At 48.3% G+C, this 71,249-nt stretch overlaps 1 protein-coding gene across 3 annotated transcripts; it reads left to right on the forward strand.

The window, feature by feature from the left end:
* The first annotated feature begins 9,627 nt into the window (after positions 1-9,627).
* On the forward strand, positions 9,628-25,953 carry LOC140712630 (uncharacterized). Of its 3 annotated transcripts, XR_012094365.1 has the most exons (3): positions 9,628-9,727; positions 12,402-12,509; positions 15,232-18,773. XR_012094365.1 is itself a non-coding variant. In XM_073020236.1 (2 exons), the coding sequence occupies exon 2, from the start codon at positions 13,049-13,051 to the stop codon at positions 13,904-13,906; it is 858 nt and encodes a 285-aa protein (XP_072876337.1). In that variant the 5' UTR covers positions 9,628-9,727; positions 12,402-13,048; the 3' UTR covers positions 13,907-14,095. The 3 variants fall into 3 exon arrangements, 1 of the variants encoding a protein (XP_072876337.1); XM_073020236.1 differs by lacking the exon at positions 15,232-18,773 and having other exon boundaries at positions 12,402-14,095; XR_012094364.1 differs by lacking the exons at positions 12,402-12,509; positions 15,232-18,773 and adding an exon at positions 24,568-25,953 and having other exon boundaries at positions 9,638-9,727.
* The last annotated feature ends 45,296 nt before the right edge of the window (positions 25,954-71,249 follow it).

The raw sequence follows: 71,249 nt of genomic DNA on the forward strand, positions 1-71,249 counted from the left end.
CACAGCATCCTGTGTCCACCCTTCCTAATGATTATATCATGATACTTAATCCAAATCCAAACCAGGCCCCCTCCACTGGTGCCCCTGCATTGAAAGACGCATGTAAACCAGACCACGAAACTGCAAACACCCAACACCGCTGAGGCCGGGCTGGGCTCTTCTCCGCTGCATGAAGCCAGCCGCTCAGCTTTGTCTTAGCAAAGGGTGACTGTGCCGGCATCCGGGGGCAGGGCTATGTCGCTGATATTTTGGGGAGTCAGCCGTGGATGACGTGTGAGTCCAATGCACTCTGCCAGCCAATGACTATGTTTATGAACGCCCCCCCCGGCTTCCCCGCCAGCCAATGACTATGTTTATGAAACCCCCCCCAGGCTTCCCCACAGAAGTGGGTGTGAGGAATGATTTGGGAACTCTGGGGTGCTTTTTCCCGGGAAGTTCACCCTCCCAGCACTAATGAAAATAAAAATAAAATGGCAAAAGATCTCGGTGTTGTCTTGACCATTCTATGTTGTAGATGAAGCAGCTTTGTAAATGTTACCACTTTTCTCGGAGAATAATTTCTTATCTAAAGATTTGAGAAACCCGTCTCACCAAATGAGCGCTCCAAAGCGAAGAGATTGGTTCACACACGTGCCAGCCCATAGCGTGGAATGACAAATAAATCAGGTGGAGAGTAATTCAAACGTTTAATCTCTCTGTGAATTTCAAAGTGAGGAAAGGCAGAAGGCGCATTTTCCGATTAGGTTAAATGTCACTCACCCGACTCTCAGAGGCCCTGTGAGCGCCTGACAGCTCCACCGCCTGCAAAGCGGAAAACACCTTTTCCAGGCAGCACCTCTGAGGATCCAAAAAGCCCGTCCCAAAGCTATTGTAATTAGAAGAGAATTTGTCAACAGAAGAAACGTGGAGCTAGTTACAGGGAGGCTATAAAGATTCCCCTGGGGCTTCCTAGGAAAACAGAATTGATTTCTGTAAAGCAGAAACTGACTGCCCTCAGCAGAAAGCCAGGTTGGCGCTGAAGCAGGCAGGTTCCTGTAGGACCCTCTTGATCTGCGATGGCAGGAGGTAAACAGGTTTGGACTCTCACAGCTCTGGGTAGAAACTCAACTGGGTGTCCTCCCACATGGCCGGGGAGTCGGCGACAATGAGAAACTGTGGGGGGAGACCAGCTTCCGCGTGGGGCTGGGTCCAGGCAGGCCTGGGGCGTCTCCTTACAGCCTGGATCTCACAGGAGGGGAGCAAGGAGAGCCCTGTCCAGTGGGGAGGACGACGACCAGTGAGTCCTCTGCTTTCACCGCTTGACGAGCCCAGCAGACAGGCAGGCGGGGAAGGCCCACCCATTTTTTGCCTGTTTGTTTTATTCTGAATGAATGAAAGATAAACAAGGAGAGAGATGGGAACAGAATGTGCTCGGCTTGGTTGGAGGGACTGGAAGAAGGTCGTCTTGGCAAATCCAGGTAAATGGGTGGATGACGTAACACAGTCAGACAGAGACAGAGAAACAGAGAGAGATGGAGAGACATAGAGACAAACAGAGAGAAAGAGAGAGATACAGGGACTCAGGGAGAGATAGAGGCCCAGAGAGACACAGAGACAGAGACAGGGAGAGACAGTGCATCCACTCTCTGTCTGGTGTCTGTTTTCTCTTTGTTGCACTCTTTGTGGTGTTGGTTTCCTGTGAGGGTGAGGCGGGGCAGGTGAGCCCCAAAGTGGGGTTAGCCTGGAGGGTTGCTGGCTTTGCCCGGGAAAGAGTTCACAGGCAGCCGGGAGGTGGAAAGAAACAGCTTTATTGAAGCAGCAGCACCACAGCTCCCTGATGGCTCGTGCAGAGCAGGGCTACCCCATAGGCTGAGAGCAGCAGCTCAGGGCAGGGCTGCAGTCACGTTTATACCCAATTTTAACTGCATGCAAATTAAGGAGCAGGCTATGCAGACATTTCTAGTGAAAGGGGAGTAATCATTGGGTCGTTGCCATGGCAACGGGCAGTAGCTTCCACATTGCCATGGCAACGGTAAATTGACATGCCACACTGGTGGGCGTGTCTGATTGAAAGCTGCTTTCTCCTGGCCCTGGTTTAGCTAGTCCTCTATCTGGTCTGGTGTTCGAGTCCCATCCCTGGAGTCAAGTCTTGCCTCCTACCTCAAGGGCACAGTGGCTGCCCGAATGTATCGACTTTTATCAGACATTGCCTGCTTCTCCTTGAATTAGCACTCATTATCATCATTATTGTTATCATTATTCTCCTTGAATTAGCGCTGAACATTATCCTGGAGGGCCTGAAGACTGAGAACATGCAAATCACCCCTAATATGTTGAACACAGAATTGCCATGTGTTTTCCAAATTTTTTCAATGCATAGCAGTACTTGATCCCAGAACCACCTGGGGCAGGGGCTATGACTGTCCCCATTGCACAACTGAGGAAAGTCGGGCATAAAGAAGTGAGTGAGGCCCAGGGACACACGGCAGTAGGCGTCTGAGAGGGAACCACAAATCCAGGGAGCCAGCTTTGGAGCTCACATGCTGGCCCACTCCCCGCAGGGCAGTGGCCACCTTCGCCGGACTCATCCCAGAAAGCCCAGGGGACCCTTCGTCAGGGTGAGGCTGGACCGGGATCCAGGAGCTTTGCAGTCGTCTCTCCTTGCACGGGCACCACACCTGCACCCCTCTGCATCCATCTGGTCACATGCTCCCCCCAACTCTGCTCAGAGGATGGTGTTACAGGTGAGTGGTGATTATCTGGGGCTAGTGGTGTGAAGGTAAGGAGAAATCACCAAGGCAGTTGTAGGTAAATAAAGACGGATAAATCTAATAAATTAGAGCAAGTATAAAAATACATTGCAAGGGAGCAATGGGCAGGCCAGCAAAAAGGAGCTGACCACAGGGAGACAAGGGCTTGCTGGGGACTTTATAGGATGGTGCTTGTGCTGTGTACTGATAACGCCAAGGCTGCAGTGAGCTAGCCTGCAGGCGTCTGGTGAAACCTGGTGATATCTGGGCACAGGAAAATTCCGAGTTATTTGCACAGGAGGGTTATTTGTCCTGGACCATGAAGAGAGGCAGAGTTAGATGTTATCTGCTTTCTCATTTTGCTTTCCCTTCATCCTGCCAGCCTGACTCCTATTCCCTAATTAAGACTCCATAGACAGGGTCCACTCTGTAAACCTCCAGCTACCCCCGACCCTCCAGGCTGGGAAGTCATCCAGCGTCTGCACCTCCTGGGATTCACTGCTCTGGCTCCATCACCGATGTCAACCCTCCTCAACAAGACCTGTGATTCTCCTTTCCTTCCAGGCACATGAACCCACATGTACCTAAGGCACAGGGGAAATGAGCCTTTGCTCTTATAAATGACTAGGATGGGGGATTGTCGTTATGACAGCAAAACTTCACTGAACCTGAGATGTTTTCCCCAACAGCTGCAATTCTTCTTAGCTCTTACTTGTATAGAGGAGGTAACCTTAAAAGTAAATACAGGCTAAATTCAAATATAGCTTCACATATTACGATATAGTGTTATTTGTTTATTCAATCAGGGATTACTACCTGAAAAGAGCAATACTTATTTAATGATGGAATTTCATTTATCATTGACCAACCCATGGCAAGGGGTGGAGGAGATTTACAGAGAAATATAAATGTAGGGCACGATTTCCATGTCACTTTCACATCGCAGCACATCAGTGCATGGGAAAACCCTCCTCTCTCCTGGCAAATGTCCACAGAGAATGATGAAGACTGAGACTTAATTTTTACTAAGGGCAGTTCAAGAAGAAACATGAAAAAGTAGGTCACGATTGTCACTGACCAGCCAGGTGTGTTCGTGAGCTGATTTAATGAACGATTGATGGGGCTGCCAGTGTGCAGTTCCGTTCTTATTCCCGCACCAGAAGCTGGGGGAGAGCGTGCATGCTGGGAGATGGAGGGTTTTCCTCCGTGTCTGTGAACTGCAGTTTGGTCTGTGTCTGTCTCTGACCCGAGTGTGAGGCACACAGGTGAAGAAGGCTGCGTGGAATCTGTCAGTAGAGTTATAATGCTGTGCTCCAGAAAGATTAGGAAACTTTGGAACACTTCAGATTGAAAGTGTTTAAAGTAAATCAATGAAACACATCCATTTAATATGTAGTAAATTGATTATCGCACCATGAGGGTATTTATTAATAATTAGTGATTACCATCACCAGAGAATGTATTGGTATTTCTATATTAATTGATTGGTATTTATATATTAATATATCTGTCTACTATATTGTAGAATTTATTGATGTACATGTATATGTATATTACGGTCCCCATAACCACCTGGGGCAGGGGCAGGTGCTGTGGCCGTTCCCATCACACAGCTGAGGGAAGTTGAGCACTGAGAAGTGGGTGACACCTGGAGACACACAGCTGTGGGCGTGTGAGAGGGCGTCACACATCTGGAGAGTCGTCCTGGATTTGTTGGCCAGGATATCTGAGACTTGTCGAAAATCAATTTATTGTTAAAATGAAAACTACTCAATTAAAATTAACTGAAAAAAATGAGAGGTAGTATGTTGTTCAGTTTTCAATAGTCAAAGCATTTTCTGCTGATGAAACTAACTTAAAGGAACAGTCAGAAAACAAACAGCAAAACAAAAGCTCCAAAATAATCATGTTGTGAAAGTTTAAGCAGCTACAAGAAGGGCATAATTTCTAGTGAAAAATAATAATAAACTATGAAAAGAAGCAGAAATTAAGAAAGAAGATATGAGTTTCAAGCTAAGTATACTGACATTATGGATAACAATATGCTTCTTTAAAAATATATAGTATCTACTAATAGTTCTTTATATAAATGAATATTTTAAACTAAAATATATACTATAAATATATATAACATATATATTTTATAATACTATAAAATACATATATTTAAACTAAAACACATAGGTAAATTTAATTAAGAATGAAAAGCTCAGAACCAACAGAACAACAGAGGGAAACACGCCTGAGAAAAACAAAAATAGATGTTCAGGGACATATGAAACCATTATAAGAGATTTATATTTTTATTATTGAAGTTCTAGAAGGAGAGAAAAGAGAAGGAAACATTTTAAAAATGCATTTGAAGGGATAAAAAACTGTAAACTTCCCAAATTTGGAAAAGATATAAAATCATCAGATTCAGGAAGCTGACCAAACTCCAAACAAGACACACCCAAAGAAAGCCATGTAAAGAAAATTCTTAATTAAATGCTGAAAACCAAAGACAAATCTAAAAGCAGCCAGAGAAAATGGACACCTTATTTGTAGGGAAATATATTTGAATAATGCTGAATTACTCATCAGAAACTAGAGGCCACAAGGAAACAATATTTTGGAAAGTGATGAATGAAAAACGTTGTCAACTCAGAACCCTACATGTGTGAAAATGTCCTTCAGGAATGGAGAAGTCAAGATACTCTCATGTGAATAAAATAAAGACAGTTTATAACCAGCAGACCTATCTTAAAAGAACAGCTCAAGGAAGTTCTCTATATAGGGATAAAACAATAAAAGAAAAAATCTCACACAGTAAGAAGAAAAAAGCACACAATAAACAAAAACATGAGTAAATACAACATGTTTTCTTCTCTTCCTGAGTTTTCTAAATTATATTTGGTGGTTGAAGCAAAATTGTTGCATTGTTTGGTGTGAGAAGACATTAAAGACAATTATAAATGGGGAAAGAAAAGAGATATAAAAATAGGTTGTATTTTTATACTCAAACTGGTAAACGACAATGGATGGAGAATATAAGTAATGTCTACATAATGTGCAATTAAAATACTATAGAAAAATCAAAATGAAATTCTGAAAGTGTCCGAGTAACCCATGGAAAGATTTAAAAAACAAAACAAAACAAAAACAGAAAAATGGCAAACTGATAGAACAAATGCAAAACAGAAAATAAAATACCACATTTATACTCTAATGTTTAAATAGTTACATTCAATGTAAATGGTTTAAGTATGTCAATTTAAACACAAAGATTGCCAACAGAAGTAAAAACATGGCCCAACCAAATGCTGTTTACAATAAAAATCACTTTAATGCCATAGGCAGGTTAAAGGAATGGGACTAGGCAAGTCAATCATGCAAACATTAATTTTTTAAAAAGTGGATGTGGCTGTATTAACATCAGACAAAGTGGACTGCAGAACAAGAAAATCAGAGATAGACATTATATAATAATAAAAAAGTCAATTCATCAAGAAGACGTAATAGTTCTAAATGTGGATGCACAAAATAGCTGTGGAATACATGAAGCAAAAGCTGAGAGAACTGAAAGAAAAAGTAGATAAATTTATAATTAGAGTTGGAGACTTTAACGTGTCTCTCTCCGGAATTGATAGAACAACTATACCAAAAAAGTCAACAAACAGAAAACTAGAAATAACTAAACAGCACCATCAACCCACAGGACCCGCTTCATGCTTACATACGCATTTACTGAGGTGCCACGGAAAGAGAAATGGGCCGAATCCTGGGCCATGCAGTTAACTTCAAAATATCGCAAATTATCAAAATCATACAGATAAATGAAATCAATGTAGAAATCCACCACAGAAAGGTAACACTGAATTCTCCAAACCCTTGAGAACTAACACATCTACCCCAAAGAAACGCAGGCTTACATTCACACAAAAACCTGTTCATGAGCGTTTATTGCAGCCTTGCTCATAGCAGCCCCAAAATGGAAACAACTTGGTTTCCTTCAGCTGGTGAAACACACTCTGGCAAGCCTGGACCGCGGAATGCTATTGAGCAGGAAAAACGAGGCAATATTATCACACTCACCAACCTGGATAAATCTCCAGAGGATTATGTTGAGTGAAAAAAACCAATACAAAAGGTTCATACTACACAATTCCATGGTATATCATTTTTGAAATGGCATAATTATAGAAAAGCAGAACAGATTGGTGGTTGCCAGATGTCAAGGCACGGATGGGGAGAGTGAGTGGGATCCTTGGTGAATGGGGGTCCGTATCTCAACTCTATCAATGTCCACATCTTGGTCGTGACATTGTCCTATCGTTTTGCAAGATGTTACAATTGGATGAAGGGTACATGGGTTCTCTCTCTACTATTTCCTATGTCAACATTGTGACTCTACAGTTATCTCAAAATAAAGAGTTAAAAACAAAGATTGATAACAGCAGTGAATCAAAGGATATGAGTGCTATTTGAGCTCCTGAGTTAAGATGCTAAAAGTGCTTTGGGCTTTAATGTCATAAAATAATTGAACACTTTTTTTAGTTTAGGAATTATTTCTCAGAAAAGCCAAATAGTAATATTAAGTTTCTCTTTTTATAGGCATCCCACCTAATACGGAAGAAAATATTGAATTTCAAAATCATCATTTTGCAACTTCTAGGGAAATAATCTAGACCTTGATCATCAATAATGTCTAAACCTACCAAATAAATGTCATGGGGTTAAATTTACAATGGACGGGCATCCGAATATAGAGAATGCACTGATTCATCTAAACTTTACCAGAGAGGGAGGATCAGACACTGGGTGGGCTCTGATGAGATGCAAGGGGTCCGTCCACACCCCCAGTGTCAGCCTCTTGCCCAAACCACACTTGAATCTGATCACACTGCTGTCAGCTTATAGGAATATCAAAGGAATATAGGAAGACAAAGGATATGGAGATTGCAATCAGCAAATCCTATAAGCCAAATAACACAGATTGTCCAACAAGTAAATGGAAATAAGATGGGGGCTGCATATTCAACGAGACTGAAGAGACACCAGACAAGTGCAGAGCTTGGAGGCTCCTTGGATCCTGATATGAACAAGGCAACCCAAAAACGCTTATGAGACAACTAAGAGAATTTCAACACAGGCTGGATATTGATGATGGCAAGAAATTGTGAGTGTACTGCAGCTGTGCAGGTGGCGTTTTGATGTGGTAAAGCAGTACTTGGCTTTCAGATGTCTTCCCTGAGACATCCATGAGTGACACAGTGTTAGCCCCAGCAGTCAGTAAGCGGAAGTCGGGTCATCGGGGTGTTGACAGTGGCTGAATCTGGGTGATGGCTGCAGGGGTTCACTGCTTTATCTCCTCTACTTGTATGCATGTTTGAAATTTTCATAATAAAAAGTTAAAAATCCTTTCCTGGAGCCCTTAATTGATGGAGAGCAAGTTATAAGAAAAAGGTGGAATTGTCAGGGCTCCAAGACTCAGCAGGACCATCTCGTGGCATTCACGGGCTCAGTTGCCAAGGCTGAGAGACCGTCATTGGTCTCTGCTCTGCTCCTCCTTTGCAGGCTCATGTGTGGCTGTCCCAGGTTCCATCTCAGACCATCCACAGGGGCCTGAGGAGGATTCCCAAGGCCTCTCTAAAGCTTTATCATCTTCTCTTGCCTGAAGCTGAAAGATGCTGTTATACAAGAACATGGCTTTCTTTCTGTTCAACCTAATGGACCTTGAAATTAAAACACATGCAATCTACAGCAAAATAAATAATGCATTACTCAAATGCTGAGAAGAGTGGTTAACAATTTCCAAATTTGAAAAAAAATATTCTCGAGAAAGATTTCTTAGGGAATATAAGTAAATAGACAAGGACATTTCTGGATTATGCTTGTGGAATATGAGTGATGCCCCATGGATTCCATGTTGCAGGACGCCAGGACTCCCTCATTTCTTCACTTTCCAACTTTTCACATCTGTGCTACGTGCAGTTGGGCACAGACGCTGAGTGAGCTCAGTACGGCCCTGCTCCAAAGCATCTCAGGGTGTTAGGTGGAAGGCGTCCAGTAGTGTGAGAGAAAGTGAAAAATGGGTTAGGAACCATGAGTCCTAACACATTTGTGCAATGTTAGTAGCTGAGGGGTGAGCCCTGTTTGACCACATGGGATGGGCCTGGGCCCAGGACACCTGCTCACCGGGAGAGGAAGCCTCACACCCTGGGCCGGGCCCACCACCACCTGCCTTCTCTGTCCTGGACTCAGTGTGGCCCCTTTGCCCTCCTGGAGAGCAGGTGTCACGCGGGCCTCAGGCAGTCCCTGCTTCTGCATTTCAGACCCCGCTGGGGAGGGGTCCGAGCCCTTTGCCTGCCGCATGAGCTGGGCTCCTGGACACCGTGGCCCGTATGGGCTTTGGGACAAGACACCCAGGTGGCTATGGGCTCTTCCTCTGCCTCCCCCATGTGAGTGACGCGGTGCCCAGCAGGACCTGTGGGAATCGTGTCTTCCGTGGTGAACCCAAGGCCTCTGTGTCCCCCACACACCAACCTGCGGCTGTGGACATCCAGAAGGGCTTCCCGTGACTGTTGCAACACGGTAGGAATGGACCCCACAGTGAGGCACACGCCCTTGTCCAGGGCCCCCCCGAGCCTGGGTGTGGCTTCTGGAAATGCAGGTCGAAGGCCACGTTCCCACCAGGAGGAGCCCCGCAGGGCTGCTGGGCCCTGGACGCGACTGCGAGCTCCACCTCGGCTTTCCCCGGTGGCCACACTGTCAGAGGCTTGTGAACCAGAGCAGGTCCACTTCGAATAGGAGCTGAGTAAAATGCGGCTGAGAGCTACCGGGCTGCATTCCCAGACAGTCAGGAGTTCTGAGTCACAGGATGAGAGAGGTCAGCACAGATACAGGTCATAAAGACCTTGCTGATAAACCATGTTAAAGAAGCGACCGAATTCCACCAAGTCCAAGATGGCGAGACGAGTGACCTCTGGGCGTCCTCTCTGCACACTCCCACCAGCTGGGTGAGTTTACAAAGCCATGGCAACGCCAGAAAGTTCCTATTGGGTCTAAAAAGAGGCGGCATGAATGATCGCCCCCACCCCTTGTTTAGCATCATCAAGAAATAACCAGAAAAATGAGCAATCAGCAGCCCTCGGGGCTGCTCTGTTTTCGGAGTAGCCACTCTCTTGTTCCTCCACCTTCTAAATAAATTTGCGCTCACTTTGCTTTATGGCCTCGCCCTGAATTCTTCCTTGTGCGAGATCCAAGAACCCTGTCTTATGGGGACCCCTTTCCTGTCACAGCACCACGACCCCCTGAGCGCGTGCAGCCGTGTAGACCTCGCCTCTGCCCAGAGGCGCTCCCGGGTGGCTACGGCCTCCCCCTCCCCACCTCGGAGCTCGCCCTGCCCGGCCCGTCCCGGCCTCCCTCCCGCCCCAGGCCCCCTAGAAACTCCTCCCACCCTCCCTGGACCCCCAGAAACTCCGCCCTCCCGTGGAGGAAGGCGGCGCAGGCGCCCAGGCCGAGAGCTCCGGGAGCGGGGACGGCACCGGCGAGGAGGAGGCCGCAGGGCTGAGGGCGCCGCAGGTCCCGGGGCAGCCGCAGGGACCCCAGACCAGACGGTGGCCGCGCCTGTCCCCGGGGTCTGGGCGGACTCGGGAGCTGCGTCTCCCCGAAGGCCCCGCAGGCGGAGGCGGAGCCCAGGAGCGCGGCTGCCCAGGGAGCGGCCCGAGCGCCCGGGAGGAGGCGGAGCCGCGGAGCGAGGCGGTTCCCTCCAGGGGGCGCGGGCGGCGATCCCGGGGCTTTTCTGCTGGGCCTTCCCCGCCTCGGGTCCGCTTGTTTCAGGATTAAATCTCCACACGCTGCAGAGCTCGCCCAGCTGCACACAAGGCTGGGTTCCTGGAGACAGGTCGCTCCCCTGGGGGGACTTCCCCGGATCCCGTGAACTCAGGGGACTGTCCCCGTGTGAGCGGGAGACCCTGGGGGCAGGGACGGGGCACGGCGGCTCCTGCAGCCTCGGGCCACATCGGCCACACCGCGCGGAGCCGAGTGTGGAGCCCAAGCTGGTGTCTCAGCTCAGGGCCAGGTTCCTAAATCAAACCGTGATTCTACTTCCCGTTGTCTGATCCTAAGTAATCCAAATCCTTCAGAGCACACAGGAATCAATCATCTAAATTTCACGCGTGCAACTTAGATCTACAAGAGAGAGCCAAGGCCAGGTGCAGTGGCTCACGCCTGTAATCCCAGCACTTTCGGAGGCCCAGGCGGGCAGATCACTTGAGGTCAGGAGTTCGAGACCAGCCTGGCCAACATGGTGAAACCCCGTCTTTACTAAAAATCCAAAAAATTAGCTGGGAATGGTGATACAATGCTTGCAATCCCAGCTACTCGGGAAGCTGAGGCAGGAGAATCGCTTGAACCCAGGAGGCGGAGCTTGCAGTGAGCCGAGATCGTGCCAATGCACTCCAGCCTGGGCGACAGAGCAAGACTCCGCCTCAAAAAAAAAAAAAAAAAAAAAAAAAAAAAAAAAAAAAAAAAAAAAAGAGTCAAGATCCCACATTTTATAGTTAGGGCCCTCGTGTGTCTAACCTGCTGTACGTTTAGATATTCTCTGTCTTCCCTGGCATCATCTGTTTTATTTAGATGCTGTATTTAGAGATGGTCTCCGGAAATATCATTCTTAAGAGCATATTCCGTATATTTTTTAACTAATAAAAAAGTTCATTAATTCTGAAATTCAAGGAATTCTAAGTGTGTCTTTAAACCAAATGTTGTGGAAATCACAGAGTTACGTTTAAAAATGAAAGATTTAAAGTCGAAAGTACTTTTTGGTTATATTATCCTTTTTTTTTTTTTTCCCCCTTTTTTTTGAGACAGAGTCTTGCTCTGTCGCCCAGGCTGGAGTGCAGTGGCCGGATCTCAGCTCACTGCAAGCTCCGCCTCCCGGGTTCACGCCACTCTCCTGCCTCAGCCTCCCAAGTAGCTGGGACTACAGGCGCCCGCCACCTCGCCCGGCTAGTTTTTTGTATTTTTTAGTAGAGACGGGGTTTCACCGGGTTAGCCAGGATGGTCTCGATCTCCTGACCTCGTGATCCACCCGTCTCAGTCTCCCAAAGTGCTGGGATTACAGGCTTGAGCCACAGCGCCCAGCCAGTTATATTATCCTTAAAAGAAGACAGTGGGGTGTGCTGGGAAAGATGGAGCTTGGTGTCATCACTGCCTGGAGATGTGCTGAGGTCAGTGGAAGCTGAATCTCCTGCCTGACTTCACGGGGTCACCCCAGAGAAGAGAGCTCCTTCCTTAACCTGCTCCAGCTTCAGAGTGCCTTTTTCATCAGCAAGCGCCTGAGAGATGGAGGGTGAACGAGTCCCCACTTGTCAGCTACTGGATTTGGAAGAAGAGGCCAAATACACGAAATGAAATCTTCACTTCCAAGTAATCACCTAGAAATGTTTAGTCAGCATGACCTTTGCAACACTGGATACAAGTTCAATACTAGGTACAAATTCAACATCGTGGCAGTTTGAGGTTATCGTTACGAGATGCACAGGGACTCAGACACACCTGGCTCCTTCCAGTTAGGTCCTGGCTTCCTCCGCAGCTCCTTGCCTCTGAGAAGTCTTGTTCGCAGGTAGCCTGTGGAGAAATGAGTCTGTGCTGCTTCGAGGGCCTCTGTGTTTCTGTTGCTTTGTGCAGAGTCTACAGGTGCCCGTGAGGGGTGAGCTTGTTGGCGTGCGCACCTGGTGGTGGAGACGCAGAGGTGGTGCTGTGTGGGTCCTACAACACTGCCTCGGAGGCTTGCAGGTTTGTGGCCACAATTGCTCACCCCTCCTACCCTCAAAGTCTCCGCTTCTCTCCCAGAGCAAATGAGATGGAATTTATGTCAGAGAGGAGTGGTGATCATCCCGTTTCAGGGCAATGGAAACTGCTTCACCCTCAGTGAATAGACGTTTAACACCAAACAGTTGTTACTGTTCTCTGTTTTTAATACTAATGGCTATTAAGCAGCCCTTAGATCCCCAATGGTTTGATACTTCAACTTTTATATAAGTTGACTGTTATTGCTGCTGGTAAAAATGCCAATTGTTCTTAAACACAGTGACCACACTTAACACTGCAGCTCCTGTAAAAGCTTTGCTGGCTGGTTACGTGCTGTGTGTGAAGACAGTTTATTTTATTTGTTCAATATTATTCAGCTATTAGCTTTATATAACGACTTCTAATTTCTCAATTTTGGCTTCATGGAACACAACCAGGTTTTTGTGTTAGAAGACAGTCTTCAAATGGTAGATCAGTTAGCCTTTATGTAGAAGGTTAATGTGTGTTGACTTTCAGTGCTAGAAATGTGTAGAGCCCTCAGAGGATTCACCACCATCACCACCACCACCATCATCATCACTGTCATCACCATCACCACCATCTCCTCCATCATCACCTCCACCATCACCACCATCATCACCACCACCATTACCACCATCATCACCACCATCCTCACCATCACCACCATCACCACCACCATCATCACCACCACCATTACCACCATCATCACCACCATCCTCACCATCACCACCATCCTCACCATCACCACCATCACCACCACCATCATCACCACCATCACCACCACCACCATCATCATCACTTTCATCACCATCACCACCATCTCCTCCATCATCACCTCCACCGTCACCACCATCACCACCATCATCACTATCACCACCACCATCATCACCACCACCATTACCACCATCACCACCACCATCACCACCACCATTACCACCATCATCACCACCATCCTCAGCATCACCACCATCCTCACCATCACCACCATCACCACCATCATCATCACCACCATCACCGCCACCATCATCATCACTGTCATCACCATCACCACCATCTCCTCCACCATCACCACCATCATCACCACCATTACCACCATCATCACCACTATCCTCAGCATCACCTCCACCATCACCTCCACCATCACCACCATCATCACCATCACCACTACCATCACCATTACCACCGTTACCACCATCATCACCACCATCCTTACCATCACCACCATCACCACCATCACCATCACCACCATCACCACCATCACTACCATCACCATCATCACCATCACCACCATCACCACCACCACCATGTTTCTATTGCAAGTGAGGCCACGCTTTAAGCACTTTACGTATTGTTTCATGTGATTTTCAAAAAAAGTTTGAAATATTATGATTGATAATAATGAAATGAAGGTCGAGTGAGATACAGTGATAATATGCAAGGGTAATGTGATGGAACTGGTTATTTCTGAGACCTGAGACCTGAGGTCAAAGAAGACTTACAGAGAAAGAACTGCCTAGAGCAGAAATTGTATTTGATATATATACATATTTATTTTAGACAGATCTCACTATGTTGCCCAGGCTGGTCTCAAGCTCCTGGGATCAGTGATCCTTCTGCCTCAGTCTCCTGTCTTAAACTCAATTTTAAATAAGATATAATTCACATACAACAGGATATGGCCATTTCTTCTACAATTAAAATTTACATTTAGCATTTTTGTAACAGAGATTGGCTAGTGTTAGATTATTTTGGGGTTTCCTTGTCTAAATATGTATTAATTTTGATTTATTGTTTAAGACTATTTTTACTAGCTATATAGTTTGTTTTTGCTGTCTCCCATTTCTCTTCAGCACTTTAAAAATGTACCCCTGTCTTCTGGGTTACAGTGTTTCTGATAAGAATTGTTTGATCGTTATCTTAGTTCTTTTACATATAATTTCCCCCTACCTGCTCTTAAGGTATTTTTACCATTTTAATACTGTGACTACTAAGCAATACCCTCTAGCCTGAAACTTTGTCACCATCTCTGGTTTTCAGGGATTTGACCACAACGGGCCTTGTTTCTTTGCACTTATTCTTCTCGGGGTTTATTGGTCTTTTAGTTCTGTGGGTTTGCATTTTTCTTCAAATTTGGAAAATTATCAACAATTATATATTCAGCTTTTTTCCATGTTCCTTCTTGTCTTGTGGATCTCCCTTTACGTATTTACTGAACGCTTGAGACTTTCCCAGGGGCCACTGCAATTTTCCCCATGTTGTCCTCCATCTCCTTCCTCTCTCTGTTTTCTTTTAGATTGTTCCTAGTGCTGTGTCTTCAAATTTCCTGACTGTTTGGTTCAGCAGTGTCTAGTATATAATTAATTCCATGCAGTGAGTTTTCATCGCACAAGGTGCTTTTTCGTGATCGCAGGCTCTTGATTTTAGGTTTCATTTCTAATCATTGTTTTTAGCTTTTTCTTTAATTTTTATCACGTTTACAATGGATGCCTTAAAGTTCCTGGCTGATGGTTTTATAATTTCGGTCTTTTGGGGGAAACTCTCTCATGGCTGGTATCTCCCCTGTGGGGTCTGTGTCCTTATTTTCCACATCTTGGTCATTCTGCTTGGCTCCCTGATGTGATGGGTTTCACTTGGCTGTGGGTGGGTTTTGCTGCCCTCCTTGAATGAACGTCATACCTCCTGGCAGGTACCTTGGTGACCAGCAGATCCGTGCTCTCACTTCCGGGTGTGGGATCCATGGCGACCTCCAAGTCTAGTGATTCGCCCAGGGACCCTCAGGACTCAGCAGCAGGTTGTGCACCACGGAGGTTTATTACAAAGAGGATACGGAGCAAAGGCAGCAGGAGAAAGACAGGCATTGGGCTGAGTCGAGGAAGGCCGAGTGCAGGCCCTGCCCAGGCCCCAGGAGCAGCAAATTCAAGGTCATCTCCACCCCAATGCCTGTGCCAGCCTTCGGGTCTGAGGCTTCTCCAGACAGCTGTCCTGTGGACGCGTTTTCCTGCACAACCTGCTGTGCCAGCTCCAACTCAGGCCCCTGGCAACGAGAGCCCAGCTCAGTCTTGCCAAGCAATCCTGACACGTCCTGAGGAGCTGGTGCAGCCTGCAGTGGCTCTGAACAGAGCCAGCCAGTCAGGCTTCCTCCCTAGAGCAGCCCAAGGCCCTGTTCCCAGAGCTGGGCCAGGCACAGCACAGGTCCCGGTGCCTCTGGATGCTGGAAAGGCCTCGGGTCAGCCCCTCCCTCACAGGGACCTGGGAGCTCTGCCTGGGCGGTGAGCAGCATGGGTTTCCAAGTCTGTTCCAAGCAACGGTTTACAACCCACTTTCCCGCGTTGGGGGCTGTGAAGAGGCTGCCCAGGCGCTCTTTGCTCGTGGGTTCCCTGCCACTCAGCACTTCAGGGAAATCTTCCCGCCCTGTGTGGGGGTTCCTGTTTCCCCCAAGACCCTGAGTCCCTCTTGACGGTGGCCCCCGTCCTCTGTGCCAGGCGTTGGTGGATTTTTTCACCTCCTCCCCGTGCACTTTGCTGAGGCTTCAGTGGGTCGCCAGCTCCATCTCCATCTGCGTTTCTCTCCTTTAAAAGGTCATTCCATCTCTATAGTCATAGATGGGGCTCCACGTCTTACCCCAAGTTGATGCCAGATTCTCTTGTTTTCCATTTTTTCTTTTTTCCCCTAACTTATTTCTTCTTTTTACTTCACAATTTTTTAGAACAAAAAAATTAGAGTTTCATGACTATGTAGGTACCACTATGTTTTCATAAATGCAAAAATGTGTAGCTCTGATTTGTTATGTAAATTATGAAAACTGCTTCTGGAACGACATGAGAATTTGCATTCACTTTAACCAACTGGAAGAGAGGTGCCTTTGAAACAGGATTTTCTATGAAGGAAATACGTTTGCATTGTTTAGTGTTTTTGGATTAGTGAACTGTAATATAGTTACAGATTCAGCCATTTCTAATCCTTATTTTCCAAAACCAGCCAAACTTGTGAATATAATAGTTATTTATTTTAAAATAAAAACTAAATATTAACCGTTCTCTGGCCTTCCTGAGAAATATTCTTTATGAAAACAAAACCTCTGTGCTCAGGCTTCACTCCTTATAGAGAGCAGGCGAATTGCAGGGCCGTGGGTCTGTGGTAGCCAGGGAAAGGCCACGGCGTGTGGCCCCAGCCCTTTCCCAGAGCTAGGAGACCAGGATGTTGTGACATGACTAGTCTAAAAATTGTAACGGCATTGTCCATGAATGGAGCTTCCCTGGTACGCAACCATGTCTGTCTTGCTTTCCAGCCACAACAACAGGGTTAGGAATTTGCAAAAGAAACCATGTGGTTCAAATGCCAAGGGTATTTACCCTCTGGCCCTTTGAAGAAAGGTTTGCTGATGCTTGATTTAAATGGGCAGCCAAAAAGTATGCAACAGATTTAGCTCTCATTCGTGATGACAACTCACAGCAATCTACCAATAGAAGGGACTCTCCTCAGCCTGATAAACAGCATCAGTGAAAACCCTGAAGCTAATCCCATGCCCAGTGGTGAACAAGGCCCCCTAAGATCAGGAACAAGGGCATCCCCATCTCTTCTTAGAGAAAAATGCAACTTTCACAGGGTGTCTCACCATGTTTCGTGGCCAGTTTGTAAGAAGTGTCTTTCCGGAGGCTGAGGGAAAAGGATCACTTGAGGCCAGGCGTTTGAGACCAGCCTAGGTAACATAGTAAGACCCCATCTCTATAAAAATAAATGAACAAGTTAGCTGAGCATGGCGGCCTGCAGCTGTACTCCCTCGGATACTCAGGAGGCCCAGGCGGGAGAATTGCTTGAGCCTGGGAAGTCCAGGCTGCAGTGAGCTGAGATCGCTCCACTGCACTCCAGCCTGGGTGACAGAGAGACCAAAACAATCGTGTGTTTAATAAATGTTGTTCAATTTTATTTTAAAATATACCTTAAAATTAGAGAATTTGGAATGATTATAACTCTTTGAAAAGTAATGTGAACAACCACCTCTTTTTGTGGATGACCAGGATGCATACCTGGGAACACTCACGTACAATAATTAAAGAAAGCTGTTTTAGTGATCAAAGATGTGGCCAGGTATGCAACACACAACATATGCATTGTTACACATCATTAAATGTTGAGTGTACTATCAATGTATTATTACAAACAGGATATGGAAATAGTGAAAATAGCCAAAAAACAAAAACTTCATAATACTTAGGAACTGACTTCATAAGAAAGGGACAAACAAACACACCAAGGAAATGGCAAAAGTTTTAGTGATCAATAGAAATGAAGACTTGAATAAGTGGATAAAGATAGCCTTTTAAACAGGAAGATGGTAAAAATTCAGATACTTCCCTAGTTAATATGTGAATATAATGCATTTTAAATAGAATGCTAATAGAAATAAGTTGGAGCTTCACAAAATGATTTAAATTTTAAGTTAAAGAATTAATGTGGATACATATCCTGGAAAATGTTATAAAATGATACTTGGTGGTGCTGAAAATGGCAAGAGATTAAAGAGTTTTATAAAGCTGTGTTTTAAGTGACTTTGTATTTATTCAGAAAAGGAAAACATAGACTTATGGAACTAAATCAAATCAAGAAACTTATCAAGAATAAGATCTAGGCACATATGCAGTGCTTACATATGACAGTAACACAAATTGTTAATGTAGTAGATACGGCACCAATGGCCAGCCTTCTTCTGTGAGAAACAATGTTAGGACCCTCGAACATAAATATAAATAACTTCTAGAAGAATATATAGAGGTACATTATAGTTCAAGGAATGTTTCTTAGGAGGAAAATGCCCAAATGAGAAAAATATTAGGTACATATATTTTTATTTTTATTATTGAGACAGGTCTTGCTCTGCTCCCCAGGCCAGCATGCAGTGGTAAGATAGCTCATTGCAATGTCCAAATCCTGGGCTCAAACCATCCTTGCACCTCAGCATCCTGAGTAGCTGGGACTACAGGTGTGCCCACTACACCTGACTATTTATTTTTATTTTTTATAGAGATAGGGTCTCACTATGCTGCCCAGGCTACTCTTAAACTCTTGACCTCAAGTGATCCTCTTGCCTTGGCCTCCCAAAACACTGGGATTACAGGCAGGAGTCACCACCCTCAGCCTACATAAATATTTGTAAATACCTATTAAACATGTAGTTATAAAATTACTAAATAACAAAAGAGAAAACAAATCTATTTAGATATGTGAAATGTTTGGGCCCCACAGGGCGGCTCATACCTGTAATCCCATTGCTTTGGGAGCAAGGCAAAAGAGCCTGGGAAACAGAGCGAGACTATCTCCCAAAAAAAAAAAAAAAAAAAAAAAAAAATTTGTAAATTTATTGCACATGTAAACAAGGTAAAAATAAAATTGACAACATAGAAAAATATTTAGAATAATATGAAAGACAAAATTTAGCCAATAAAAAGCCTCTGTATACTGACAAGATTTAAAAAATAATACAATAAAAATTGGGCAAATATAGAACAGTCACTTATAGAAAAATAAGTGCGAATGTCTAAAAACATTATAAGGTATGCTCAAGCTTATTAGTACTCAGGGAACACAAAATAAAGTAACAGGCCGGGCGCGGTGGCTCAAGCCTGTAATCCCAGCACTTTGGGAGGCCGAGACAGGCGGATCACGAGGTCAGGAGATCGAGACCATCCTGGCTAACACAGTGAAACCCCGTCTCTACTAAAAAATACAAAAAAAATAGCCGGGCGAGGTGGCGGGTGCCTGTAGTCCCAGCTACTCGGGAGGCCGAGGCAGGAGAATGGCGAAAACCCGGGAGGCGGAGCTTGCAGTGAGCTGAGATCCGGCCACTGCACTCCAGCCTGGGTGACAGAGCGAGACTCTGTCTCCAAAAAAAAAAAAAAAAAAAAAAAAAAAACAAAATAAAGTAACAATAACATAGCAATTTTAATGGGTTAGTTTGATAAGCATTGAACTGATCATTTAATATGTTCTGGGAGTGTGAATTGTCACAATTTATATTTAGAAAAAAAATCTGGAAAGTGTTACTGATGTTAATTTTATTCCAACTTATTAAATCTATTCAGAAGAAACAAAATATCAATATATTCTGCTAAATGTGCAAGGATGTTCATGGAAGCATTCTTTTATAGTGACAATGAACGAACCACACTGGCAAGCAAAAAGTTCACCAACCAGTAAATGATGGGATAAAGCACATTTCATTTAAACTGTGGAACCATATGGGAAAATGAAGTCAACCAGTCTGTATGGATGCAGCAGGCTTGTGTGGTCGGTTGCTACGTAAAACAGTTGCAAAGTATTATACACACTGTCACCCTGTTTCTGTCAAAAAGAGATTAGAAAAAGAATAGGGTAACATATAAAATAATTAATAATGAGATAACATGACAATGTTAATAGACTTTTTTACTTATTATAAATAAACGATTTAAGAAAGTTAAAAATAACATTCCAACGATTATAGGTAGTTTATTCCTGTAGATAACCCTTCTACACATAAAAGTATAGACTACTTGGCTGCAGCCACAGAAATAAATCCCTTGCTGGAAGCCTTGACCTGTGCACATGGGCATGGAGCCAGCAAAGAGCTCCCAGGGGAGGGAAGGGCATTGGGATTGCACCAAACGCTCAAAATTCAGCACCTTTCACGGTCTGCGGTCGATGTTGATACAGCAATGGGCAGGCGCCTCATTGAATTATCGAGAGTTTTTGTTGTTGTTGTTGTTGTTTGTTTATTTGTTTTGAGACGGAGTCTCGCTCTGTCACCCAGGCTGGAGTGCAGTGGTGTGATCTTGACTCACTGCAACCTCCACCTCTTGGGCTCAAGCGATTCGCCTGCCTCAGCCTCCTGAGTAGCTAGGACTACAGGCATGTGCTACCATGCCCTGCTAATAATTATCGAGAGTTTTAAAAGAAGCTCTGAAATTATGGACAGAGGGGATGGACTGTGTCTGGGGCAGACAGGGTAGGAGTAAGTGAGGGCGATTTTCCTTGCCCTTCAGATTCCCTCTCTTGTGCTTAAATGGTTAATGTGCACATTCAGTCTCATGTGAAAAGGTGGAAAATCTCACTAGCAGGGTACTCATTAGATAGACTGCCTTACGTTGATAACATGGAATGCACTAAGGGCATTAAAACATAACCAAGGAAAATTCTATATCTATTGAGATAGCTAGCCACAAATATTGTTAATGAAAAAAATTAATTTTTGGAAAATGCAGACACTGTGGCTCTCTGGGGGGGCGAAACATGACACTTCTGCTTATGTATGCTCATACTTTTTATGTACATGGAGTACATATGTTTAAATTTTTACTCTTTTATACTGAAGGCATTTTAGACAACAAAATCTTTTTATTCAGTAATAAATTCATATATATACACTTACACATAGATTTATATATGTGAGAGTTAACGAGATGTATATGTGTGGGTGCATATGTACCGCAGTATCCGTAAGAAACAAATGTGAAGGGACCACACCCGCTCTTGCTGAGTTTGCACCCTATCACCTGGGAGAAACCACACAAAACACGGAGAATACCCAGTGTGGAGGCTGGGAGACCCGAGAGGAAGTTTATTGCCCCCCTTCACCTGTGTGTTTCGAATCAGTCCGGTCAACCTCGGCATTACCAGTAAAGCAGAAACAATGCCTTGTAGAGAAGCTTTGCAGCACATGGTAGAAATCAAGGGGAGTGCAGATAATTTTAACATTCTAGATGACTGCTCTCCTCACTCAGTGTGCCAGTAAAAATCACACTTTTAGATACAGCTACATGAAATTCCTTAAGTAATCTTTCCATACATTAGTTTACAATCAGAGCACATTCCCCAATTCGGCTTAAGCAAAATGAATTTGCATTTTTACTGATATGTTTAAAACTAGGTTTTATCATAAAATGTTCCCAATTAAACAGTTTGAGATTAAATTTATACTTTTTTGATGAGGTAACCATTTTTTAATCAAAAAGCTTAAGTCAGGGGTTTAGTCTGTTTTGAAATCCATGTAGAGCTTCTATTGATAAGGACATCATATTTCATTTATATTACATAGACTTTTTAACCTTTTGGTTACTGTTGTAGATGATTTCTCTTATGCTTGTAGAATACGCTTTCATATAAATCCGTCCACGTCATCAGGATGGGTATGACCTTGACAAAGAAGGATTGAAGGTCTCTGTCTTCTCCTTCCTGGAAAGAGCTCTGTTTTTTGAACTGAGGTGACTTCGCTTCCTAAGTCAGCCGCCTACCCCAGCACGGACAAAGAAGCCTTGTACACTGTGGTGGGAATGTGAATCTGCAGCCGCGGAGGAAAACGGGACAGTAGCTCCTCGAAAAACTCAACATGGAACCACTGTAGGATCCAGCAAAACCACTCCTGGGTTTATGTCCCAAGGAAACGAAATCAGTACATCAAAGAGACACCTGGATTTCCATGTTCACTGCTGCATTGCTCACAATAGACATGGCACATTCACTGCTGCACTGCTCACAATAACCACGGCATGATCACTGCAGCACTGCTCACAATAGACACAGCATGTTCACTGCAGCACTGCTCACAATAACCACGGCATATTCACTGCTGCACTGCTCACAATAGACACGGCACGTTCACGGCAGTACTGCTCACAATAGACACGGCACGTTCACTGCAGCACTACTCACAATAACCACGGCATATTCACTGCTGCACAGCTCACAATAGACAGAGCATGTTCACTGCTGCACTGCTCACAATAACCACGGCATGATCACTGCAGCACAGCTCACAATAGACACGGCACGTTCACTGCAGCACTGCTCACAATAACCACGGCATGATCACTGCAGCACAGCTCACAATAGACACGGCACATTCACTGCTGCACTGCTCACAATAACCATGGCATGATCACTGCAGCACAGCTCACAATAGACACAGCACGTTCACTGCAGCACTAATCACAATAACCACGGCATATTCACTGCTGCACAGCTCACGATAGACATGGCACGTTCACTGCAGCACTGCTCACAATAACCACGGCACGTTCACTGCAGCACTACTCACCATAGACACAGCATGTTCACTGCAGCACTGCTCACAATAACCACGGCATGATCACTGCAGCACAGCTCACAATAGACAGAGCATGTTCACTGCTGCACTGCTCACAATAGACACACCATGTTCACTGCAGCACTGCTCACAATAGACACAACGTGCTCACTGCCGCACTGCTCACAATAGACACGACGTGTTCACTGCAGCACTGCTCACAATAGACACGACGTGTTCACTGCAGCACTGCTCACAATAGATACAACGTGCTCACTGCAGCTTTACTGACGGTAACCACAGCATGATCACTGCGGCACTGTTCACAACAGCCTGACATGCTCACTGCCGCACCGCTCACAATAGACACGACGTGTTCACTGCCGCACTGCTCACAATAACCACAGCACATTCACTGCCGCACTGCTCACAATAACCAAGGCACAGAAGGAAACTAATTGTCCACAGGGGGTGAATGGATAAAGAAAGTTTGATGTGTATACACACAGACACACACACACGCACACACATAATATTATCCAGCCTTAAGAAAGAAGAACATTCTTATTTAAAAAGAAGGAAGCATGTGACACGGTGGGTGAGCCTGGAGGAGGCTCTGCTCAGCGAGGTAAGCCAGACAGAGAGACACACATTCTGTGTGATCTCCCTTCCATGTGGAATCTAAAAAAGCCAAACTCAGAGAAGCAGAGATTAGAAGGCTGGTGACCAGGGGCCGGGAGGGGAGGTGGTGCTGAGATGTTGGTCAGCGTGCACCAGCTTTCCATTGTAAGTGGAATAAGGGCTGGGGTGGTGATGGATGTGTTGGTCAATTTTATCGTAGTAATCAGTGCAAAATGTATCATAATCACCTCACCATATTGTACACCTTGAATGTATTCAACCTTTATTTTAAATGAAATGCTTTTCTTTTCAAATCAGGACACAACTTTAAAAAAAAAGTCACTTGCCCATTGCAGGTGATTACATTTTTATTGTCACCCAACCAAGGTCCTTCCCAGCAAAGCTCCCGTAGCTCTTACCTGGGGAGGATCAGCCCCTCTTTCCTTACCCTGAAATGAAGGAGATCTCAATGTGCCATGGAACCCACCTACGCTCGCGCTTCCCCTAACATTAAATCATGACCGTTTGACATCTGACTGAAACGGCTACCCGCTTTATCCCACTACCATTCTTCAAGAGGATGTGAACTCACATCCTGCCTCCACCTTTTCAGAACCTAAATACTCCCACGATAACACCAACGCCAAATGCAGTAAACGTTGAATCAGGGATCCTTTTCCAGACGAACCACATGAATAATGATCTGAAATAAGTCTTTTATGTTTTAAAAAAGTAATTACTGAGGTCTCTGAAGCTCCAGATGCATATGGTCTCATCCTGGGATTCAGGTAATACCACAGTAACAGGAAGCGTAGAGAGCAGGGACCGGAGAAACCAGGAGATTTCTTAGTGGAGCTTTTCACCCACCTTATTTTCTGTTTGCTTGTGGAAGCTTACCCTAGTGTGTTATTGAAACAGACTCATGACAATAAGTAGAGATTTTTGAATTATTATGTGATGAAGTCCTGGGCACTATTTCCAGTTCCGTATTGGGTGGACCTCAGCCAAAAGAGCAACCACAGTCGTAGAAACTGATCTCACGCTTGTTTTGTCTATTCCATCTCTAAGTCCTGCTGCACCTTGAACAAAACCGTTTTTATTAGTTTCCACAAATGTTGGTCACAGCATCACACAATCTGAGATTATGCTGCTTCCTTATCTATCTCATTTCTTTGTGATATGCATAAAACAGGTAGAGTTAAATGAAAAAAATTACATTTTCATTTTTATCTTGACAAAATGGAGAAAGAATGTCTATTAACATTTTCAAGTTTTAAAGTCATCATATTAAGAAAAGTCTTACACACGTTTTCTTTTTCCTTTTACTGACACGTAACCATATAGCTCCAGGAGTTTTGACAAAGTCTGCGGCCACATAACAGCGCTCCAACCAAGGACAGAACCTCGCCGGCATCCTGGAATCACCCTCCACTCCCAGTGACGGCCGCTCTTCTGATTTCCACCCCTGCCTTGCATGGGCTGCCGTTTATGGACTTCCTACAGGCGGGTGGTACTAGACGTACTGTTCTCACCTGGCTTGTTTGGCTCAAGGTTGTGGGAGTCTCGTTACCTGCAGCACACACCTGGTTCACTTTGGGGCCTGGTGGTATTGCTTTGTATGGATACTCTACCATTGTTTATCAATCTTCCTATCGATCGATAATTAGGTTTCTCCACATTTTTCCCATTATGAATAAAGCTGCAATGAAGAGTACCGTAAAGACAGTTTGCAGACAATTATTTTCATTTCTTTACAAATACCTAAGCATGAAAGAGCTGGATCCTATGGTAGTATATGTTTTGTTTTCTGTGGAAATGCCAGTTTTCCCAAGTGGTTGTACCACCGTGTGCTCTGACCAGCAGTGGATGAGAGTTCCAGTGGCTCCTTTCCTTGCCAACATTCGGTACTATCATTAAAAAAAGATTGGCTAGGTTAATGGGTGCATAATGGTACTTTGTTGTGGTTTTAATTTGCATTTGCCTAATGGATAAGGATAATGGATAAATATGAAAATAAAATTTTCATATTTATTATCCCATGTGGTTTCTATCTTTATTTACATGCTCTGTATCCGAGTTCTTTGCTCTTTTCGTTTGGTTGTTTGTATTTTTAATGTTAATTTTCAGGGAATATCTATGTATTCCATCTGTGAGTTCCCTGTGTAATGTGAATATTTTCACGAGTGTCTGGCTTATTTTTTATGTCCTTAAAAATTTTTTTTAAAAAATAAACTGAAGTCATCAATTTTGATGAAGTCACATGTATAAAACATTTTAATTTTTATACCTAGTGCTTTGTTTTCAGATTCTAAGAGATTTTGTCTATCCAGATCTTGCAAAATTTCTCCTTAAGTTTTCTTCTCCTGGGGTGTTTCAAGGGTCAGCTTTGACACTTCCATCTCCATTCCACCTCCAGCTCATTTGTATGGATTCCTTAAGCAGAAGTCAGATCCCAGGTACGTTTTAGTATGAGACTGTCAGTTTATGTGAAACAGGATTGCTGAGATTTTGACTGGAATGCCACTGAATCTACCTGACAGTTACAGGAGAAGTGATCTTTCCAATATTGAGTCCTTCAACTGGTGAACACAGCACCTGTTTCTACTGATTTACATCTTCATTAACTTTTCTTGGAAATGCTTTGTAGTTTTTATTGTAGGGAATTTATACATCTTCCAATAAATGTATTCCTATGTGTTGTATGGTTTTGATGCTATTTTAAATTGTTGATTTTAAAATGTAAGCTACCAAATGTTTTTAACTATCATACGTGTAGAAATATAATTTTTAATAGACCATGTATTCTGTAGCCTTTTTTTTTTTTTTGAGACTTTTTTTTTTTGAGATGGAGTCTCACTCTATCACCCAGGCTGGAGTGCAGTGACATGATCTCGCTCATTGCGACCTCTGCCTCCCGGGTTCAAGTGATTCCTGTGCCTCAGCCTCCCAAGTTGCTGGGATTACAGGCACACACCACTACACCTAGCTATTTTTTGTATTTTTAGTAGACCCGCACCTGGCTAATTTTTGTATTTTTAGTATTTCACCATGTTGGCCAGGCTGGTCTTGAACTCCTGACCTCAGGTGATCCACCTGCCTTGGCCTCCCAAAGTGCTGAGATCTATTTTTAGGTTTAGTTCCTGAGGCCTTGGACTTTTTAGATGTGCAACCTGAGTCCTCCTCTGCAATTAGAGAGGGGCTTGCATGGGTGTAATTAACGAGCAGGTTCCATCTGTATTGACAAACTTTATGCTAACGTCAGATTGAAATGGTGAGCATGAACATTCTTGTGCACCTCCATGGGAAAGAGGTGACGATTTCACTACTGAGTCTGATGCTAGCTGTGGCTTTTCATGGTGCCCTTTATCAGCCTGAGGATGTTTTCTTCTTTTCTTACTTTGCTGAGAATGTTTTTCTCTACAAACATGTTTTGAATTTTAATTCTATTTTATTCTATATCACCCTATTACATCTCTTCTTTATTCTACTAATATGGGGGATTGATTTTCAAATATTAATGCTGCCTTGAATTTCTCTAATAAAGTACTTTTTAATATGACTAGATTTTATGTGATAATAATGTGAGAAGAGTTTTACACCCGTATTCACAGAGGATGATCATCTATGCTTTCCTTTTCTCTAACACCGTTGTTAGGTTTGGGACTAGGGCTGTTCTGGCCTTGTGAAAGGAGGGGGAGGACCCTCCTCTTTGTACTCTAGAGGGTTTCGTGTAGGGTAGGATGATTTCTTTCTTTTTTTTTTTTAAATTACACTTTAGGTTCTGGGATACATGTGCAGAATGTGTAGGTTTGTTACATAGGTATACATGTGCCATGGTGGTTTGCTGCTCCCATCAGCCTATCATCTACATTAGGTATTTCTCCTAATGGTCTCCCTCCCCTTCTCCTCCACCCTCCGACAGGCCCTGGTGTGTGATGTTCCCCTCCCTGTGCCCATATGTTCTCATTGTTCAACTCCCACTTATAAGTGAGAACAGGAGGTGTTTGGTTTTCTGGTCCTGTGTTATTTTGCTGAGGATGATGGTTTCCAGCTTCATCCATGTCCCTGCAAAGGACATGAACTCATTTTTTTTACGGCTGCATAGTGTTCCAGGGTGTATATTTTCCACATTTTCTTTATCCAGTTTATCATTGATGGGCATTTGGGTTGGTTCCAAGTCTTTGCTATTGTGAATAGTGCCACCATAAACATACATGTGCATGTGTCTTTTTGTAGAATGATTTATAATCCTCTGGGTATATACTCAGTAATGGGATTGCTGGGTCAAATGGTATTTCTGGTTCTAGATCCTGGAGAAATCGCCACACTGTCTTCCACAATGGTTGAACTGATTTACACTCCCACCAACAGTGTAAGAGCGTTCCTATTTCTCCACATCCTCTCCAGCATCTGTTGTTTCCTGACTTTTTAATGATCACCATTCTAACTGGTGTGAAATGGTATCTCATTGTGGTTTTGATTTGCATTTCTCTAATGATCAGTGATGATGAGCTTTTTTTTCATATGTTTGTTGGCCACATAAATGTCTTCTTTTGAGAAGTGTCTGTTCATATCCTTCACCCACTTTTTGGTGGGGTTGTGTTTTTCTTGTAAATTTGTTTAAGTTCCTTGTAGATTCTGGATATTAGACCTCTGTCAGATGGATAGATTGCAAAAATTTTCTTCATTTTGTAGGTTGCTTGTTTACTCTGATGATAGTTTCTTTTGCTGTCCAGAAGCTCTTTAGTTTAATTAGATCTTATTTGTCAATTTTGGCTTTTGTTGCAATTGTTTTTGGTGTTTTAATCATGAAGTCTTTGCCCATGCCTATGTCCTGAATGGTATTGCCTAGGTTTTCTTCTAGGGTTTTTATGGTTTTAGATCTTACATTTAAGTCTTTAATCCACCTTGAGTTAATTTTTGTATGAGGTGTAAGGAAGGGGTCCAGTTTCAGTTTTCTGCATATGGCTGGCCAGTTTTCCCAGCACCATTTATTGAATAGGGAATCCTTTCCTCATTGCTTGTTTTTGTCAGGTTTGTCAAAGATCAGATGGTTGTAGATGTTTGGTGTTATTTCTGAGGTCTTTGTTCTATTTCATTGGTCTATATATCTGTTTTGGTACCAGTATCATGCTGTTTCAGTTACTGTAGCCTTGTAGTATAGTTTGAAGACAGGTAGCGTGATACCTCCAGGTTTGTTCCTTTTGTTTAGGATTGTCTTGGCTATATGGGCTCTTTTTGGTTCCATATGAAATTTAAAGTAGTTTTTTCTTATTCTGTGAAAGAGATCAATGGTAGCTTGATGGGAATAGCATTGAATCTATAAATTACTTTGGGCAGTATGGCCATTTTCATGATATTGATACTTCCTGTCCATGACCATGGAATGTTTTTCCATTTGTTTGTGTCCTCTCTTATTTCCTTGAGCAGTGGTTTGTAGTTCTCCTTGAAAAGATCCTTCACATCCCTTGTAAGTTGTATTCCTAGGTATTTTATTTATTTATTTATTTTACAATTATACAGGCAAAAGTTTTAATAATGCCACAGTTAAGAAACCCTGCATTACATCACATTCTATCATCACACAGTTAAACAATAAAAATCCCAAAAGAATTTTTGGTGGGAAAACAAAACGTCTTTATACAAATCTTAATAATATAATTTTTGTCCAAAATTCTACTTAATTTATCACTGAATGTGAAATAGTGGGCACTTTTTCCTTATAAAAGTTGTATTACCCTTTTTCCTTATAAAAGTTGTATTACCCTTTTTCCTTAAATATTTATTTAATGAGCATACTTATGCAGATTTTTAAACTATTTTGTCAAGTAGTGTCTTTTCAGGTTTGAAAACAGAGACACAGGAAGAAAAATCCAATAGAAAACTCACAGAAATAATAAGTTTTCACTAGGCAGAAAAACTGAAATTGGGGCAATTCCTTAATTTTGCATATTTTAGAAACATAAGTGATTGTAACATTTTATATTCAAATATTTTATCCACTTTTACTCCAGACTGAGTTCTATACCTCTGTCTACACTATTCCTATTTTATCTCCTTTACAAATATACAGCAAAGATTCTGTTAAATTCAATTGTATTTGGCCAGCTATACCTTTCAGAAAGGCAAGTCCACTATTTTTATTTCTAAGGAATTACAACTTATCATGGGAAGGGAGTGTGACCTGCATCTAAGGACAGTGATTGGTTGAGATTTCAAAGTATAGTTTTGAAGATAGCATATACTTTTTGCTCCCTTGGTTTTCAAGCCCAGTCATGCTGTCTCCTCTTCCCTACACTCTGAGACTTGTGCCAGAGTCCTGGGGAGAGGACCTGTCACAAAAACCATTGTCTTTCCAGCATAAGAAAGTCCCATTGACATTTTATTCTCTTTGTAGCAATTGTGAATGGGAGTTCACTCATGATTTGGCTCTCTGTCTATTATTGGTGTATAGGAACGACTGTGAGTTTTGCACATTGATTTTGTATCCTGAGACTTTGCTGAAGTTGCTTATCAGCTTAAGGAGTTTTGGGGCTGAGACAACGGGGTTTTCTAAATATACAATCATGTCATCTGCAAACAGAGACAAGTTGACTTCCTCTTTTCCTATTTGAATATTCATTATTTCTTGCTCTTGCCTGATTGCCTGGATAGAACTTCCAATACTATGTTATTTACCCAGTAGTCATTCAGGGGCAGCTTGTTCAGTTTCCACGTATTTGTGTGGTTTTGAGTGTGTTTCTTAATCCTGAGTTGTAATTTGACTGGACTGTGGTCTGAGAGACTGTTTGTTATAATCTCCATTCTTTTCCATTTGCTGAGGAGTGTTTTACTTCCAATTATGTGGTCAATTTTACAATAAGTGCTATGTGGTGCTGAGAAGAATGTAGATTCTGTTGATTTGGGGTGGAGAGTTCTGCAGCTGTCTATTAGGTCCACTTGGTCCAGAGCTAAGTTCAAGTCCTGAATATGCTTGTTAATTCTGTCTTGTTGATCTGTCTAATATTGACAGTAGGGTGTTAAAGTCTCCCACTATTACTGTGTGGGAGTCTAAGTCTCTTTGTAGGTCTCTAAGATCTTGCTTTATGAATCTGGGTGTTCCTGTATTGGGTACATATATATTTAGGATAGTTAGCTCTTCTTGTTGCATTGATCCCTTTACCATTATATAATACCCTTCTTTGTCTTTGTTGGTTTAAAGTCTCTTTATCAGAGACTAGGATTGCAACTCCTGTTTTTTTATGCTTTCCATTTGCTCGGTAAATATTCCTCCATCCCTTTATTTTGAGCCTATGTGTGTCTTTGCACATGAGATGAGTCTCCTAAATACAGCACACCAATGGGTCCTGACTCTTTATTCAATTTGTCAGTTTGTGTCTTTTAATTGGGGCATTTAGCCCATTTCCATTTAAGGTTAATATTATTATGTATGAATTTGGTCCTGTCATTATGATGCTAGCTGGTTATTTTGCCCATTAGTTGATGCAGTTTATTCATAGTGCCGAAGGTCTTTACAATTTGGCATGTTTTTGCAGTGGCTGGTACTGATTGTTCCTTTCCATGTTTAGTGCTTGTTTCAGGAGCTCTAGTAAGGCAGGCTTGGTGGTGACAAAATCCCTCAGCATTTGCTTGTCTGTAAAGGGTTTCATTTCTCCTTCACTTACGAAGCTTAGTTTAGCTGGATATGAAATTCTGGGTAGAAAATTCTTTTCTTTAAGAATGTTGAATATTGGCCACTCTCTTCTGGCTTGTAGGGTTTCTGCAGAGAGATCCACTGTTAGTCTGATGGGCTTCCCTTTGTGGGTAACCTGACCTTTCTTTCTGACTGCCCTTAACATTTTTTCCTTCATTTCAACCTTGGTGAATCTGACCATTATGTGTCTTGGGGTTGCTCTTCTCAAGGAGGATCTTTGTGGTGTTCTCTGTATTTCCTGAATTTGAATGTTGGTCTGTCTTTCTAGGTTGGGGAAGTTCTCCTGGATAATATCCTGAAGTGTGTTTTCCAACTTGGTTCCATTCTCCCCATCACTTTCAGGTAAACCAATGAAACGTAGATTTGATCTTTTCACATAGTCCCATATTTCTTGGAGGCTTTGTTTGTTCCTTTTCATTCTTTTTTCTCTAATCTTGTCTTCACACTTTATTTCATTAAGTTGATCTTCAGTCTCTGATATCCTTTCTTCTGCTTGATCAGTTCAGCTATTGATATTTGTGTATGCTTCAAGAAGTTCTTGTGCTGTGTTTTTCAGTTCCATCAGGTCATTTATGTTCTTCTCTAAACTGGTTATTCTAGTTAGCAGTTCCTGTAACCTTTTACAAGGTTCTTAGCTTCCTTGCTTTGGGTTAGAACAAGCTCCTTTAGCTCGGAGGAGTTTGTTATTACCCACTTTCTGAAGCTTACTTCTATCAGTTCATCAAACTCATTCTCCACCCAGTTTTGTTCCCTTGCTGGTGAGGAGTTGTGATCCTTTGGAGAAGAAGAGGCATTCTAATTTTTGGAAATTTCAGCCTTTTTGCATGGGTTTCTCCTCATATTCATGTATTTATCTACCTTTGGTCTTTGATATTGGTAACCTTTGGATGGGGTTTTTGTGTGGGCGTCCTTTTGGTTGATGTTGATGCTATTGCTTTCTGTTTGTTAGTTTTCCTTCTAACAGTCAGGCCACTTTGCTGCAGGTCTGCTGGAGTTTGCTGGGGGTCCACTCCAGACCCTGTTTGCCTGGCTATCACAAGTAGAGGCTGCAGAACAGCAAAGATTGCTGCCTGCTCCTTCCTCTGGAAGCTTCATCCCAGAGGTGCACCCACCAGATGCCATCCGGAGCTCTCCTGTACAAGGTGTCTGTCAACCCCTGCTGAGAGATGTCTCCCAGTCAGGAAGCACAGGGGACAGGGACCCACTTGAGGAGGCAGTCTGTCCCTTAGCAGAGCTTGAGCACTGTGCTGGGAGATCTGCTGCTCTCTTCAGAGCCAGCAGGCAGGAAGGTTTAAGTCTGCTGAAGCTGCGCCCACAGCCAACCCTTCCCCCAGGTGCTCTGTCCCAGGTAGATGGGAGTTTTATCTATAAGCCTCTGCCTGGGGCTGCTGCCTTTCTTTCAGAGATGCCCTGTCCAGGGAGCAGGAATCTAGAGAGACAGTCTGGCTACCGTGGCTTTGCCAGGCTGCGGTGGGTTCTGTACCCAGTTCACACTTCTTGGTGGCTTTGTTCGCACTGTGAGGGGAAAACTGCCTACTCAATCCTCAGTAATGGCGATGCCTCTCCCTCACCAAGCTCGAGCATCCCAGGTCAACTTCAGACTGCTGTGCTGGCAGCAAGAATTTCAAGTCATTGGATCTTAGCTTGCTGGGTTCTGTGGCAGTGGGATCCATTGAGCAAGACCACTCAGCTCCCTGACTTCAGCCCCCTTTTCAGGGGAGTGAACGGTTCTGTCTTGCTGGGGTTCCAGGTACTACTGGGGTATGAAAAAAAAATCCTGCAGCTAGCTTGGTGTCTGCCCAAATGGCCACCCAGTTTTGTGGTTGAAACCCAGGGCCCTGGTGGTGTAGGCACCTGAGGGAGTCTCCTGGTCTGTGGGTTGTGAAGACCATGGGAAAAGCATATTGTCTGGGCCAGAGTGCACAGTTCTTCACGGCACAGTCCCTCATGGCTTCCCTTGGCTAGGGGAGGGAGTTCCCCAACCCCTTGCACTTGCCGGGTGAGGCAACCCCCCACCCTGCTTCTGCTCTCCCTCTGTGGGCTGCACCCACTGTCTAACCAGTCCCAGTGAGATGAGCTGGGTACCTCAGTTGGAAATGCAGAAATCACCCACCTTCTGCGTTGGTCTTGTGGGGAGCTGCAGACCAGAGCTGTTCCTATTTGGCCACCTTGCCAGCCCCCACAACTGCTTTCTTAAATGCTGAGTAAAATTTACTCAGGAAGCCACCTAGGCTGGTTTTCCGTTATTGCTGTAGACATGGTGGCCGTGTATTGCCTGCGATGCCTGCAGTGTGTCTGCTGTTTGTTTTTTCCTTGCTTCCTCTCTGTGTTGCATTTTGGTGCATCTGTCATGAACAGAACGTAGCTGGGTCGTTTTTCTCCATCCATCCTGACAGTCTCTGCCTTTCAGCTGCAACACTGAGTCCAGCGTATTCTTGATGTACTTGGGCCTAGTATCATCTTGTTGCTTCATTTTCCATCCCCCACTCCACTATTTCTTTGGCATTTAATCCTTTTCTCCTGACCTCTTTGGAATGAAGCGAATATGTGTTTAGTTATGATGCTGCATCTACTGGCCTATTATCCTTAACACAGTCCATACAAATCAATATTGCACCTCTTCAAGTTTAAAACAGAAAAATTCCATGTGAATCCTGAATAATTCCGTGTGAATTCTAAGACAGCATAGAACCAGCAATCCCTCTTCTGGGTATAGGTCGAGAGGAAACGAAATCTGTCTCATGGAGAGATGCCCGCACCTGTGTTCACTTCGGCATCATCCACAACAGCCACGATGTGGAAACCACCTAAGTGTCTGTCAGCAGGTGAATGGAGTAAAGAGTGTGGTGCCTATGCACAATAGAATGTTTTTTACCCTCTAACAAAGGAGATTGCTGTCATTTTTGACAACATGGATGAACCTGGAGGACACTGTGTTAAGTGAAATAAGCCAGACACAGAAAGACAAATACGACCTGATTTCACTTTAAAAAGTTGAATATATAGAAACGATGGTTACCAGGGCTGGGGTGGGTGTGAAATGAGGACACATTGATCGAAGGTACAAAGTTACAGTCACGTAGGATGGAAATGTCTAGAGGTCTAATTTCAGCATGAGGACTGTAGTCAATATTGTTCCATATACTGCAAATCTGCTAAGAGAGATTTTAGGTGCTCTTACCACCAGAAAAAGTACCCATGTGAGGAGCTAGATGGGTTAATTTGCTGTTTTATAGTAATAATTTCACAATATAAATGTGTATCAAAATGTCCTGTAGTACACCTTAAATACGGACAGTAAAAAACCCCAGAATAATTCCATTCACTTCTCATCTTCTGTGCTCCTGTTTTCATAAGTTTCATTCAATATAATAATGTTGCTTTTGCTAGATATAGTCAAAATTATAATTTCTAAAAATATTTACCCAGTTAGTTGCCATTTTGGGGCATCTCTCCATCTTTCCTGTAGACTTCAGTTTCTGACTGGCATCATTTTATGTCTGGCAATAACAAAAAAATAAAAATAAAAACAACTTCTACATTTATTTTAATGCAGCTGCTGGCAACAAATACTGTGTGTGTGCATGTGTGTGTGCATGTGTGTGCCTGCACGTGTGTGCATGTGTGCGTGCATGTGTGTGCATGTGTGCACATGTGTGTGTGCACATGTGTGCGTGCATTTGTGTGTGCATGTGTGTGTGCATGTGTGTGCACATGTGTGTGAATGTGTGTATATGTGTGCGTGCATGTGTGTGCACATGTATGTGTGTGCACATGTGTGCATGCATTTGTGTGCGCATGTGTGCATTTGTGTGCGCATGTGTGTGCACATGTGTGTGAATGTGTGTGCATATGTGTGCGTGCATGTGTGTGTACATGTGTGCATACGTGTGTGTGTGTGTTTTCAGCTTGTCTTCATTTTCAAAGAATACTTTTACTGGATACACAAGATCTTTCTTTTCTCTCTCTCTCTCTCTCTTTTTCTTCTTCTTTTTTTTTTTTTTGACACAGAGTCTCGCTTTGTTGCCTAGAGTGGAGTGCAGTGGTGTGATCTCAGCTCACTGCAACCTCTGCCTCCTGGGTTCAAGCGGATTCTCCTGCCTCAGCCTCCCGAAAGTTTTCTTTCTTTCTTCCCTTTGAACATATACATTATTCCAATGTCCTCTGTCACATACACGTCTGGTATCCGTTTGATTTCTTGGTTCATTTTTTGTGTTTTTCCTGTGTATGGTTTGCTGAGCTTTCGGGCTCGGGGGACTGACTTTTCTCCGTATTCTTCTCGCTGCTCTGCTCTCTTTCCACGCAGCCTCCAAGCCCACGTTTGCTGCATCTCTTGATGCTTCCTTTGCTGTTTGCCAAATTGTTCAGAGTCATTGCCTGAGTTTTATTTTATATTATCTCTAGTGACATTTTTCCAAATTCTGTAACTCTTTCTTCTGCAGGGTTTGTCTTGTAATTAAGCCCATCCAATATATTGATTTTTTAAATCTACAAATTGTATTTCTAGTTCTAGAATTTTTTGATTAGTTTTAATGTTTTAAGAAAGTCTCCACTTTTCTATCCAATTCTTCATCATCTCTTCGTTTACTGCATTCATCTTTTCCTGGAAGTCCTCTAATATTTACAGTGGATTTTTAGAAGTCCTTCTCTGGTGGTTCTGACACATTGATCATTTGTACATTTGTGCCTGTCACACTTCTTTCCTCTTCTTGTTCTTTCCGATGGCTTGTGAATATTTATCAAAGACTTTATTGTATATTTTATTATAAATATAAAAAGCAAAGGATGCTAAGGAAGCAGTAAGTGTTAACATTATTCCGATATCTCCGTCCAATGCATCTGCAGTGGGGCTATGGTATCAGGAAGACGAGGTCACCTGCTGGGTACACGGAACCCACCCTCCCGGGCTGCCCCTTCACAGTGCTCTGACCAGCCTTGGGTGGGGTGGGGGTGGGAATCCCCTGGTAGCTCCTTCCTGCTGGAGCCTTGCAGTCCTTGGCCCAGGAGCCTCAGGGAGGGGCTTCCTCAGTCACACGGAGTGGGTGGGAAGAGCTGTCAGGTGGAAGTCATGGTTTTGCTGACTGTGGCCTTCCAGCTTTCAGCCCACACCCTTATCAACATCTCTCCTGGCCTCCTCCTGAGCCAGTGAGTCACCTTGGACTGTGACAGGCAATGTTCACCTCCCACTCAAGCCCAGGGTGGTGTTCACCTCCCACCCATAGTCAGAGTCATGTTCACCTTCTGCCCATGGCCAGAGCCATGTTCACCTCCCGCCCAGACCCACGGCCATGTTCACCTCCCACCCATAGTCAGAGCCATGTTCACCTCCCGCCCACACCCACGGCCATGTTCAAGGCTCCTCATACCCCTGGGATTCCTAAACAGGAGGATAATTTTCATATTATTGGGATTTCTCTTGGCACTGACATAAAGACGAAGGTCTTTTGCATCCTTTGACATTCCTTCCAGAAGTAGAACTTTCCACATAGGCTTTTCACTTGTGCTCTATGAGATGAGCTAACGTAAAATGGGCCAGGTTTGTAAAAGTGGGTGGAATGCACTTCAGAAACACAAACTATGCAAACACGGAAGATGTCACGTGCTGGTCGTTTTACTATGAGCTTCTCTAGGATGTTTCCACAGAACACCCTTGGCCATTTCACTTTAGACAGATTCCTCTGCTCATTAAATGTCATTTTCCTGTTTCTGTTTTCATTCCCAGGCACATCAGGATAAACACAAATAGAATAACTCATTAAACTTGCTTCAGGAAACCAAACAAAGGAAAAGCACTTTTCTTGGCTGATTCATCCCTTTTGAGGGACGTAGTCTGCCAAACCTGTATTTATTTTAGCTACAAAACATAAATTTTGGCAAAGTCTAAATTTAAGATCAAAGTCTTTGGGTGAGACAGTGATATTTTCCAGTCTGTAGTCTAATTAAATCAGCATTATCCTACACCTAGGAAAGGCTCCCTGAAGCATCAATAAACCATGATTTAAATGTGGCCTCTGGTGTCCTGATGTTTCCTTCTGTGATTGGAGACTCGGTGGGGTGAGCATTGATAACGGCCCAGTCACCAGACCTGGCATGGGCTGGAGGCTCAGTCGGTTCCTGACTATCTGCCTTCCACATATGAAAGGCAAAAGCACGCATTCCAGTGAGTGTGAGGACCCAGATACAAGGAGTTTGCATCATCTGAGGCATTAGGTTTGTCAAAGTAAAATGCCCCCGAGCTCAGGTCCAAACGCTCCCTACATCTCTGGAGCATGAAATCGCACTGCAGACCCAACTTAATTTCTGCCTGAACACTGATGTCTGTTTCTCAAATCCCAGCCTTTCTACCATCACCCCACCCTTGCACAACCGGGACTGTTTTTCCCAAAACATGCACATGGGGAAGACCTGAGCACCACGTCCCATGAAGGTCCTGAGGGCACTGAGGCCCGGCACTGGGATGGGGGAGAGAGTCTGGGCCTGACTGCCCCCCTGATTTGCCCCCAGATGCTGCAATGAGACGGCCAATGGGAGCTCCTCCCTGATGTCTCCCTCCTCTCTTTGTTGCTTAACAACAGACTTGAGTGTTGGGAGAAGCGTGTCCTCACATGCAGCAGGAGCCAATACCATATCTGCCCGTTTAGTTTTTCCCAGGATTCGGATTCTGGGTAGAGCACCCTCAGCGAATAGTCAAGACGTCACAGGCTTCCAGGCATCTGAGCTGTGAGGAGAGCAGCCCGGCAGAGGACACCCCACAGGAGGATTGTGCGGGGTGGACACACAAGCAGACAGCCCAGTCAGAGCTGTCATGATCAAGATAATCACCAATCTCTATTTAGCGTGGTAGAGAACGCTTCTGCCTGGAGCCTCATCACTTTAAAGTCCTAGAAAGAAGCAGACGGAGCCAGGGAGAAGCGTGCTGAACAGATCCCTCTGTGGTCAGGAGGCTCGACCACCAGGAGCCACTGGAATGTGAGGAGGGCATGATGCCTTTTGGGTTTGTGTTTTCAGAGGCTCAGCGAAGCCTGGGGTAGCTCTGACTATGGTCTGGAGATCCTTCCCCCAGGAGGCACAGCACCCTGTTGGTCCTGTTGTAGCTGGAAAGGCAAATGACAAACCTGCCGCCCCTGAAACCCTTTACGGGATTAGTGAAGCCACGGCGCAGAAGTCATGGGGGAGCCCCCTGGGAGAGAGGCTTTTCCCAGGACACCCTGAAATGCAAGCATTTCTAGAGAGCTGATGGGATTTGTCTTTGTAAGTCCCCAATGCCAATTAAAAAAAAAAGCCCAGGGAACGGTGGCTCACGCCTGTAATCCCAGCACTTTGGGAGGCCGAGGCGGGAGGATCACGAGGTCAGGAGAGCGAGACCATCCTGGCTAACACGGTGAAACCCCATCTCTACTAAAAATTCAAAAATTAGCTGGATGTGGTGGTGGGCGCCTGTAGTCCCAGAGGCTGGGGAGGCTGAGGCAGGAGAAGGGTGTGAACCTGGGAGGCAGAGAATGCAGTGAGCTGAGATCGCACCACTGCACTCCAGCCTGGGCGACAGAGCAAGACTCTGTCTCAAAAAAAAAAAAAAAAGACTCAAAGGCCACGAAGGATGTAGCTAATAGAACAATTAATGAGCTGGATGAATAGACACACAGGGGCCTATTATTCAAGATGCTCTCCTAGAGCAGCTCTCAGACATTCTCCCTGCTGCTTTAACATCGAGTCCCAAAACTCAAAGACTGCATAGCACAGGCAAAAATAAAACAGGCCCGGTGGCAACCACCGGGTGCAGGTCATGCTGTGGGGGTCTTGAAGATGGTACTTTGGCACCAAGGTCTCCAATATTAAAGATAAACACAAAGTTCCCAGGTTCCCCTCCGTGGTCCCATGCACGCACAGCCCACCTGGAAAACAGGCTTGGCTCACAGACCAGGCTTGACCTCTAGCCCACCTTAGACTACTTAACTCGAGTGCACACGTATGAATCCATGCAGGGCCTGGCTGTAAGCAGTGTGGACTGTGGGGACCTCACTGGCGTTTGCTTGGTGTGGAACACTGTGCAGGTCCAGGCCCTGCTGGAGCTGTGGGCTCATCACCCACTGAGGCCGTGGACTTTCCACTCGCCCGTTTCTCAGCAAGACACGCGGGCCCAGGCCACTGCCAGCCCCGCCTTCCCTGGGCCCCGCCTTCCCAAGGATCTGCCTCTCACCAGCCCCACCTCTCCTAGGCCCCCGGCATCCCCACAGGCTCCACCTCTCCAAAGGCCCGACTTCGCGTCAGCCCTGCCATCCCTGGGCCACGCCTCCCCTAGGCCCTGCCTCCCCACAGACCCCACCTCCCATGAACCTTGCCTCCCAACAACCCCACCCCGTCAATCCAACCTCCCCTGAGCCCCACCTCCCCTAGGCCCCATCTCCCCTAAGCCCCACCTCCAAAGAACCCCACCTCCCATCATCCCCACCCTCTCAGCCCCACCTTCCCTAGTACCCACTTCCCCTAGGCCCCACTTCGCCTAGGCCCCACCTCCAAAGAACCCTGCCTCCCCTCAGCCCCACCCCCTCAGCTCCACCTCCCACCCCCATGTCCCAGGCTCTGTGCAGCAAGTCACTCATAACCACAGTTAAAAAGTTCAGGTGGCTCACGCCTATAATCCCAGCACTTTGGGAGGCCGAGGCAGGTGGATGACCTGAGGTCAGGAGTTCGAGACCAGCCTGGCCAACATGGCAACCCCCCCCCCCCCGCCCATCACTACTAAAAATACAAAAATTAGCTGGGCTGGTGGCGGGTGCCTATAATCCCAGCTACTCAGGAGGCTGAGGCAGGAGAATCGCTTGAACCCGGGAGGCAGAGGTTGCAGTGAGCCGAGATCCCGCCATTGCACTCCAGCCTGGGAGACAGAGTGAGACTCTGCCTCAAAAACAAACAAAAAAAGTTTAGAAAAACTGAATTCAACAGAGCTCAATTTAGCAAAGAACAACTCTCCATGGAGAGCCCCAGATCCAGTTTCAGAGCCACCAGGGCTGCCCCAGGGCCGGGAGCCTGGACGGTGGAAAGGAAGCGGCCTCAGGAAGCAGAGAGGCTGGCGGCCGCGAGGGGTCTCGTAGGGCTAGAGCGGCGGCCTTGCCATTGGCTGAGGCTTAGCGACTGTGATTGGGTCAGACCCAGCTGCTGTGATTGGCCCAGACACAGCTTCTGTGATTGGCTGAGATTCAGCTGCTATGATTGGCTGAGATTCAGCTGCTATGACTGGCTGACACCTGGATGCTGTGATTGGCTGCGACTGGGCTTGTTGTCCTGAGAGCATGCGCAGTTCTCACTCTGCAGCTGGTTCTCCCTGGGTTGGGGCGCTCTGGGCCCACGTGAAGGCTGAGCTTTTCCTCTCATTCCTTGAGCCGCGACATCTGGCTTCTCCTGCCCTCGGACACCGGAGCTCCTGGTTTTCGGGCCTTTGGACTTGGGCTGAGTGACTCCCCAGGCTCCCCAGCTCTCCAGCTTGCAGAGGGGTCTCCATGGTGATGTGGATCGGCTCCCGTCAGCACCGCCTCATGCCTGCACCGCCTGTGCTTCCCGTCCTCTGAGGAGCCCTGGCTGGTACCCGGGGCCTGCTGGGCACTCTGCGCCCCTCTCTTCCCTGGACCTGGTCCCCAGCCCCTTCCCCTCCCCGCCACAGCCCCTCCCTGCGGACCTCAGAGGCCTGGGCTTAGGCCTCAGACAAGCGCCTCCCAATCCAGAGGCGACTTCCAGCCTGGCCTTCGGGACAGGATCTCCTCAGCTGCCGCCATCCAGAGTCCACGTGTTGAAACGCAGCCGGGACTCCTCCCCTCCAGAGGCAGAGGCGGCTCCATCGCTCCTGGCAGACCTTGGGCACTTTCTCGGCTTCTCTGATGCTCACCTCCCACCTGCTGGATTTATCTTCACAATTTACTAGCCCGGCCAGGCCCCCCCGCCGCCCCCTGGGCCGCCAGCGTGGCCCAGCCTAGTCCAATCCATGGCTCCCTGACGGGCGGCAGTGGTGGCCTCTGAGGTTCTCCCTGGTCCCACCTGGCCTTGCCCGGAGTCCGTGTCTGCTTGCAGTTGAGCCGTGAGGGATCCCGTTACTCCATAGATCAGAGCCCTGAGAGACTCCTGGTTCAGCCGGAGAAACAGCCACGCTCTTCCTGTGGCCCCTGCTCTGCTTGTCCCTCCAGACGCCTCACCCTGACCTTCCGGCGTAAGCTCAGGTCTCTGCCCCTCAAGGAAACCTTCCTACCCCACCGCCCCCATTTGGTAATGAAGCTTCATCCTGAGCCAAGGCGTCCTGGCCCCTGTAACCTGCTCTGCTTCCGTGCCTGTAGCACCCATCACGTGACTTTTACTTTTCGTGTCGTTGTTGACTGTTCAGCTCCCGAGGCAGAGGTGAGCTCTGATTTTCTTTAGGGACATATTCCAGGCTCCTGGAAGAGGTCCTGGCAGGGTGCGGCTTTGATGAATTTGGATGGAACTGAGGAAGCTGGCGGAGAGGACAGAGATGCTCAGTTGCTCATAGGAAAAACTGTGGGTCAAGCACTATTGGATTCCGACATGTCAGCAATCAATCAATCAATCACTTTTCTTTAAAGTGTGAATTCCTTGACTCCAGTTTCCTAAAAGAGCAAGTAAAAAGGAAGGGAAAATACAAATTAAAAGTAAGTGGTGTAATTCTTCCTGTATTAACAGGAGAGAGCCCTGGAACCTTTTCTCAGAGCATTTACTGTAAAACTTGTAATTGAAAGTTCTTTGTCTCTTTGAAATGTGTACAACTCTTTTTAAAAGCTAAATAAGCTTCGTGACAGTTTTACAGCCCAGGAATGTCTTTCTCAAGGACTCGTAAGCCATCCATTTGAAACAGTTGTCCAGGAAGGCAGCTCCAGGTTCCCTGGGAGGTTTGGGCCTAGAGTCAGCTGGCAGGGCCTCAAAGTTGCAAACCCACCTCCTGTTGTAAAGATAGGAGTTTATTTTTCCTTCCAGATAAAACCAGTTAACTAATGGTGGCCATCCCAATTGCCAGACAAATCTGGGGTGAGCTATGAGTGGCAAATGGTGCCGTGGTGTCCTCTCACCTGAGTCCGAGTTCTCGCCCACCTGAGAATGAGTGTGGTGGCTGCACCTGCTGGCCATGTGAAGGTGAGGTTTCTTGTTTTTGCAATCTCTTAGCAAGTCGCCTGTGATGCATGTCGTATTCTGGTTTAGTGTTTATTCTAACATAAAACTGTCTTCTTTTTCTTCTACCATTGTGGAGATTGTCCCAGTTTGTCAGAAGATCCCAGTGTTAATTATATTCCCCTGAAAAAAGTCGCAAAGATGCAGTTGTCTTTGCAAGACCCTTGGCACATGGGGCTTCTGTTTCTCGTGGTGGGAACTTCTGAAGAATACGCTTTGTGGAAGGGCAGTGACAGCCAGGACTTGGCTTTTTTCCACAGCCATGAAGGGATGCCCTCGAGTCGCTAATGTCACCGCCCAGCGGGTTCACCCTGCCCTTTGCCTAGACAGAGTCGATTTATCAAGGCAGAAGAGTTGCAATAGAGAAAGAATAATTCACACAGAGCCAGCTATGCAGGAGACCCAGGTTTTATTATTACTCAAATTAGTCTCCCCTGAAACGGGGGGAAGGGTCAGAGTTTTTAAGGATAATTTGGTGGGTGAGGCTTGGGAAGTGGGGCGTGCTGATTGGTCAGGCTGGAGGTGGGTTCTTCTTGCTGTCTTCTGTTCCTGAGTGGGATCACAGAACTGGTTGAGCCAGATTCGCGGTGTGGGTGGCGTTAGCTGGTGTCTGCGTGGGAACCCAGGGTCTGCAAAACCTCTCTGATCATAGGTTTTGCAGCAGTGATGTTATTCCCGGGAGCAACTTGCAGAGGTTCAGACCCTGCAGCCGGAGGCTCCATGGCCCCTAAATCGTAATTTCTCATCTTGCAGCTAATTTGTTAGTCCTGCAAAGGCAAACTGGTCCACAGGCAAGAAGGAGGTTTATTTTGGGAAAGAGCTGTTTTCATATTTGTTTCAAAGTTCAACTATAAATGTCTGCCTGAGGTTAGTTCAGCCTATGCCAGGCATGAATAAGGACAGCTTAGAAGTTAGAAGCAAGAAGGAGTCAGTCAGGTCTGATTTCTTTCACTGTCATCATTTCCTCAGTTACAGTTTTTGCAAAGGCAGTTTCAGTCATGCAGCCAGGGCATCGCTGGCTCTGGGCAGGGGTCAGCCAACCATGGGCTGCAGGCCGCATCTGGAAGCCCTGGTGTATTTGCCAATAAAGTTTTATTTATGCAACCATCCCTATGAGTTCACATGCTGGTTATGACTGCATTTGTACTAGGATGGTGGAGTTGAGTAGTTTTATTTCAGTACACTGGTTTGCTACTAGAAAAGAAAATGGAGAAAGTGTATTTCGTACATGATTACCTCGGTGGTGGTGGTGTTCACTTTGTCTTCTGTTTAGTGTGTTGTTGTAGATTTTTTAATCCAATCTGATCATTTCTATCTTGAACAGTAAGTTATCATTTGCATGTGTTTGTAATATCATTCATAGTTTTGAAGCAACTTTAGGCATATTATTTGACTTTTTAAAATCTTACTGTGGGCCGGGTGTGGTGGCTTACACCTGTAATTCCCAGCTCTTTGGGAGGCTGAGGATGGATCATTTGAAGTCAGAGTTTAAGACCAGCCTGGCCAACATGGTGAAACTCTATCTCTACTAAAAGTATAAAAATTAGCCGGGCTTGGTGGCATGTGCCTGTAATCCTAGCTACTAGGGAGGCTGAGGCAGGGGAACCTGGGAGGCGGAGGTTACGGTGAACCAAGATCGTACCACTGTCCTCCAGCCTGGGCAACAGAGTGAGACCCTGTCTAAAACAAAACAAAACAAAACAAAACTCTGTGTGTGTGTTTTACCTTGTAAAAGGTGTATTTTTTTTTGACTTTTTAAAAACTTTTTTTACTTTGTAAAATGTGCAGTGTATTTTTTAAATTATAGAAAACTTGAAATATAGATTAAATCATATATCTATGTCTACTGAACATCCATTTGACCAACAAGCAAATAATTGGGTATCAACAGAGCCTCATTTGTTTCAGATCTCTAATTGTAAAGGAGCAGGGCATTAGAGACAGCCGAAACCTTAGCACCCACTCTTCCTCCCCACCCTGCATGGGTCTCCCCCGCCAGGTGTGTGTCTGCTGCTGGAACTCAGAAGGCCAGGCGGCGAGGGAAGGCTGTGGTGCCCAGCTGAGGAGCAGGTGTCCCTGAGAACCCACCAAGGAAAGCAGTGGCAAAGTGCAAATGCAGTCGGCAGAGCCAGAAAATTAGGTTTAAAGCAGCTTAGATGTGGGAGGTGGCACGGCTCTCTAGGGCTGACCCACCACTGCCCAGGAGCACCCCCACGTACATCCTGATAAATTCATCTAGCCGCCAAGCTGCACCTGTCTGAGTCATTCTTTAGTCACTTGGCTCCCTCCCAGTCTCAGGGGGACATTGAACTCCCAAGGTTTTCAGGTTAACAGGTCACCTCTGACCTGAAGCTGGTATCGGCTGTCCCAACACGCACGTGTGCCCCAGTGCCACCAGTGCACCTGTCCCTGCCTCTCCCCTCTCTCTCCGTCTGTTTCACTGTCTCTGTCTCTCTCTGTCCCCCGCTCTAACTCTGCCCCATCTTTATGAAAGCACAAAGCACGCAGGTGTAAGATAAAGATATGCCTGTGTGCTCTGTGCTTTAAACATGCACGGACCACAGAGGCTGTGGTACACGAGTCCTCATGGAACTGCGGTGCCATTGGTGCTTCTGTTCGGGAGATGCATCCATGCTGGTCAGTGTGGATCCCTTTATTAAATGTCACTCCACTTCCTGGTCTGAATGGTGGCCAGTTTGCATTCACAGATGTCAGGTGAAGTTTATCTTCCCTCATTTTCATCTTACAGCAAATGAGCAGGAAAGACTTAAGAACAGACACCCACAGTTGAGCTGTGAGTTTGCTCGTGGGGTGAGCACATTCCCAGCTCATCTGTAGTCAGTCTGCACAGCCTCCGAGTCCGTGGCCCCGTCCTCGCCAGCACCCACCGTCTCTATTGTGAGAAGCTGGCACCAGGCCTGTGTTTCCCCCTTGCGTCAACCCTCCGCCTCCTCGTTCCCATGGGCCTGGGCATCCTTCCACGTCTTAATCGGCCATTCTGGGTTCTTTTCATGCAGATTACTCGTTTCTGTTCTCCTTTCATTTCCTTCCAGGCAGCTTGTCCTGTTCCTCACTGAGGTGGGGGGTTTGTCTCTATAATTATGTTACACGAGGTGGGTCACAGATGTCTGTGTTAGAGGCAGGGGTTCCATTAGTTGTGGTGTCTTGTGTCACAGATTTTTTAAATTAAAATCTTTTCTGTTAAGCTTTGCACTTTTTGTGCTTTATTTCTTGCATTCCATTTGTGTTGGTCAGAGAGTCTGGATGTTTTCACAGTTTTCAGGTCCATGTTTACGCTGCTGACCCACCGGGGATTCGCCTTTGTGTGACGGGCGAGTGGTGGCTCTGCTGTTTCTTGCCATGTGGGCCGCCGGGTGGCTCAGCGCTGCTGATGGGCACCGGCCCCACGGGAACCTCCCTCTGTGGTTGGGCTCTCGGCCGCCGGTGTCTCCAGCAGCGCTTCCCGTCTAGGGTCTTTCACTCTGGGAAACGGTTTCCGTCATCGCGGGGTTTCCTGCAGCCCCCGGTCACCTGTGAGATGCTCCCTGTTTGCTCTCCTTACCCTTTTGTTTCTTTGATATTCTTGGTGTTTCCACCCTCCACGTGAATTTTAGACCAAATTTATAAAGTTCTATGAAAGGTCACGTAGGGCTTTCATTAGAATTAGATACATTTTCCAGATAAATCTATCAATTCAACATAATTAGATCTCTCTATGTATGGATTATATTACACATCACGTATTACATATGCAATTGATCTGTCTGGTACATTCCTAAAATTATTACCTCGCGTGTATTGAAGCAGTTCATTGATTTTTTCTCTCTGGAGGTCATTACCGTCGCACCGTTGCTGTCCTGGTAGATGATGCCTTTCCTCACACCTTTCATGGTTGCTTTTCTTTGTTTCGTGTTTACCTCTCTCTTGCATCTGTCTGACTGAGGGATTTCTAATCTTTTTTTTTTTTTATTAATCAATTGGAAAGCTTTAGGTCATGCTTTTGTTCTGTTACTGCCTACGCATATAGTTTTCATTGCATGTGTGACTACATAGTTCCCATGTAAATCTCAGCTATTTAACTTGTCCCAGGTAATCTTGTGCATCTAAGGTCAAGGGCACAGTGAGAGAACACAGGAGTCTTCGGTGTCCAGGGTGAGGGCTCCCGTGCTGTGTGCCGCAGGCCAGCATTCTGGTGGGCGGGTGTTTTAACGTCCCCACAGAGCTGAGCGTGGATGAGACTTCCCAGCATGTTGCCTTCTCATTGACTGTGGCGGGAACAGGTGTGGGAAAGAAGAGATCATCTTAGGAATTAAGTTAAGGATAAAGCCTTGTAAAAATTGTACTTCCTAAAAATACTAAAAATAAAGGCCAAAAATACACTTGGCAAGTACAGTTCATACAACATTTTTCCTGCTATTCAGAAGAGTGACTTTGGACTTGGTAGCGAGAGGATTTCGTGTCCCTGCCTGTCTCCGCGTCTCACCCTCTTCCCAGGGTGCTCCTCCACACTCACCGTGCAGACACAGGTGCACGCCCGCAGACACACAGAGGCAGCGCGTTCCAAGAGGAAGTGAAAGAGAATCCCATGTAAAGAAGATGAACGGTTTCATAGGTTTCACTTCTGATATTGTTCGCTCAGTTAGAACGTAATTAAATGGTACTCTTGGACGAATCTATGAAGATTATCTTTTAAATATAGGCTATTTTGTTTGATTCCCAGTTACTTTGTTTGATTACCAATTACTTCAAAGTTTGTCTGAGAATTTAGTTGGGTCTGAGATTACCCTATCATATAGTTGTGTTTTATGATTTTCAAACACGTTTTCCTTCTGACTGATGAAGTTAAATAGTGGACTTTGTTGCCATCTGATATGTGCTCATTTGTTTTCGGAGGGCCCACACGGTGCTCATGGCCAGGCTCTGAAGAGCGATGGGCTCGCTGATCTCTGGTGTCGGGCGACCTGACCGTCACCGCATGGCCTGGAGCATGGACATCTCCTTGGTATTCCCACACACACCGGGTCTCGCCTGGGGGAGGTGCTGGCATCACAGACCCGTGTGGCCCAGGGCCCCTGACGGGGGGCTGAATCCACCATCACGTGGTCTTGCTGAAGCCTCCAGACAATGCACAGGGGCGTCTTATCCCTGCAAGGATTGGGGGAACAATTTTTGTCCCACAGGGTTTTTGTGAAAGGCAATTGGGATAATCGTTGTAACGTGCCCAGGGCCTGGCGCAGCACGGATGTCTGAGAGACATTTGCTGTCATGCTATCCCTCACCAAGGCTGAGCTAAGAGAGGTGTTCTAAGTCAGGAAAGTGAACCCAGAAAGCTAGTTGTGATCTGGCTTTTGTGAACATATTTAGGAAAATCCGCAGCATCCAATGTGCTGTACTTACCAGAGGGCACCAAATAATGTGGGGAGACAAGCCTGGGACACGGCTTTAATTACCCAGTTACATGGAATAGCTCGGAGCAGGGCTGCTAGACATAGCTGTGATATTTATCCAGTTACGCTGAATAGCTCAGAGCAGGGCTCTAAGACATAGCTCTGATTTGCTGGACAGCTGAGTTCCCGTGTTCCCACGTGCTCGAGAGGCAGCCTGACCTTGGTTTTCCGAAGCCTGGATGTCTCTTCATCCGTCCCTGGGAATTGCTCCGTGACTTCGTAAGTAAACCTGACATTCTGTGCTCCACACAAGATTCCAAGTACACTTGAGATCCCCTCCCTGTAAACGGTAGGTGTGGGAGTCAGGGCAACCACACACAACATTCAAATACGGTCTGAGAGGATTCCTGAGAAGGGCTGGATTTACTTATTTATACAGCTGATTCATCACATAATGAAGAAATGCACCCTTCAGAAATTCACAAAGGGTGTAAAACCTTTACAACGTTAAATACCAATTAGTTCAAAGTTTTTCTGAGAATTTAGTTGGGTCTGAGATTACCCTATCATATAGTTGTGTTTTATGATTTTCAAACATATTTTTCTTCTGACTGATGAATTAAATAGTGGACTTTGTTGCCATCTGATACTTGCTCCTGCACCTACTCATAACTTTTCTTACCCCCGGCTGAGATGGGGACTGTCTGGAATCACTGCTTACAGTGGAGTTTTGAAACAATGCATTAGCTTGAAGAATAGTCCATCTTTACTAGATATTTTCTTCATAAGAAAATATATAAATGCCAGTGAAGCTGTCAAATCACACACATGGAAATTGTACATCGGGGGAACTAGTTTTGGGCATTTGACCCCAGCAGTGAGGGATCAATGACTTTGGAGAAACTGTGGCAATATTGTTCCTGGGCATATGTGAGGTATTTTGTCCTCAGCTTGGAATCATCTCTCTTAACTGTTTGATGTGAATTCTGATCTAATAATCTACACTTTGATCTTTCCATGTCTTGTCTTTTTTGAGAATATTTGTATTCAACCTGCCCTCGAGTTTATACCCAAGGGCCTGAAAGTCTGCAGAATGCGTATTTGGTTGAAGTTTTATTATCACTCAAAGTTAAATTTTTCAAAGAAGTCCTGAATAAATTATTTAAGTTAAGCTGTAATGCATGAATATTTTAAATATATCTGTAATGAAACTGCTGAAAACCGAGTATCAATCTACTGGTAGTTTGATGTGATAACATCATTTTCAAAAAACTATGAATTTTTGCTCAAACAACCCATGAAGTGTTGAAAGGTTGGAAAATGTTTGTCTCTACAACAGAGACGATTTCATTTCACCAGTCAACATTCCATGGTTCATATCTATGCGCTGAACGCAGGCAAACACATAGGTTACAAACAAAATAGAAAGCAAATGGCAAACATAGCCCATCAAGTTAAATGTTATTGACCATGTTTAATATTTAAAAATTAAATTTTAAGACTTACAGCAATGTATGCCAGTGATTGAAATATTAATCTGGAGATGAATAAAATTTAATTTTAAAAACTCTCCCCACCCCCCACTCAATTGCTGATGCTTTCTCTCCAAAGTGATGTTACCAGATTCTGGTGTGCTCTGCCAGAACAAGAAGCCGGCCCACCTTCAAACCAGGTCTGACCTGGCGTCCACAAAGTCACTGCCCACGTGGCACTCGCGGTTCTGAGCCTGGAGGTGCCTTCACTTTTTGGTGTTTCCTATTAAACTCGCCAGGCCTGCTGGAGGGCAGGTGCAGTGCAGGCACCTCTGAGACCCCACGCTCCTGCACACAGGCCATCTGCCCCCAGGCCAGTCGGAGCAGAGAGCCTGGGTCGTGGCTGGTTCTCCCTCTGCATGTCCTCCTGACAGGTGACTTTCTGGGCCTCCCTGATGCCTGTTGGGAGCAAATTAGCTAGTCAAATAGTTGATTAATTAATGAGTGGGTGTCCGATAAACATGACTCCTGATTGACACTCCTGTTAGAGTCCATTTGAGAGGAGCAGATGGGCCTGTCAGATAGTATCAGTGAAAATCACGGGGGGCTGCAGGAGCAGGTCCTGACGTGCGTGTGGCGTGGTGGGTAAAAGGAAACACAATTTCCACCAGATTCTTTGTTTTCTGCCCCCCAGAGCCCCACACTGCCTGGGTGTCCCAGTGAACCCAAAAGTCAGACACTCTGTGTTTTGTGGTTGATAGAAAGAAAAAATAGGTCAGTTATTTACTCTTAGTATGTTTCAAACTTTCAATTTTACCAGATGGCGAAGTCCTCACTGAGGGATTTTTAAGGATTGTTTGTGCTTGACAACGGGATCCGAGTGCTGGGGCCATCAGGAGCCAGGGGTGTTTCGGATGGGGCCCTAAGTGTCCTGCTGCCTTCAAAGTGACAGAGATGGACGAGCAATGTCCTCCGCTGTCCCCAGCGCCAGAGCAGTACAAGCTGTTTCCATCTGATCGCACAGGCAGGAAGGAAGCCCCCACTGTGGCGACCGCCTTCCCATGGCCACCACGTGGTGTCTGCACACACCCTTGCCCACTCCCAGACCCAAGGGGTCCCCACGTTAACCCTGAAAGGCGGCTGGGAGCTGTGTTTATCTTCTTTATTCATAAGGATACATTTCTTCACTCTTTCTTATTGTTTCTCACAGGATCTGGCTATTTCTTCACAAAGCACATTCATTTTTAAGCACTCATATTTGTTCTTAAAATTTAGGAAAATATTATCTTCTTCGTAACATTTCCTGAAGTGCAATATCAGGGCACTAGTTACAGTTAGAAGGAGTAAGTAGAAGGCGTTGTTTCATGCTAATAGACACATCACAGGCTTGTCTGACCAGCATGGTTTGCTGGTAAGGCAGGTCACTTACCTGACCCGGGTTTTCTCAGACGTCATGGCTCTCATTTCTCAAATCACCAGAGCTGTGATTAATGGGCACGGAAGCACCTAAGTTAAACGGAGGGCCACAGCCGAAGGCAGCGGCACTTGGGCCAGCTCCAAGATTTAGCCACAAGGCTGAGCCTGCACAGGTGTGGTTTTTTTCACCTTCACCATCGTTGACTGCTGACCCTGCTGTGGAGACAGGAAAGAGAAATGCTGGGGAGTTTGTCAGAGTCACAGATCCTTCCCCCAAGAGGTGCATCTGTTCTACGGGAAGTCATACCCTGCCAGCTGGGTGCAGAGGCTCACACCTGTAGTCCCAGCACTTTGGAAGGCTAAGGTGGGAGGATCGCTCAAGTCCAGGAGTTTGCAGCCTGGGCAACATAGTGAGACCCCATCTCTGCTAAACATAAATAAATTAACGTGGTGGCACGCACCTGTGGTCCCAGCTACTCAGGAGACTGAGGTGGGAGGATTGCTTGAGCCCAGGAGGTTGAGGCTACAGTGAGCCTGCACTCCAGCCTGAGGGACAGAGAAAAGAGAAAAATCATATGCTGTTTCTCTAACACACAAGTATATCCTTCAGAAGGAGCACGGCAGTTCAGGAGAGCGGGGACAATGCCCCCGGGCCCAGATGTCTGCTAAGGAAGTAAATTTTACATAAGGGGATACAGCCCAGCCATGACTGTGATGGACGAAGTGGGTCATGGGCTGGGGCCCTGGGAAGGAGCTGCTCACTGTGGCAGGGAGGGCAGGTGCAAGGGGGGAGCCTGCTCTGGGAAGAAGCCGAGCTGTGTGGACAGCACAGAGCGCACAGGAGAGAGTGCCGTGTGAGGATGAGGGTGGAGACTGCAAGATGGAGCTCCAGGGAGGAATCACCAGATCACGCCGCAGATCCGCAAAGCACCAGAGCCCAGGAGAAGGCAGCAGGTCCTCCCCCACAGCGTCAGAGGCACCTGGGCCTCGGCTCCCCCACAGCGTCAGAGGCACCCGGACCTCCGGCTTCTGCCTCCAGGGCTGTGGAAGAATTCCTTTGTGTGGCTTTAAGCCGTCCAGGTTCCTGGTAACGTGCTGTGGCATCCCCAGGAGACGGGTGCAGGCTGGGAGCTGAGAGAGGGGGGCTACTGCAACAGACACCTAGCAGCATGGATGTGGCTTTGGAACTGGGCATTGGGTGCAGGGGGGATGAATTTTTAGAGGTGAGGTAGAGAAAATCTAGATCATCTTGAGGAGACTATTGGTAAAATATGGATGTTAAAGCTGTGGAACCTCAGGTGGAAATGAGGAACGAGCTGTTGGAAACTGGAGCAATGGCCACCCTTCTTACAAAATGCAGAGAATTTGATTGAACTATGTTCTACTGTTGAAAGGAACATGGAAATCATAAAAAATAAACGTGGATGTTCAGCTGAAGAAATTTCCAAGCCAAATGTGAAAGGCGTATCTTGATTTCTCCTCGCTGCTTGTACTAAAATGCAAGAAGAAAAGTATAAAATGGAGGAAGGAACTGCTAACCAAAAAGGAGCCTCCATGATGACTCGGGAAATTCTCAGCCCGTCCACAAAGCGTGCACAGGAAAAGGGGCCAAGCCTGTGGCCGGACAACTGTTTGCTAAAGAAATTAGGCATGAGATTCATGGATCCTTCAGCCACCTCAGTAGAAATTAGGAATAGACATGGAGTTGTCCAGAAAGGATCTGTCGAGAACCCTCATGTTTAGTGGTGATAGCCCCAGTAGCTACATAGGAGATCTGTCAGGGCCTTGAGAATTTTATATCAGCAGGAACAATGCCAACTTGTTCTGCAGAGGACAGCAATAAGATGGAATGAAGGAATAATGGACCTTAAGGCAGAGCTGGAGATGCAGTGAGCAGAGCAGGTGGATTGCTGCCCTGGAGGCCCACAGTATGGATGGAGATGCAGTGACCAGAGTGGATGGATCGCTGCCCTGGAGGCCCACAGGACGGAGATGCAGTGACCAGAGTGGATGGATCGCTGCCCTGGAGGCCCACAGGACGGATGGAGACGCAGTGACCAGAGTGGATGGATCGCTGCCCTGGAGGCCCACAGGACGGATGGAGACGCAGTGACCAGAGGGGATGGATCGTTGCCCTGGAGGCCCACAGGACGGATGGAGACGCAGTGACCAGAGTGGATGGATCGCTGCCCTGGAGGCCCACAGGACGGATGGAGACGCAGTGACCAGAGTGGATGGATTGCTGCCCTGGTGGCCCACAGGACGGATGGAGACGCAGTGACCAGAGTGGATGGATCGCTGCCCTGGAGGCCCACAGGACGGATGGAGACGCAGTGACCAGAGTGGATGGATCGCTGCCCTGGAGGCCCACAGGACGGATGGAGACGCAGTGACCAGAGTGGATGGATCGCTGCCCTGGAGGCCCACAGGACGGATGGAGATGCAGTGACCAGAGTGGATGGATCGCTGCCCTGGAGGCCCACAGGACGGATGGAGATGCAGTGACCAGAGTGGATGGATCGCTGCCCTGGAGGCCCACAGGACGGAGCGTGGCTCCACAGACAAGGATTCTCAGGCTGAAGAGTCTAAGGGAGGAACATTCCCTGCTGGGTTGCAAACTTCCCATAAACTGATGACCTCTCCATTTCTTTTCTTGAATATATTCCTTTTGAAATGGGAATATTTATCCTATTCCTGTCACTGTCTTGTATTTCACAAGGAGACAACTTGTTTCTTCGGTTCACGGGTCCACAGGTAGAGAGGCATTTTTCCCAGGATGGACATATGTGGAGTGTCACCCGTACTGGATTTACATCATATTTAGGTGAGACTTTTGGATTTACAATCAATGCCAGAATGAGTAAGATTTGGGGGGATGTTGGGATGGGGTGAGTTTATTTTGCATATGGAACAGACATAAATTTGGGGGAGACAGTGGATTGTACTGGGCTGAAAAATGATGCCTCCCCCAGAATGTACGTCTTTTCTGGAATGTCAGCATATGAGTTTTTTTGGAAACAGTGTCTTTGCAAATGCAATTAAATACATTAAGATGAGGTCATTTTGGAGTAGAGTTGGGACTAATTTTAATATGACCAATGTCCCTATAAGAAGAGGAGAAGAGGCACAGACGGGAGACGGCTTCCTGAAGGTGGAGGTGGGGCTGCCTGAAGGTGGAGGTGGGGACTGGGGCAATGTGAGCACAGCCAAGAGTAAAAGGATTGCCAGGAACCCTGGGAGCTGGAGGAGGCAAGGAAAGATGCTTCCTGGGATCCACCCCCATGATCCAAACACCTCCCACCAGGCCTCAGGTCCAACACTGGAGATCACATTTCAGCACAAGTTTTGAGGGCACAGACACCCAAACCATACCGTTTTCCCTCTGGCACCCAGATCTCATGTCCTCACATTGCAAAGTGCAATCGTTCCCTGCCAACAGCCCCACAAAGTCTGAACTCACCCCAGCCTCAAGTGCAAAGTCCTAAGTCTCATTCAAGACTCATCTCCTTCTACCTATGAGCCTGTAAAATCAAAACGAGTTATTTAGTCCCAAGGTACGATGGTGGTTCAGGCATTGAGTAACATTTCCGTTCCCAAAGGGAGAAATTGGCCCAAAGAAAGGGGCTAGAGGGCTCATGAATTCTGAAAGCCAGCAGGGAAGGTATTAAACCTCCAAGGCCCAAAACACTCTCTTATGACTCCATATCACGCATCCAGGGCCCAGTGCTGCAAGGGGTGGGCTCCCAGATCCTTGGACAGCTCCATCCCTGTGGGTTTGCAGGGTGCAGTGCCCCCAGCTGCTCTCATGGGTTGGAGCTGACTACCTGCAGCTTTTCCAGGCGCTGGGTGCAAGCTCCTGGTGTGTCTACCATTCTGGTGTCTGGAGGACAGTGGCTCCCTTCTTAGTTCCGCTAGGTAGTTCCCCAGTGGAGACTCTGGGGGCTCCAATCCCAAATTTCCCCTCAGCGCTGCCCTCGTAGAGTCTCTCTGTGAGGGCTTTGCCCCTGCAGTAGGCTTCCACCTGGGCACCCAGGCTTTCCCACCCATCCTCTGACATCCAGGTAGAGGCTGCCAAGCCTCCTTCTCACTTGCATTCTGTGTGCTTTAAGGCTTAGCACCAGGTGAAAGCTGCCACAGCTTATGACTTGCACCTTCCAGAGTGGTGGCCTGAGCTGTGTCTCAGGCCCTTTGAGCTGAGGCTGGAGCTGAAGCAGGGGGTTTGCAGGGAGCAGCTTCCTGAGGTGATACAGGGCATTGGTGCCCTGGGCGTGGTCCATGACACCATTTTTTCCTCTTAGGCCTCTGGGCCTGTGATGGAAAGAGGCTCCCCCAGGATGTCTGAAGTTGCTTCAAGGCCTTTTTCCCATTTTCTTGGATATTAGCACTGGCTCCCTTTTAGTCAGGCTAGTCTCTCTAGAAAGTGGTTGCTCCACAAGCCACTTGAATTCCTCTTCCGAAAACACTTTTTCCTCCTCTGCCACATTACTAGGCTGCAAATTTTCCAACTTTTTATGCTCTGCTTTCCTTTTAAATATAAATTCCAACTTTAAGTCATTCATTTGTTCCCACGTCTGACCGTAGGTTATTAGAAGCAGCCAGGTCACATCCTGAACACTTTGCTGCTTGGAAATTTCTTCTACTAGATACCCCAGGTCATCACTCTTAAGTTCAACCTTCCATGGAACCCTTAGGCACGGACACAGTGCAGCCAAGCTCTCTGCTAGGGCACAGAAAGGGTGACCTTTGCTCCAGTTCCTAGTAACTCCCTCATCTCCATCTGAGACCTGGCAGCCTGGTCCTCAGTGTCCGTTCCTCTATCAGCATTTTGATCACAACCATTTAACCAGTTTCCAGGAAGTTCCAAACATTCCCTCATCTTCCTGTCTCCTTCTGAGCCCTCCGCACTCTCCAGCCTCTGCCTATTACCCAGTCCCAAAGCTGCTTTCACATTGTCAGGCATCTTTTTAGCAATGCCTCACTCCTCAGCACCCATTTTCTGTGTTAGGCCCTTCTCACGCTGCTTTATAGAAATGGCTGAGACTGGATCTTTTATAAAGAAAAGACATTTAATTGGCTCATGATTCTACAGACTGTACAATAGGTGTGGTACTGGCGTCTGCTCCTGGGGAGGGCCTCAGGGAGCTTCCAATCATGGCGCAGGCAAAGGGGAAGTAAGGATGTCACATGGTGAGAGTGGGAACGAGAGAGAGAAGGGGCAGGTGCCAGACTTCTTAACAAATGGGTCTGGCATGAACTCAGAGGTGGAATTCATGCATGACCCGAAGGGTGGCCCAAGCCGTTCACGAGGGATCTGCCCCCGTGCCCCAAATGCCTCCCACCAGGCCCCATCTCCAACACTGGGGATCACATTTCAACCTGAGATTTGGAGGAAACACACATCCAAACCGTACTGGGAGGGACCGTCGTGGAGATCAGGCTCCTCTGCAGCAGCTGAAGGTGTTGGGGGGGAAGCAGCGAGCAGGGAGGAGAGCAGGGGTGCGGGGGGCTTGGCTTCGGATGCAGGAAGGTGGTCTTTCGCAAGAGTGATGAGAATGATTTTGATTCTGCCTAGACAGGAGAGAACTGGGAGTGGAGAGAGGCCGGCCTCATCCCAGTTTAGGGAAGAATCTCGGACGTCACAGCACACTGGGGTCTGCTCTCCGGGCGTGGAGACAGCGTGTCCTGGAGGACCTGGCACGGGGCTGCTTCTGAGGCTGCCTCGGGCGAACGTTACAAAAGAGCTCTGTCCGTTTGCTTCGGTCTTGTTTTCCCGTGAATGTGGCTGTTTCTAGCGCTTCACTTAAACCTGCTGAGAAAGGTGCCGCCGTTTCTGATGGGCGCCTGGACCAGGAGTGGATCCCTGCAGAGATGCTCGTGGCGTGCCTGCCTCACAGTCGGCTGATTTACATCGTAGGTGATGCTGTTTTAATCCTGAAACCTGGCTGCTTCTGGCAGGGGTCTCTCAGTTTGAGCCTCTCGTTCACGTTTGTTACGGCTTCGCCGGGGATTTCCGGCGCCATTCCTGGGGGCCTGGCCTGCAGGTGCCCTTTCCCGCTGTCCGCCCTGGCATGCGACGTTCCGCAGCTCAGAACGGGTCCCAGGCACGCCGCCTCCTCTGCTCGGAGAGGTTGTAGCCTAGTTATTTTCTTCAACGAGTTCAGAAAATTCAGATATAAAATAGTATTCTCCTGTGTTTAATTTGTGTGTAGCTTTTTTGGAAAATGCCTGCATGTCCTTCATAAGAATGAGCTTGTTTAAATTGCCTGTTTATGTACATTTTACACAACTCTTACGCCTGAGTTTCCGATTGCCGCAGCAGCCGGGCACCGCGAGCGCAGGGGCTTCACGCACATTTAGTATCTTGCAGTTCTGGAGGCCGGAAGCCCCACGGCTGTCACTGGACCAAGATTAAGGTATCCGCAGGGGCAATCCTTTCTGGAGGCCCCGGGAGAACTCATTTTCTTACCTTTTTGGTTTTTCATGGCCCCCTTCTCCATCTTCTAGGCCAGCGTGCCGCCTTCTCCCTGAACGCGGGTGCCTGTCCCTCTCGCTGTGAATTCAGGGAGATGCTGTGACCGTAGGGCCTGGTGCTGACGTGGGTCCCACTGGGCTAACCCAGGGCAACTCCTCGCTTCACGGCTCATTACTTGATCCCATCTGCCGAGTGCTCTTTCTTGTGTCAAGCAGCGGATCCACAGGTCCTGGGGTTGGGATGCAGACGTTTCTGGGGGTCATTAGTCCACTGACCCTCCAGATAATGCATTTCTTCTCAGCCTGTGATTTCGAATCGGTTTTTAATTGGACGTGTTTTCATTTTTCTTTTTCTTTCTTAAAGGAGTGGTCAGGCGATTTTCCAAGCACACTTGCCTGCGTTCCGTGTTGCGTTCCATGTTGTGTTCCGTGGACACATTTCCTAAATCCATCGTCAGGTTGGCCGTGTTGAGTTTATGCAGCTCTGTTCTCTGCACCAGCTGAACCGGTCCTGACTCACCTGCTTGAGTGCTCTGCTCTTCGCTGAAGCTGGAGACCATGGTGGTGCATGATGACCAGGGATGCGAGACCACCAGGGCACTCGAGGGGCCCCAAGTCCTCCATGCTGTGGGCTGACTTCTCAGGACTCCTCACGGCTGCAGGATCAAACGACAGTGCATGTCGTAAACAGAGAGTAACCTTTTACTCACGTCGGACTTTGCACCGGCCAAAACCCTCAGCAAATCCTTGAGGAGACTTTTGGACAACAAATTTTCCAGCTAATTTATCCTTGTGATCAGATATTTTTGTTTTATTTTGCATTTTCATTTTTAAAACATTCCCTTGATTAGTAGATCTGTCTCTTACACAAGCCTCACCTGTGGATACTCTGACCCCAAACACTAGTCACCCATTCGCCTCTATCTATATATAGATATATGGATATATATCTATATATAGATATATATAGATACATGGATATATATCTATATATAGATATATATAGATACATAAGATCCATATCTATATAGAGAGAGGAGAAGAGATTACAAACAAAATCACATGTCTTGTGTTCCTTTAGAGCCTTGAAAATGAACAAACTTGTTGAGAACACATCTACACTATTAAGTGGCACCAGCCACGCACGCGACAAGCTGACTCAAACTGACTCAAACTATCCTAGATGTTTCCAAAACAAACCCATGCAACAAGCCAACATGAAACTAAAACTAACCTTTTATCCACTGGGGTTAAATGAAATTCTCTGCCCAGAATCTCCAGACACCCAGTTCCACTGTTTAGCAGGGGGAGAAGCTGGCAGGGACCACGGGCACTTCCCCATACGGCGAGCAGCTTCTCTCCCTCATTCCGGGAAGATAACGGGTGAAGGATAGAACCAAGATGGTCCCAATCAGGACCTCAGGGAGAAAGGATCTACACACAGGAGCTCAGAAATGGCTTTAAGGCTGTCTACGTGAGGATTGCAGAACAGTCCGGCGGAAGCCACGCCAGGGAGAGGGACGAGGGCCTCAGAGAAGGCAGCTTGCCCAGGTACCGTGAGACGCGGGCACTGAACCCAGAGGCTGAGGCCTCGCCCTCCCTGTCATCCCCCAACCCCCAGCATCTTCACCAGCACCGCACAGTGTCATCACCAGCAAGGCAGCCCCTGGCACGAGGCTCTCCTAAGCTCTCATTGCTAACACAGGAGCAAGCTGAGCTCTGAGGGTGTTGTGGACCCAGCCAAGCCCTCTGCAGTAAGTCCCTGAACCCTGCCACCATCCTGGGGGCCCCGCAGATTCACAAGTGGAGGCAGGCGGAGGACATGGGGGATGGCAGGTTTTTCTCATGGTCCCAAGTAATGGACTTAGAAGTAGGAGAAATTCCAGGGAGGTGCAGAAGACGTCTTAAGCCAAACTGATGAACTGGGGGGTTTCTCGTGGTAGCCAGGATGCACTTCCTTGGTGGTGACCGGGCAATGCCCGGGGCTTCTTAGTGGGGACGCTGGAACGTCCCTGCTGGTGGTGATAACAACACGGGCACGGCGTCTCCGCTCCAAGACAGACACGGTTTGTGTGTTCCGGTATCAAGGGTTTTAATTCTCAGAGAAACACCAGTGTGGGTCGTCAGATGCCAGTGTCCTCATTTTAAAGGGAGGGAAATGACTTGAGTGAAATAGTTTGTCCACAGGCAAGAGCAGCCACTGAGAAGTGAGGTTCAGCCTTGGGCATTGTGGCCCCAGCCCAGCTGCTAAACCCTGCACTGCAGCTCAGGCTCCCCCAGCGCGGGCAGCAATGGGCTTGGGCCCTTCCCACGGGGCGTGTGTGCACCTGAGTGTTCCCATCCCACCACCAGGGCTCAGGCTTGCCAGAATGTTGCACTGCAAGCCCCTGGGGGTCCCTGCAGAGAGGACCCTCCAGGCACCCTCGGGTCACGCTGTTTGAATAGCTCCTTGGCCCTGTGAGTGATTTTTATCTTCCAATTTTAACTAAACCTCAGAAATTGGAGGAGAAAATAATCATTGATACTCTTTTAATTTTCACACTGAGGATTAGTTTTCAGAGTTTCAGAGTTCTTTGTTTTCTTTATGTCACAAAGTGATTTTTTCTCATTTCTGATGATCACGTTAAAACAGGTGTGATGGAATGTGTCCTCCCAAAATCTCTGTGTTGAAGCCCTGACCCCAAATGTGATTGTATTTGAAGGCGGGAGCTTTGGGAGGTGATGAGGGTTAGATGGGGCCGTGAGTGTGGGAGCCCGTGATGGAATCAGTGTCCTTGTGAGAACAGACCCCCGAGTGAGTTCACATGCTCCCTCCCCCTCCCTCCCTCTCCTTCTCTCCTCTCCCTCTGCCCTGTGAGGGCGCGGTGAGCAGGCGGCCATCTGCAAGCCAGGAAGAGGGGCTCATCAGAGCCACGACCACATCACGCCAGTGCGGTGACCTTGGACTCCTGGGCTCCAGACGGTGAGAAATAAACGTCTGTTATCTACGCTGCCCGGTCCACGGTATTTTATTACAGCAGCCTGAGTGACGAAGATAAAAGTCCGTGTTTTCTAAAAATGACAATGCAGAAAACAAGGGAACCACTCATAAATAGTACCCAATTTTAAGTGAAGTGGCTTCAGCTTTGTCTCAATTTCTGTAAGTACTCGCAGTTTAAATATCTCAGTGGAAAGCTTCATTTATAAAGAGTATTGGGATCCTGAAACCCTCATAAATCTTCATGAAATTGAGGCTTCTTTATAAACAGGTCATTAGCGAAAGGCTCTGCCGTCTCCCTCCCACCTCTGTGTCTCTCCCCCCCTCCCTCTGTGTCTCTCCCTCCCCCCCGCTCTGTGTCTCTCCCTCCCCCTCTGTGTCTCTCCCTCCCCCTCCCTCTGTCTCTCCCTCCCCCTCCCTCTGTGTCTCTCCCTCCCCCCTCCCTCTGTGTCTCCCCCTCCCACCTCTGTGTCTCTCCCTCCCTCTCCCTCTGTGTCTCTCCCTCTCCGTCTCTCCCTCCCTCTCCCTCTGTGTCTCCCCCTCCCCCTCTGTGTCTCTCCCTCCCTCTCCCTCTGTGCTCTCCTCCCTCCCCCCTCCCCTCTGTGTCTCTCCCTCTCCCCTCTCTGTGTCTCTCCCTCCCCCTCTGTGTCTCTCCCTCCCCCTCCCTCTGTGTCTCTCCCTCCCCCTCCCTCTGTGTCTCTCCCTCTCCCTCTGTGTCTCTCCCTCCCCACCAGTGTGTCTCTCCCTCCCCCCCGCTCTGTGTCTCTCCTCCTCCCCCCTCTGTGTCCTCTCCCTCCCCCTCCCTCTGTGTCTCTCCCTCTCCCTCTGTGTCTCTCCCTCCCCCTCCCTCTGTGTCTCCTCCCCCTCCCTCTGTGTCTCTCCCTCCCTCTGTGTCTCTCCCTCCCCACCAGTGTGTCTCTCCCTCCCCCCCGCTCTGTGTCTCTCCCTCCCCCTCTGTGTCTCTCCCTCCCCTCCCTCTGTCTCTCCTCCCTCTGTGTCTCCCCTCCCCTCCTGTGTCTCCCCTCCCCCTCTGTGTCTCTCCCTCCCCCTCTGTGTCTCCCCCCCCCCTCTGTGTCTCCCCTCCCCCTCTGTGTCTCTCCCTCCCCTCTGTGTCTCTCCCTCCCCACCAGTGTGTCTCCCCTCCCCGCCTCTGTGTCTCTCCCTCCCTCTGTGTCTCTCCCTCCCCCTCTGTGTCTCTCCCTCCCCCTCGTGTCTCTCCCTCCCTCTCCTCTGTGTCTCTCCCCTCCCCCTCTGTGTCTCTCCCTCCCTCTCCCTCTGTGTCTCTCCTCCCCTCCCTCTCCCTCTCTTGTGTCTCTCCCCTCCCCCTCTGTGTCTCTCCCTCCCCTCCCTCCCCCCTCTGTGTCTCTCCCTCCCCCTCCCTCTGTGTCTCTCCCTCTCCCTCTGTGTCTCTCCCTCCCCACCAGTGTGTCTCTCCCTCCCCCCCGCCTCTGTGTCTCTCCCTCCCCCCTCTGTGTCTCTCCCTCCCCCTCCCTCTGTGTCTCTCCCTCTCCCTCTGTGTCTCTCCCTCCCCCTCCCTCTGTGTCTCCCTCCCCCTCCCTCTGTGTCCTCTCCCTCCCCTCTCTGTGTCTCTCCCTCCCCCACCAGTGTGTCTCTCCCTCCCCCCCCGCTCTGTGTCTCTCCCTCCCCCTCTGTGTCTCTCCCTCCCCCTCCCTCTGTCTCTCCCTCCCCCTCTGTGTCTCCCCCTCCCCCTCTGTGTCTCCCCCTCCCCCCTCTGTGTCTCTCCCTCCCCCTCTGTGTCTCCCCCCCCCTCTGTGTCTCCCCCTCCCCCTCTGTGTCTCTCTCCCTCCCTCTGTGTCTCTCCCTCCCCACCAGTGTGTCTCTCCCTCCCCCCCCCAGTGTGTCTCTCCCTCCCCCCCGCTCTGTGTGTCTCCCTCCCCCTCTGTGTCTCTCCCCTCCCCCTCCCTCTGTGTCTCCCTCCCCCTCCCTCTGTGTCTCTCCCTCCCTCTGTGTCTCTCCCTCCCCACCAGTGTGTCTCTCCCTCCCCCCCCGCTCTGTGTCTCTCCCTCTCCCTCTGTGTCTCTCCCTCTCCGTCTCTCCCTCCCTCTCCCTCTGTGTCTCCCCCCTCCCCCCTCTGTGTCTCTCCCTTCCCTCTCCCTCTGTGTCTCTCCCTCCCCCTCCCTCTGTGTCTCTCCCTCTCTCCTCTGTGTCTCTCCCTCCCCCTCTGTGTCTCTCCCTCCCCCTCCCTCTGTGTCTCTCCCTCCCCCCTCCCTCTGTGTCTCTCCCTCTCCCTCTGTGTCTCTCCCTCCCCACCAGTGTGTCTCTCCCTCCCCCCCCGCTCTGTGTCTCTCCCTCCCCCTCTGTGTCTCTCCCTCCCCCCTCCCTCTGTGTCTCTCCCTCTCCCTCTGTGTCTCTCCCTCCCCCCTCCCTCTGTGTCTCCCTCCCCCTCCCTCTGTGTCTCTCCCTCCCTCTGTGTCTCTCCCTCCCCACCAGTGTGTCTCTCCCTCCCCCCCGCTCTGTGTCTCTCCCTCCCCCTCTGTGTCTCTCCCTCCCCCTCCCTCTGTCTCTCCCTCCCCCTCTGTGTCTCCCCCCTCCCCCTCTGTGTCTCCCCCTCCCCCTCTGTGTCTCTCCCTCCCCCTCTGGTGTCTCCCCCCCCCTCTGTGTCTCCCCCTCCCCCTCTGTGTCTCTCCCTCCCTCTGTGTCTCTCCCTCCCCACCAGTGTGTCTCCTCCCTCCCCCCCCGCTCTGTGTCTCTCCCTCCCCCTCTGTGTCTCTCCCTCCCCCTCTGTGTCTCTCCCTCCCCCTCTGTGTCTCTCCCTCCCTCTCCCTCTGTGTCTCCCCCTCCCCCTCTGTGTCTCTCCCTCCCTCTCCCTCTGTGTCTCTCCCTCCCCCCTCCCTCTGTGTCTCTCCCTCTCCCTCTGTGTCTCCTCCCTCCCCCCTCTGTGTCTCTCCCTCCCCCCTCCCTCTGTGTCTCTCCCTCCCCCTCCCTCTGTGTCTCTCCCTTCTCCCTCTGTGTCTCTCCCTCCCCACCAGTGTGTCTCTCCCTCCCCCCCCGCTCTGTGTCTCTCCCTCCCCCTCTGTGTCTCTCCCTCCCCCCTCCCTCTGTGTCTCTCCTCTCCCTCTGTGTCTCTCCCTCCCCCTCCCTCTGTGTCTCCCTCCCCCTCCCTCTGTGTCTCTCCCTCCCTCTGTGTCTCTCCCTCCCCACCAGTGTGTCTCTCCCTCCCCCCCGCTCTGTGTCTCTCCCTCCCCCTCTGTGTCTCTCCCCTCCCCCTCCCTCTGTCTCTCCCTCCCCCTCGTGTCTCCCCCTCCCCCTCTGTGTCTCCCCCTCCCCCTCTGTGTCTCTCCCTCCCCCTCTGTGTCTCCCCCCCCCTCTGTGTCTCCCCCTCCCCCTCTGTGTCTCTCCCCTCCCTCTGTGTCTCTCCCTCCCCACCAGTGTGTCTCTCCCTCCCCCCCGCTCTGTGTGTCTCCCTCCCCCTCTGTGTCTCTCCCTCCCCCTCCCTCTGTGTCTCCCTCCCCCTCCCTCTGTGTCTCTCCCTCCCTCTGTGTCTCTCCCTCCCCACCAGTGTGTCTCTCCCTCCCCCCCGCTCTGTGTCTCTCCCTCTCCCTCTGTGGTCTCTCCCTCTCCGTCTCTCCCTCCCTCTCCCTCTGTGTCTCCCCTCCCCCTCTGTGTCTCTCCCTCCCTCTCCCTCTGTGTCTCTCCCTCCCCCTCCCTCTGTGTCTCTCCCTCTCCCTCTGTGTCTCTCCCTCCCCCTCTGTGTCTCCTCCCTCCCCCTCCCTCTGTGTCTCTCCCTCCCCCTCCCTCTGTGTCTCTCCCTCTCCCTCTGTGTCTCTCCCTCCCCACCAGTGTGTCTCTCCCTCCCCCCCGCTCTGTGTCTCTCCCTCCCCCTCTGTGTCTCTCCCTCCCCCTCCCTCTGTGTCTCTCCCTCTCCCTCTGTGTCTCTCCCTCCCCCTCCCTCTGTGTCTCCCTCCCCTCCCTCTGTGTCTCTCCCTCCCTCTGTGTCTCTCCCTCCCCACCAGTGTGTCTCTCCCTCCCCCCCGCTCTGTGTCTCTCCCTCCCCCTCTGTGTCTCTCCCTCCCCCTCCCTCTGTCTCTCCCTCCCCCTCTGTGTCTCCCCCCTCCCCCCTCTGTGTCTCCCCCTCCCCCTCTGTGTCTCTCCCTCCCCCTCTGTGTCTCCCCCCCCCTCTGTGTCTCCCCCTCCCCCTCTGTGTCTCTCCCTCCCTCTGTGTCTCTCCCCTCCCCACCAGTGTGTCTCTCCCTCCCCCCCGCTCTGTGTCTCTCCCTCCCCCCTCTGTGTCTCTCCCTCCCCCTCTGTGTCTCTCCCTCCCCCTCTGTGTCTCTCCCTCCCTCTCCCTCTGTGTCTCCCCCTCCCCCTCTGTGTCTCTCCCTCCCTCTCCCTCTGTGTCTCTCCCTCCCCCCTCCCTCTGTGTCTCTCCCTCTCCCTCTGTGTCTCTCCTCCCCCTCTGTGTCTCTCCCTCCCCCCTCCCTCTGTGCTCTCTCCCTCCCCCTCCCTCTGTGTCTCTCCCTCTCCCTCTGTGTCTCTCCCTCCCCACCAGTGTGTCTCTCCCTCCCCCCCGCTCTGTGTCTCTCCCCTCCCCCTCTGTGTCTCTCCCTCCCCCTCCCTCTGTGTCTCTCCCTCTCCCTCTGTGTCTCTCCCTCCCCCTCCCTCTGTGTCTCCCTCCCCCCTCCCTCTGTGTCTCTCCCTCCCCTCTGTGGTCTCTCCCTCCCCACCAGTGTGTCTCTCCCTCCCCCCCGCTCTGTGTCTCTCCCTCCCCCTCTGTGTCTCTCCCTCCCCCTCCCTCTGTCTCTCCCCTCCCCCTCTGTGTCTCCCCCTCCCCCTCTGTGTCTCCCCTCCCTCCCCCTCTGTGTCTCTCCCTCCCCCTCTGTGTCTCCCCCCCCCCTCTGTGTCTCCCCCTCCCCCTCTGTGTCTCTCCCTCCCTCTGTGTCTCTCCCTCCCCACCAGTGTGTCTCTCTCCTCCCCCCCCGCTCTGTGTCTCTCCCTCCCCCTCTGTGTCCTCTCCCCTCCCCCTCCCTCTGTGTCTCTCCCTCTCCCTCTGTGTCTCTCCCTCCCCCCTCTGTGTCTCTCCCTCCCTCTCCCTCTGTGTCTCTCCCTCCCCCTCTGTGTCTCTCCCTCCCCCTCCCTCTGTGTCCTCTCCCTCCCCCCGCTCTGTGTCTCTCACCTCTCCCTCCCTCTGTGTCTCTCCCTCCCCCCACCTCTGTGTCTCTCCCTCCCCCTCCCTCTGAGTCTCCCTCCCCCTCTGTGTCTCTCCCCTCCCCCCTCCCTCTGTGTCTCTCCCTCCCCCTCTGTGTCTCTCCCTCCCCCTCCCTCTGTGTCTCTCCCTCCCCCTCTGTGTCTCTCCCTCCCTCTCCCTCTGTGTCTCCCTCCCCCTCCCTCTGTGTCTCCCCCTCCCCCTCCCTCTGTGTCTCCCCCCTCCCCCCGCTCTGTGTCTCTCCCCTCCCACCTCTGTGTCTCTCCCTCCCACCTCTGTGTCTCCCTCCTCCCGCTCTGTGTCTCTCCCCTCCCTCTCCCTCTGTGTCTCTCCCTCCCCCCGCTCTGTGTCTCTCCCTCCCTCTCCCTCTGTGTCTCTCCCTCCCCCCTCCCTCTGTGTCTCTCCCTCCCCCTCTGTGTCTCTCCCTCCCCCTCCCCTCTGTGTCTCTCCCTCCCCCTCTGTGTCTCTCCCTCCCCCTCTGTGTCTCCCCCTCCCCCTCTGTGTCTCCCCCTCCCCCCTCTGTGTCTCCCCCTCCCCCCTCTGTGTCTCCCCCTCCCCCTCTGTGTCTCTCCCCTCTCTCTCCCTCTGTGTCTCTCCCTCCCCCCTCTGTGTCTCTCCCTCCCTCCCCCTCTGTGTCTCCCCCCTCCCCCTCTGTGTCTCCCCCTCCCCCTCTGTGTCTCCCCCTCCCCCTCTGTGTCTCTCACCTCCCTCTCCCTCTGTGTCTCTCCCTCCCCCTCTGTGTCTCTCCCTCCCTCTCCCTCTGTGTCTCTCCCTCCCCCTCTGTGTCTCCCCCTCCCCCTCTGTGTCTCTCCCTCCCCCTCTGTGTCTCTCCCTCCCCCTCTGTGTCTCTCCCTCCCTCTGTCTCTCCCTCCCTCCCCCTCTGTGTCTCCCCCCTCTCCCTCTGTGTCTCTCCCTCCCCCTCTGTGTCTCTCCCTCCCTCTGTGTCTCTCCCTCTCCCTCTGTGTCTCTCCCTCCCTCTGTGTCTCTCCCTCCCTCTGTGTCTCTCCCTCCCCCTCTGTGTCTCTCCCCTCCCTCTCCCTCTGTGTCTCTCCCTCCCTCTGTGTCTCCCCCTCCCCCTCTGTGTCCTTTCCCTCCCTCTCCCTCTGTGTCTCTCCCTCCCTCTGTGTCTCTCCCTCTCCCTCTGTGTCTCTCCCTCTCCCTCTGTGTCTCTCCTCCCTCTCCCTCTGTGTCTCTCCCTCTCCCTCTGTGTCTCTCCCTCTCCCTCTGTGTCTCCCTCCCCTCCCCCCTCTGTGTCTTTCCCTCCCTCTCCCTCTGTGTCTCTCCCTCCCTCTGTGTCTCTCCCTCTCCCTCTGTGTCTCTCCCTCTCCCTCTGTGTCTCTCCCTCCCCTCTCTGTGTCTCTCCCTCCCCCTCCCTCTGTGTCTCTCCCTCCCCCTCCCTCTGTGTCTCTCCCTCCCTCTGTGTCTCTCCCTCCCCCCCAGTGTGTCTCTCCCTCCCCCCCACTCTGTGTCTCTCCCTCCCCCTCTGTGTCTCTCCCTCTCCCCCCGCTCTTTGTCTCTCCCCACGCTCTGTGTCTCTCCCTCTCCCTCCCTCTGTGTCTCTCCGTCCCCCTCCCTCTGTGTCTCTCCCTCTCCCTCCCTCTGTCTCTCTTTGTATCTTAGTGGGAAATACATAAATTTCCACCAATACACCAAGGTATATGTAACTTTTACTTCCGGTGAAGAATTACAAAATGCCCCAGCAGACCAGAGCCCTTATTTTGTCTGAATTAATCCCCTTGGCATGTTGCATCTGAGGAGGCTTCTGCCGTGAGAACTCTGCCCTGGGGGAGCAGTGGGCGGGGTGGAGGGGACACAGTCCCACCTTGCATCTTGTTTTCAACCTTGTCCTGGCCGTTCTTACATCTTTTCCCTTCTATGCAAGTTTCGAACATCACAATTCCAAAATAAGCAAACACCAACACACAAGCAATACCCACACTTTATGCGTTTGGAGTCTCCGTGAATTTGGGGAGAATGAAAGCTTCATGTAAGGAGTTGTCCTATCCGTGAAAATAGTGTATCTCTCCACAGGTTACAGGCATCCAAATCATGCACCTGGGGACTATGCAGAGGGAGGGGTTGCAGCTCCACTGGACACACCTGAGACCGTGACCTGAAACTCTCACCTCCCCAGTCTGACCAGCAGGATATGTGGGTGCTTTGGTGCCGTAGAAACCGTCGGCTCCAACACCACACCCCACACCTCTGGCCTGGACCGTGCCCACTCCAGCCTGAGGCTGCGTGGAGGAACTGTTGGGGCTCTCATTGTCTACACTTGCAGAGGCCTGGCACTGGCTTTTCTTGGGTGGACAACAAGGGGCCCGAGGACTGTCCTGATCATGCTGCTGGTTCCAGGGTGCAGACAGGAGTGGAAACTCATCATACTGTGCATTTTGAGTAAACGCGGTTTAGTATAGTCAGTTGCACCTCAGTGAAGCTGTGGACAGAGAACCAGATATTTTATAAAACAGCACAAAATGCCCATCTGCATCCCTCCTGCGTTCCGCCCTCTCCAAGAAGACCCTGCCCTCCTCCCATCCAGGCCTGGAGACCCCGCCCTCCTCCCTTCCAGGCCTGGAGACCCCGCCCTCCTCCCATCCAGGCCTGGAGACCCCGCCCTCCTCCCATCCAGGCCTGGAGTCCGCTCTTCACCCCTTGCCTCTGGACTGGCCAGTGGCTCACTCTGTCAGATCAAATGTGGCTTTGGTAACCAGTATCAGACCCCCTAAGAGGCCTGGTGAGTTTTCAAGGCCCCTGTTAGAAGCCTGCCCATCCTGGAGGGGAGCACGCCCACGGCAGCCTGCAGGATGCGAGCCGAGGCTCAGCCACTGGCCCTCTAGTCCACAGCTGGGCAGACACGGGCTCAGGGCCATTCTGGACCCGGCCAGCAAGCCCGGTCTCCTCCCAGCTCAGATCCATGAGCAGACCCTGGCCTGGATATGCAGAACCCTGTGCGTTCGTCAGCCATCAGAAGCTTATGTTTAAGGTCTTGATATGCAAGTGGTTATCTATGGAATGACGTCTACACTCCCCTGGACTTACACAGCTTGGTTGCAGAAAAACAAGCAGCTTGTGCCCCAGACAAGATGAGCGTGGGGTCCAGGGCGTCTGCCTGGAGCTGCTCTGCATGCCCGTGGGTTGTGAGATGTGGCCTGAGCCTGCGAGCTCCTGCTCAGACCTGTCTGCTGGGTGTGGTTTGTGACTTTCTTCAAGTTTGGAAAATTCTTGGTCATTTTTGCTTCCAATATTCCCTCTGCCCCATTCTCTCATCAGACCCTTTCATCATCAGACCTTCTGACTGCAGTTTAGGCATCTCCAACCTGCCTCTACGCTGGCATCTTCTCTTCCCTACCTTCTTTTTTGTTGGGGGGGATTATTTATTTTCAGTTTTCCTCCAGTCCTTTGTGACCAAACTCCTGTCAAGCCTGTGCATTGAATTCTTCACTTCAGTTATTGCATCTTTGAGTTTTATAATCTTCATCTGATCCCTTTTTGAAATTTCCAGTTCTCTGCTGCTCTTCTCTATCTTGTCATTGTATTTGTAAGCATAAGTGATCACACTCATTTTAAATTCTTTTTAGCTCCAGTATCTGCCTCTCCCATCGATTTGTTTCCACTGCTCTGTGTTTCCTCTTGGTTGTTGACCAGGTCTTGTCTTCTTTCAGGCCTGGTTGTGGTATGTTATAGGGACAGCTGCATGCCACAGTGCCATCGTCCCCCTCTGGATGGTGTCTGTTCTTGTATCTGCTGAGGGTTAAACTGAGGGCCAATTACTTCAGGGCCATCAGAATTGAGCTGCTCAGAGCTGGGCCAGTCCCTGCAAGGCTCGTGTTCTTTCTCCACTGATCTTTGGAGGGTCTCACCTGGTAGCTGAGTATTCTTACCAGAGTAGCTTCAATTGGGTGTTGAATGGTGGATTTCCAATCCCTGTGAGACTCTGGCTTATCTGTCCCAGTGGCAGCTCCTGAATCCCAGTGCTGCTCAGGGAACTGTGGTATCTCCCTGAGCTGTGCATCTCTGGGCTCCTCTCCATGCTATCCCAGCCCCAGGGCATCAAGCACTGGTGGCCTCATGGTGCTTCCAGACATTTTCTAGACCAACTGTGCAAACGGCAGATGGTCTGGAATGAGTCAAACACCAGGAGTGGGGTTTCTCTGCTTTGCCCAAGTGAGTTTGTTCCAGAATTCACCACAGATTTATCACCAGATAGCATTTTTGGAGCTGGATTCCGTCACAGCCTAACAACCTCCCAAGAATGAAGGGAAGGTTCTAGCAAACGGGGTGAGACTTTTTAGCCCTAATGGAAACACCAGGAGACACTTGTGGCCCCACAGCCAGGACCAGAGAGTGGGTGCAGAAGGGATGGGCTGTGATCTTCCCCTGAGCTCAGTCTCAAATGACCAAGGACTCAACACAACATTCCTAAGCCAAGACGTGTCCATAGAGAAAAATGACGAGACAAGTCTCAATCATTTTAAGAGGTTTGTTTGTCAAAGACCCCAGGAGACAGGTCTATGCCCTTCTCTGAAGATGATTTTGAGGACTCCAAATTTAAAGGGGAAAGGGCGAGATATTGGGAAGTACACGATTTTCATGTAAGAGGCGGGTAGGGAAAAATGGTCATTCGTGCCTTTGGTTCAGTGAATCTGCATTTTTTTCACATAAGACGACATAGACGAAAATGGGGCAGGAAAGCAATCTGACATATATTTGTGTCTGACAGGCAGGAGGGTGACGGCACCTGTAAAGATAAGCCACCAGTTTACATTCCATGGAGAAATTTTAACAGAAACACATTAAAAGACCTTGCAGCTCTAGGAATTTTCTTGTGGGCAAAATATGGGGGAGAAGGGTGACTTTTCATCTTGTAGCCATTTTATTTAGGAACCAAAAGGGAGAGGCAGGTCTGCAGGACCCAGTTCCCAGCTTGACTTTTCCCTTTGGCTAAATGAGTTTGAGGTCCCAGAATTTAATTTCCTTTCACAGACTGAAAGATGCCGCCGTGCAGGAAGGGATGATAGATCCCAAGACAGCTCTTACTTCACTGTAAATCCCCACTTCTGAGCATTTTAAATGGCAGTACTCATCCCAATAAACAATGAATAAAGCAAAATAGTTTAGACTGCGGTCCCTTTGAACAGTCCTCAAGTTTAGGATTTCCCTCCTCAGTGGCCCCAGTTGCTAATCCCATTTTGAAAACCGAATCTCTAATGTTGCTGTGTATGTTGATTTGTTAAGAAATGATACAGGAACAACACAAAACAAAAACCCCACACGCTAAAACCCAGAATGAAAAACAAAACCCTGGGGCGTGTTTACTACAGCTGCTTCGTGTAAGTGTCTTTCAGTGTGGAGGTTTTTGGTTTGCTTTTGTTTTCAGACGAGTCTTGCTCTGATGCCCAGGCTGGAGTGCAGTGGCATCCTCTCAGCTCACTGCGACCTCTGCCTCCCGGGTTCAAACAATTCTCCTATCTTGAGTAGTTGGGATTACAGGCATGCGCTACCATGCCTGGCTAATTTTTGTATTTTCAGTAGAGACGAGTTTTACCATGTTGGCCAGGCTGGTCTCGAACTCCTGACCTCAGGTGATCCACCCACTTTGGCCTCCCAGAGTACTGGGGTTACAGGCATGAGCCACCGCACCCGGCCCTCAGTGTGGAGTTTTAAAGTAATTTTGCCATCTATGTATTTTGAATGTTTAACTCATTCTACAAATAATTACAAACCAAAGACCCGAAGAGGGAAATATTCCCTACACTAAAAAAGAATGTTAGGTAACAGACTCACCCAGGTGGAGAGCTGGTCAACGAATCTCCTTTGGCGATTCCAGCCTGCAGAGGTACCTGACAGACCCACGCCAGGAGCTTGATCAAGGCCGATTGCCAGCCTCGTACACGCGCCTCCTAGTGGGTCTCTAGACAGAAGTTGAATGGGATGACATTGTGTGTCTTTTTTTGTTTTTTGTTTTGAGACAGAGTCTTGCTCTGTCACCCAGGCTGGAGTGCAATGGCGCAATCTCGGCTCACTGCAACCTCCACCTCCCAGTCCAAACAATCCTCCTGCCTCAGCCTCCTGAGTCGCTGGGATTACAGACGCGCACCACCATGACTGGCTAATTTTTGTATTTTTAGTACAGATGGGGGTTCACCATGTTGGCCAGGCTGGTCTCGAACTCCTGACCTCAGGTGATCCACCCACCTTGGCCTCCCAAAGTGCTGGGGTTACAGGCATGAGCCACTGCGCCCGGCCAACATTGTGTTTTATAGCAGCAATCAGTTCA

Source organism: Chlorocebus sabaeus, chromosome 10 (assembly GCF_047675955.1).
Source record: "Chlorocebus sabaeus isolate Y175 chromosome 10, mChlSab1.0.hap1, whole genome shotgun sequence".
NCBI lineage: Eukaryota > Metazoa > Chordata > Mammalia > Primates > Cercopithecidae > Chlorocebus > Chlorocebus sabaeus.

Excerpts from the sequence above, each read along its gene's own strand:
- LOC140712630 (XM_073020236.1), top strand. The coding sequence starts at position 13,049 with ATGTGTAGAGCCCTCAGAGGATTCACCACCATCACCACCACCACCATC.